A 60,189-nucleotide genomic window follows, 5' to 3' on the forward strand; every position below is an offset into this window, starting at 1 on the left:
AGGGTGGCTACTTTTTTGCCTCTCGGTGTAGATTTGGGTCTAGGTCGATGCGCCATTTTATCAACATTATTGGGAATACAGTTTGTTATAAATGGATACAGGTTACGAAGGGTGAGAAATTTAGCAGCACAGCAAAACTGGGATTCGAACCCAAAACTGCAATGTGAAAATAACCGACAACTGATTTAAAAATCTAAGTTCATTACGTGATAATTTATTAACAAAGGCGAATCTTCAGCAGTATTTCACAACAGTGTTAATTAGTTTTGATCTTCAAACAGTTCAAGCCTCCACTTTACGATTCTGTTGATTATTTCTCTATATGTAATTATTTTTAAATGTTGCATTCTCCAAGTGGAAAGTAAAAACACATTACTGTCTAGATAGACGATCAGGCATAGGTTGTCGGAACGTTCGATCCATTTGCTCAATTCGTTTTTAATGAGCTGAATATTCAGAGGGTGTGACTGTTAGGTGGATACGTCGCGGAGTTTTTTTTCTCAAAGAATTCGGTAGGATAAGATAGGAAAACCAGGTCAGTTAAATAAAATTGAAACGTATTCTGAGAGGGGAATCAAATTTTAAAACGTTCAAGTGGCTGACTTGTCGGCGAGGATCAAAGTAATTTGAAAATTTAACGATAAAAAATCTATCAAACTCAATAATATTACGTGATGAGTTTAATTTATAATAAAATATTCTCGCTTATATTTCCTCAATTTAAACATTTGTTATTAATTGCATTAGAAACATCCCATTCAAAACAAAACGGCACGAAAAATTTATTGACATTTATCAGAACTCAACACAATTTATACAAAAAAATATTTCTTCCTTAAATTATTCTCTGTAGTCAACTGGCATTAATTATTATATTCATATCCATCTATCTGTATACCTATATATCTCTTTATCTCTTATTCTCATCCTTTTCCTTTCTCGCTCTCTCTCCTTCCCTCTTTCCCCATGCATGTATTTACCTTTCTCTTATTATTTTCTCTTTTTCTCTCTTTCCATCCTTATCCCTTTCTACCTGTCTACCTTGATACCTTTTTATCATTCTGTTGATCTCTTATTGACTTTCTCTCTCTCTCTCTCTCTCTCTCTCTCTCTCTCTCTCTCTCTCTTTCTCTCTTCTAAATATTGCTTAGCCTATTTTTACCTTAAATTTACTTTAAATATTCCAGTATTTGAAACACACTTCTCATTATTCAATAAAACGTTGATATTTCATTTGATTTATGCATTGAATAATTCTGATAAAGCATCACTTAGCGTAACAGATCAATTTTATATTTATGAATTAAGGCAGTGACTAATATTTTTTTGATACTGTGCTCCCTGAGCATCTCACATCATCTCATCTCTTCACCATTCTATTTGTGTTTGATGTTTCTTAGTCACATCAACCTGAAAAGAATGGACATGGATGCATGGAAGCTTCGCCGACAATTGTTAAAGCAAATTAAATCCGGTTGTAAAAGTTATTTGAATCGAGTTCATAGCCGGTGCCGGAGGACATTCAAATCTCATCTTTCTCACCGCCAGTCTTTGAATGAAACTCGACAAAGGGGACCCAGCGCAAAACGGTCGTAAACCCGAGAGGCGTATGCGGATGCAAATGGAGGGTAGTAAAATTAGCCACGGCGTGAGGTTCCAACGGGCCGCATTTAAGGATAAATCTCTAAGAGGTTTGTTTTTTTAAACTGAAGAAAAACAATTGGCATAAAACGCTGCTCTCAGGTTAATAAATCGGGGACTTTCTAGGCCATGGAGGAACAGTTTTTGTTGGAATATTTCACCCCGATAAAAAGGTCGGCAGAGGTAAAATTCCCCACCGGTCGGCAGGGGGCCCTACCAATAAATCAGCAGCAAATAGTCGGGTGCAATGTATCCAGTAATTAGACATAAACGGTACCTGGGATGTATACCGCATTCAGTTCGGATTGTCTTCTTCCTTTTCAAAAACACAATCTGTAATTTAAAAGATGAAAGATATTATAATGAAATATCCATGAAAAATAAATAATTTTTAAATAGTGAGATTTCTTCTTAAGGTCTGAAAGGTGATGAACTTGTAGTTTGGAGCTTCCTACCATTTTTCGGTCTGCTTGTCTATGCAGTTCTAGTCTATCAGATTCCTTTTAACATTTCAATAGCTTCTATGGAGCTTGTTTTTCTATTTTAATTATTAATAAATTAAAGTTTGTGTAAAAAAAAAACTCGAAACGCTGACCTACAAAAATAACAAGCATAGAAGACCAGATTGATCGGAAACAAATGAACAACTATAGGTCCATCACCCGACTGACCTCAACAAGAAATCTCTCAACAGATGATTATATAGATAAAAACGTTTATATAATAAAATTAACAAATTATCAGAATCGTTTTAAAAATCCTGCACTACATATGCTTAATACCTATACAATGAAGGAACAAGCAAGGCTACAAAGTAGTAAACTATAACGCTTTAAAGTAAATCAAAATAAGTTTTTTCCTAAATATAGATTAAAAAAACGAGAAATCTATGACAAACGTCAATAGTGAGAAAACGCACACTGTGCCAAAGCGTTAGGCACCCAAAAACACAGAGTAGATATCAAATAAAATTGGCAAAGAGTGAAAATGATGTATTGAAATTTTGTGAAGGGGTTTACAGGAAAAAGGGATATACTAAAATTAATTTGGTCTCATATTTGTATCAAAATTAAATTTATTTTATTTGTGTAGAGATTAGTGACCGTTAATCGATAGTTATTCAGATATCGTGAGATGCGTCGGATTTATTTTATTGTTTTAAAATCATTTTCGTTTGTCTATTTTTCGTTGTTTTGGTCAAACTCGTTTCTTTTTAAAACAATTCACACACTCTTTCCACCTTTCCGAAACATATACAATAGAGAGGATCGTACGAAAATCACACAGAAACAATACTGAAGAGGGCGAAAAGTCAAAATACGTCTGACAAACCAAAAGAGCAAAGACTGACAGGCCAACATTATCGGAGCAGATCAGCAACAGATTCATCACCTCAAAGTCACAATGACGAAATCTCAAAATTAAAAATTAAATGCAGACCACAAACCTATTCCTAATGAGGATGAAATGTCGAAACGCGCCTGACAGATCAAAACAACAAAGATAGGGAGATGAAAATAATCGGAAACAGCTAAATTACAAATCAATATTTATCCTGCTCTAGGTGATGAGATGCACACTAAACATTTTCGACATGAACATATTTTATTAATGAAATATACCATACCTTTGTTTTATTGCAAAGGTTTCTTTTCAAATTGTGCTGCGAGTTATATATTTTCATATCTAAATCTGATTATATATCCTCCAAATAGCCACATTTTCAAAGAATTTTTTAAAGTCCTGTAAAATAAATTATATTATTTTCCGTCTGCGAATTATTGTAAGTAATTTTATAACTTTTCATGCTCATGGCCCGCTTACTCTCACTGTATTTTATGATTTTTTATTTATTCATTTTTTACCCATTAATATATATATTGACCTAACGGATTTTCGCTAGCTTTGGTCTTTTTTGAGTTATCAGACTAAATACATTGAAAAAAAGTGGGACAAGGGAGATCATGTGACTAAAGCCCTGATTGTTCTCACTTTTCGATGATTGCCCGATCATTTTGGTCTGCTTATCCTTGAAGTGTTAAACGAATTAAAATTCACAGGGGCGTTTCGCCATCCTCAGTTTTGGATCTCTGTTCAGACCAAAATTATCTGAAAAGGGAATAAAAATTGGATCAGGACTACATGGAAAGTAACATATTTCATTTTTTCTATATTTTTAATATGCATACTGAATTACCCTTAACCCTCAGTGTTCATTTTTTAAAATTATTTTTCTTTATTAATCACCTCCTTTTGTAGATAATCCGCTTGCAAAATGCTAATTTTCTGTGGAAAAAAGAAAATATTAATAAACAGAATGTCCATTTGAATCTCAATTGATCCAATTTCACAATTAGCCTCTTATAAAAAGTCAGTGACTTTCCAAAATATTGAAATTAAAATGGCTCGGAGTCTGGACAGAATAGTATTTAATCAAGAGAAGTGATTAATCACAATTAGTCTATGGCCAATTATCATTAACCAAACTATCCCACGCGTTGACTGCCGTTCTACAAAAAATAAATAATTGGGAAAATGTATTTTTTCATTTTAGTTGAAAACAGTAAAGGTAGCCATTCACAGCCATCAGCCAAAGATGATAAATGATATGAGAGAATGAATGAGTGAAAGAAACAATGACAGATAAAAAGTCAACGTGAGAAAAACGTGTTTTTGTGTGGAATGGAAGGAAATGCAGATATACATAGAAAATAATGAAGAAGATGAAAAAATCTATGAAATACGTAGTTATCGTTTTCATTGTTTTGTAATTTTTCGGGCTATTTGGCCCATCTTCAGTATCCCAAATGGGCTAATTCCTGCCCCCAAGTAACCCACAAATACAGGACCGTTCCTTCCAACATTGAAATAGAAAAGAAGAGATATAGAAGGAGGAGAAAGATTTAAAGTAGAAAACGTTTTTTGAGAGATACAGATAAATGGAGAAAATAGGGGAAAAGGGGAATAGGATGTGAGAAATAGAAAGAAAAAAATTCTAATGGCGACGTTAAGGCGAGCGATATTATTGCAATAAAAAACTAATCTTTTCAAGAAAAAAAAATACTGCACACAGTAATAATAGCCTGTTGGTCGTTTAAAACTATCAAAACCTCCAAGCAGACAACTGGCTTACTTAAAATGGCAAAAACGGCCCAAGTCAACAGCTATTTATTCGAAAACAACAGAAGCTGAATTAATTTTATCCCACGATAATAAAAACACTTCTGTTATAAATTTGTACCCGCCGAAAAAGGAGCGACAGAAACGAGCAATTTAACAGCATTAAAAACGGTTTACGGTCCCTGTCTTAGGAATTGTTTTCACACGAGGCGCCCCCGGCTAGGGCCGAAGCCCAAGTACTATTTTAGTGATTTGTTAATCGTAACTGTCCGCGGGGACGTCTTTACGATTTACGAGCATGGGGTAAAATCGAGATACCATATGGTCGTCCTCGGTGCTTAGTTTAACCCGGATAATCTTCTTTACATGCTTATTAAGATCGGCTTATTGTACAACTTTTTTTATAGCGTTTTTTTACTACTACGTGATAATGTGTCTAAGCATGTATGATAACCTCCTGTCTGTTCACGGGCCACACTTCATGTAACTACGACCAATACTGCCAAAAATTGTTAATTTCAACAAAATCTCTCCCAACATCAATTTATGCTCTTTTTTATCTGGAACACTATCTAACATATTCCTAACCTTCAATCTTTGTACACCAGCGGCTAGTACCTACAAGGTGTACGATATAGCTATAGACCAAAAAATTATGTCTAAAGTGTTCTCTTAAAAGGTTTTCCTTGTTCAAAAAGCGTTTTCCTGGAGGTTTCTCCTATATTAAATCACGATAGGTTATTACGTTATGACATGTTAATCAATGTAGATGGATCCGCTAAATTAAAAACAGAAAACGGTTACTCATTAGAATGTAATTATATTTTTCAACAATAAAACTCCTGTAGAATGGACGACCTGGTCCGCCTAAACATTTCTTTTCATATGAACCATTAATTGAACATAATTTGGGACGGAAAATTAAAAGAATCTCACATAAACAATAACTGCTTATTTTTACTACCTAGTTTGTCACAGTTCCAGATTTAGATTTTTACAGCCCTGCTTAATTTTATATCAACCATCCAACAAAACCCACGTCCATTTCCATTTTACTTGGAGCCTGCTTGTAATGAGTGTGTTAAGGAGAACTGGGTTAAACATAGCACCATATGGTCAGAAATGAATAAACGTCTGTCTGATCCATAGGTCAAGAGTATTTTTAATGTTGCAGAAATATCGAATGACCATGCGATGTTCGACATATGGAAAAACTTTTGACATTGTTTATTTGCGAGGGGAAAATGCTGAAGAGGCTCGAGTGGTTCATAATCGTAGAGCAGATGCTTCTGCTGTCGTTACTTGCAGTTTCCGCGAGTCGACATCAGAAATATTTTGAGAGCAAACAACACGTGTTAAGCGACGGCCGTTGTTTCGAGTGGAACGTCAACATGTTTATTATGTTATCCATTGTTCGATGTAACAAAACCGCACTGCAGAGTTCCGACCGACAGAACTGTTGGAATTTTCTTTCCTTAGAGTCTGTCATTAATGTTCAACCCTTTAAAAAATAATAAAAAATAAATGAAAATAGAAATAAAAATTTTAAAAAAAGCCGAAGAAAAAAAAACGTGTGTCGTAATTTTTGAGGCTATGATGAAGTGACGAAGAGAATCGGTTAGAAGAGTAAATTAAGGGGATCATTAATCAGCGGTCTCGACCGGATCTTAGTGCGGTTTTGTTCCCGCCGGAGAGCAATTAGCTCTCCTGAACACCCATCCAAATTCCTTTCCGATGAAAGCCTTTTCCAAAAATTTCAACATCAACTGTCAAAGAATGAGAAAATTACTAAAGAAGAAGTTTATAACGGGCTAAAGTGATATTAAAAAAACATCATAATGCACGCAGGATCAACCATAATCATATAGCAGTTACTGGATAAACAACGGAACAAAACTTTCAAGCATAATTATGATCATAATTTTATAATATTATAAAAGTACACGTTTTTGTAAATAACTTTACTTAAGAAGCGTGTATGTACAGGTTGCTCCATTTGCTTTTCTCCGATCACTTTGCCCACCCCTAAGTTATGTCGTGATTGCAGTTGCATCGTATTCTAACATAATAAGGGTGGCAGTTTTATTTCTTCTCATTGCATAACCTCCAAATGAGTTCTTGAATGAACGTACGCACGTGTAGGTGTTTTTCCAGTTGCCAGTGACCGGTATTAGCCCTATCTTGCCCCTGAGTTTTACAACAGGGGTATTTACGATGTGTGTACGATGTTAATTCGTGTTAACTCGGATAGAGCAATGTCCAGTAAGATCGTGAACACCCCCTTCTTTTCTTGGCATGTCAAACGTTAATTTTTCCGCAATGCTGCATGTGGTGACTAGTAGAACCAAAAATAAAGCTATAACAGTCCTTGAAGGCTTGTTGTTGTTCGTGCCGACATACCTAACCTGTCTCCTAAAGTCTAACAAACTACAACTTTATAGGATAAGGGATGTATCTATTATGAACGAGAGTATAAGGACAGGTCAGAAATTAGCAAAAGAAATGTATTGGTCTGATTTAATTAATGCGTATTTAAGAATAATAATAAGTGAACACAAAAAACAGCTGTTAAATTCATGTCTGCCATGTTGGTTACCTACGCCCTAACGGATAGCAAGGTGACTACATTTTCAACCTAACATCTAACATTGGCCCTGATCTGTTAGATCCAGCAATGTTAACCAGCCGTTTCTTACATGTCTACGTCATCATTGTACTCGATCTACCTAACAGGGTTAACACAAAGAGCGTGAACACCCCTAATATTTAGGGGTTTGTTAGTTTTCGTTAGGGCTCTTTAATAATAATAATTTTAAAGGGGCGTCGGTGGCCGCAACGGTTTAGGCGTTGACACGGCGCTCAACACTAAAAGGTAAAGGTCCCGGGTTCGAATCCAGCGGCCCTGCATTCGACATACTTACAAATGGGCTTTTTTTTCAAAACCGGCACCCCGAGGGTTGATTATAAGCTCTGCTGTTGCGAATCCTCGTTAAAAAAAAAAAATAATAATAATAATTTTCATTTAATAGTGTCTGGCCTCTGCCTAATCCTTTTGGTTTTCACGGACCCATATTGAGATTGAAGAGTCTATGTAACGTTGTTAACCCAAATATAGTTGTATATATTGGGGCTATGTTAAGGCTATTTTGTATATGCATGGTCTTGCGTTCCTCCTCTGGCCAGTTTGTCTGATTGTTCTTTAACCATTCACCACCCCTATGTGCCCTAGGACCCATAGGTTGTTACGTTTTCCCAGGTTTTGAAGTTTTTCGACCCATTCGCAGATTTGACGCATTATTTTCGATGTGACTCTTTCCATACTAATGTTTTTAGGACTGCTTGACCTTATGAGGATTTTTTGTCAGTGTAACTTCTTTTATGATTTTCACAGAGAACAGCTTGAAAGACCGAGCGTTTTGATTGCCAATATTTTAGGCTTGTATATACCTGATCAGGTTCTTTCTAATTTGGACTCATCTGTATTCCCTATTTTATTTGCGTGTTCCTTCCATAGTTTCGTGGAGTCCTCGGTAATATTGTTTTATGACGTCTTTTACAAGTTGTAGATCCACACCTTTTTGTAATATTGTATTGCATGCACTATGGGACGTCTGGTATTATTTTTAAAAATCCGTTTTTTGTTTGAAATGGATATGTATAGTCCCAAATTGGGTATATCCATGCCATCCATATAAACTGGCCGTTTTATGTGGAGTTAAGTTATTAATTGTTTAATGCGATAACGAAATTTCGTAGAATGGGTTGATGCGGTGGTTTGACCAGGTCTGAATTTCATCAAGCACTATTTGGGTATTTTTCATGTTTCATTTGGATTTTTACTTTAAGAAGAAGCAGTTTTCCCCAAAACAGAAAAACTTCTGCTTCCCTTGATATTTTCCTGAAACCAGTCACTTCAATTTTTCTCCAAATATACAAGTCAGAGTTGTCTGTAAATTTTTAAATTATTTGTTCTTAAATTCAAAACTATCTGTAGGTTTCGTATCCTTTAATAGTCAATCAATAAGAAAAGAAAATGGATTTAAATTTTAATATCAGATGTCTTACTATCAGAAAAATTGTTTCTTTTTGCAAGAAATATATGCACAAACAATTAGTTATAAAATGATTAATAAATAATAATAACAATTTTGAGCTCAGAACAACGCAGAAAAAACACAACCGTTTTCTTAACTTAGAGATTGTTAGAATATTTATTGAAAACATTTTAAAATTTTAAAAATTAGCCTGAAATTTTAATATTTTAAGTTGTTTTTGTAATACAATTTTTTTTGTGAAAAGATTTGTGTCAAATAAGTTGCGCGTTAATTGTGATTCGTTTTTGGAATTAAAGAGTCAAGGGCCTAATGACCGGATCAATGTATACAAGGAAGTACACAGGTGTATTTTTATCGAAGTGATCAATAACAATCCGTGACATGATAAATATTTGTCTGATTTATTGTTGTACGTTTAAAATCATTATCGGACGTTTCTTACGACCGGGAGAAACACTCGATTGCCCGCTTCCTCAAAATTGTTTGCCGAGGCAAAGACCTCTCTCTCTCACTCCTTCCTTCTCTCCGGAAAAATTGCCCAGTCTCATTTCGTCCCCCATTGTTCGGGGATGTTGATTCAGTTTTGTTCTACCTGGAAAAGACAGATGGACCGACGTGGGACATCTCGCCGAAGGGGTAACCGCTGAACAAACATTCCTACACTAAACACCTGCCAGGAGGACTTTATTAATATTTTCTCCCCATGAGACTTTCTTTAACAGGACAAGTCGTGCAAGAAAACCGTTGGGTTGGGCTCGACGGAGCAATTTTTGGGAAGCAACCAATCTAATTTTTGTAGGATTTTCTTCATGATGTCTGCAGGCCTGTAGATTGGTCGCTTCCAATCCTGTTGTTCTGCTTATCCTTTCTGGTTTGACTATTTAGCTTCTGCCAAGATAATAAGGTTTTTTAAGAAACCGCCATTTTATGTTACTGTGAAGATCTAAGTAGGAGGTTTCTACACAAGGGCAAAGAAAACCAACAAATATAACTGAGCCACTATCGAGGCTATAGAAGTTAATAAATGTCTGAACCACCGGGAGCCATACACATACAAAGACTTTTTGATAGACATAGTGTATAATTGTGAATTTGAAAGTAATTTGCCTGTGTCACTGAAAACATGTTCTTCCTACGGCATGACTGGAGGAGTGGAGACACTGACATGACAACCCACCTCTTTAACATTATTATTATGTATATCTAAAGATGAATTTTCCTTACTATGATTACGTTTTACCCGGCTAATCATACACCAGATTTGGAATTGAGAAGTGGAAACTTTTGATTGTTGTTCCAATGTGGGAAAGAATCAAAGCGGATCAAGCTAACTGCCAGTTTCCTTATCCCTCTACGGGGGGGTTGAACCATGTGATTCGACTAATGCAAGTATCAGAGGAAACAGAGCAAGTGATATTCAGGGCGAGTCGGCGGACCGAAGGGAAATCTCTTCCCAAATCACTTCCGGCCCGGTGAACCGATAGACGAACCGACGATTCCAGACCGGCTTGTTTCCCCTTAAAGGTCGGTTTTCGAATGATCCATCGCACCCCTTTGACCTCACGACACCATCCGTCAAAATTCCAATACGTCCCGAAAGCTTACAGGAGAGAGGTCGAACCGACAAACGGCGGAGAACACGAATTCTTACGGTTTAACGACCGTGCATACGTCTTTTTGTCAATCCGTTCCTTTTTTCGTCAACATGACTGGACAGAGCGTGATTACAATTTTTCACCTGAATCTTTCTTTCAACGTGCCATTCTTTACAAACTAATGGGGTTGATCACAAAACCGTCTGTGGTTATTGGCAGTTCGGCCCTATAAAGCCGCTGAGATTTTGAAATTGAGAAGCCACCTGTTAATTTAAAAAACGAGTTGTTTCCATTTGCAGTGGTAGTTTGGGCATATGATATCAGAAATGTAAAATACATCTAAAAGAAATAATGGAAAATACAATATTAAAAGTGTATGGACTAATAGTGTATTTATTGTGCTATCAAATGTACATTCATGTTCCAAATAAACAGTCAGCTTTAACATTTTTTTAAATGACTTTATTTCTGCCTGTTCCCTTTATCAGACTACAGGCATTAGAATTTCCAAGTACTTAATGCAATAGAATACATCGATTAGGTTTCGTGGTCCGATTGACTAAATAAATTCTTTTCAATTAATTAATCTTTAATTAAGGTATTGGTTTAGATACAAAAGTCAGTGTCGCGATCGGAATTCAACCTTCGGCTAAATACACCGCTGCTCTACCACTTGATATATTGTGACTTCAATCTACTCGGACACCAACGGAAAAATGGCAAAAAATGGCTGTTTCTGCGTCTGTTATGGCTTATGTTATGTAATGTGTACTTACACGTTGTGTTTAATCCTTTTGGTAATAGTTTTGTTGGGTTAATGTTAAATTTTGTTTCTATAAGGTTTATGAAAGCACTGTCCGTTGATATTGATGGGTTTGTTTTTACTGAGGTTGGTCAGTCTTTTCTACTTTTCTCTCTCTCTCTCTCTCTCTCTCCTCTCTCCTCTCTCCTCCTCTTTCTCTCTCTCTCTCTCTCTCTCTCTCTCTCTCTCTCTCTCTCTCTCTCTCTCCCTCCCACCCCTCTCTTTTTAGTTATCTTCATACATGACGTTTGCATTCGGTATATTCCACACCGAATAAAAAAGTTCATTCAGTATTCATAGGAAAAACTACTTCTAAAGAAATGCAAGTTCGAGCTATTTTTGTCAAGATGTCTTCTAGGATTTCAAATCAATTTTCAGGGCCACCACACCGATCGAGGGGTAGTTAGCTATTGGATGTAGTAGGTACTCCGTGTTAACATATTGATTGCCCCATTACCCTCCTGTGTGGTCCCTAGATTAAATACACATTAATATGTCCCCGGCAATTGCCCCTACGTTCTGTTTACCATACCACATTTTTTTTTTTTTTTGACGTCGCTGTGGAAAAAAAATTCCGAATTTATTACCTATCAATTCAGTGGCTTGCACTCAGTTTTTCTTTCCAACGCTGTCTTGAGGTGTCTTCTTTCGAGCGTAGTAATACAACATTTTGAAAATATGCTGAGCTATTATTTTACATGTGCAACGTTTTTATTGTGGCTGGTTAAAAGTAAAATTGTTGGCTATTTGTCCATTTCTTCTCACAGTCAGAGACTAGTATGCACCCCATTCTAATGACTATTAATTTAACTTCTGCCGTTAAATTAACACAACATTATTGCAATAATTAGGGCTAGGGTGCCACCACTTTTACATTGTCACTGTAGTTATCACATTACTTCTTGCCAAAGTAGTAGTAAAGTTCTAAACCAATGCAAAAAATAAATAAATACATATATTGTAACTCAAAACAATTTAGCTGTGAATAGTCAAACAGTAAAGCTTATTGAGTCATGATGGACATGATTCGCAAAATGGATGTCAGTTATTTCAGTTTTCAGTTGTTACGTACATAATTTACGTTTGTACAAGGTCTATTTAATACCCTGTATTTCTCCTCAGATGCCCCTAATCCTGTGTAATTATCACACTGGTACTAATGTTACACCAACTGTTCTTACCTATGTAAACATTAAGATGTAATAATCAAAGTGACATGTGCTCAATCATCTGATTTCAGTTTAGTGTATTTTATAAAAATTGGGTAGAAAATTTTTGAATAAGTTGATGGTGAAGACGATCGTGATGACGAGGTAAACGAATTGTGATGAACCGCCAGAGCTCTGTGCTGTACTGTGCAAATCCGGCATGACGTAAATTTGAGCTTTCGACAACCACTCCTTATGATCGGCCAAGCTTTCAAAGATGACTATCCCTTTTTTAGAAATGCCGCATTCGTCAACACCCTCGAAAACCAGCCTCGATAGGATTCCTATTAATCGATTCGCGCAGATCAAGGGTCCCCCGGAGTCGCCGCTGCAAGGCACCACTGTGCCGGACATAAAAGAGCAGAAGTGCACGGATAGTTTACCGCAACCACTACCAGAAACTGGACGGATGATGCCCTTGTGGAGGATGATCGGCGATTTACGGTCTTTGTCGTACATCCCGAAGAGGAAAATTTCGCATGTCTTCACGTCGTGGACGCCACCGCCCAGATTCCTGAAGTAATTAGTAAAATTCGCATCCGCCCTCACCAGCGCTATGTCGTTCTTGTCCTGATGACCGAAGCCTGGGTGGAATATGATTTCCTTAGTTTTGCTGATTTTGAAAGTATTCAGTTTTACTTGCCGAGCGAGCGAGACGTCGCGATGATCGACGTAACGCCCGTCAATGCCAGTGAAACAATGGGCACAAGACAACACGACGTCCTCCTTGATGGCTACACCCGTGCACCTCTTATTCGTTCCATCGTCGTCTATCAAAGTTAATATCAACAATACGAACTGAAGCGCTAGACCGTCTTCGACCACCTCTCCAAGATGCATATCTGTATAAAATTTTCCAAATAAAATCTTACAAGTAACAAATAAATAACATATGAAAAAAACAAATTGGATTTATTTCTAAATAGGTTTATTAATCACTATATAACATGCTATCGATTGTAGAAAGCAAACCTCACCCTAAATGTGTGTTAATTTTTGACATGTCTATGTTTTTGGGGTGAATGCACTTGTTTTTGCGTCATAGATTCCACATTTGGTTAGGTTAGAAATGGTTAGGATTAGGTAAGGAATGATTTAAGGAAGGGTTTGGTTAGAGCTAGGTGAGGATCGGGGTTAAGTTTAGGTAAGGATAGGCTAAGGGATGAGTTAGGCTGGAAAAATTGACGTAGAGCAAGCATATCAATTCACTTTCCTTTCCAACCAGGGACGGGTTATGTTAGATTAGGTTAGATTTTTGTGAAAACATCGGGCAAGAAATAACGTTTTTTTCGGCGGGAAATTAAATCTCCAGTATTCTTTATTTTGTTTTACAGGAAAAAAATCCTTACTCTGGGGTGTTTGTCAATGTCTAAACAGTACACATATTGGTTTGCGTCTGTCAAAAATACATTTTCTGATTGCTTTTGGTTTGCTTTCTTAAAAATGACGTCCAGCCCTAACGAATAAAAGAGACGTAATTAATTACATTTCTATTATTGAAGTTTTCAAGTGCGCCTTTTTTTGGAGGGGGTCGTTTTGCCTAGTTATATACCCAGGTTAAGTGTGACAAATAAGGGGGTTGACCATTGGTAAATTATGCTTTATTATGCTCGAACCACCAACCTTAATTAAGCAAAAATCGCAATCGTGGAACATATGTTTTTAAAAAAATATTCATATGTTTGTAATAATTTGTAATAAGTTAGATAAAGCGAATATGTATGAAGGCACGGTTGTCACGAACGCTTCCCATTTCCCATATGCGTTGCTCCTCATATCTCACGTAGGCAATATGACGTACAAAGAATGCACGGCCGTCGCGATTGAAATCAACTTGGCCGTAACTGCAGCGCATTGCTTCCTCGAGAGCGACAAGAACGCGGTCAGCTTCTCGACGGACAAAGTGCTGCTCAGCTCGTTTCTCCGCGAAGGCGATTTCAGGGATCACGAGGTGACCGGCGTCTACTTCCACCCACTACACATGCTGTTGGAGAACGATATCGCCCTTATAAAAACGAACGGGACGCTGAGCCTGACTCTGCCGCTCCTCCCGCGCATGCCCTTTCTGGGGACGGACACATGTACGATCATCGGCTTCGGACCGACCAAGAAAGAAGAGAAAACGGGGCTACGCGCTCCTTCCGTCCTAGGTGTGGCTCCTCTTCCGCAGAACTACTGTAAGAGCCTGCAGAATTACAAGACGTCGTTGATCTGCGTGCCACTCGGGGACGGCCTCGGCCCTTGCCACGGCGATTCGGGCGGTCCTCTCATCTGCTCCGGGACGGTGGTGGGCGTCCTTTCCAGGGGACTCGTTTGGGGCGAGGTTGGATGCGGGAAGCCTCTCTACAGCATCCTCTTCTTCGAAGACTTATTCTATCACAGGACGTGGATCGAAGGCTACGCCGACCGCCGCAAACCGTCTAGCCTCTCTCATAAGATATTCGACGAACAAACATTTATACTTTACATACTCATTGTCGTTTATTGCATCATTAAAATTGTTATCACTTAATTGTTTTTTGATCATATGATGGCAGCTTAGCAAAGCTTTTAAAATCTATACGTCAAACATTTATATTTTCTAAAGTTATCAATAACATTTTGTGTGAGTGTGCTATCACTGTTAGGATCAAACATCTACAATTACTTTGTTTTCTTCTCTCTTCTTCTTTCGTCTATTCTTCACCTTTTCTTATATTGTACTAGTTATCCTATAAGTTTGCTAATTTAGCAATATTTGTGCAAAAATTATTTCATTTAAATGTGCATTTTTAATTATTGAGTCTGCGTCCCCTCACCATGTTTTTATCGTAGGAACCACCAGAATCATTAAGCTAAAGGCTCTCGAATCTACAAAGCGCACAGCAGATTAATTTTTTTTAGATGAAACTTTCTCTTTAAATTATCGATAAGCTGTAAATTCAAAAGTGTAAGTGACTCTATCCATCGGCATTGAATCGGGCCAGAATGTGGGAGGAAATTAGTTGATCATTGTTCAAATTGCGTAATTCTTTATTGTTTACAAAGTGGCCGATTGATATTCCTACGTCGGCTGAGTGATTCAAGCGAGGCCGTGTTCTTAAATGGAGAAAAGCGTTTTTCCTATCCCTTTTGGTACAAAGCAGCAATTATTTTTCCATACATTAAGGCCGTATTCTAATTAGAAACGTTTTGGGAATTAACATCTGAAAAGATATTTCATCCCCTTTACGTTCGTTTCTCGGGGTCATGGGGGTAAATTGATTTATTGGGTGGTCGTACGTTTTGTGAATAATGACGTTAGAATCGGATTTATGGACTGCATTGTGAGCCGACAGCACGTGGTCGCAGTGCACCTGGGTCAAATTGACCCCTGGTGATTTTCCGGCCGGCACCTCTGCACTGATAAAGACATCTGTCCGACCGCAGTTGCACAGTCGGACAGCCGTTCCAAGCTCTTGGACTTTTTCTTGGCACTTCTCTAGAAACATAAGCTAGGTAATTGTTCTCAAAAGGTTTACAGGTTTTCTTGGATTCATGTAGCAAACGTGTCGGTGGTTAAATGTAAGCAATTTGTGTGGAAAATATTGTTTTGAGTGAGATCGCAATGTCCTATAATGAATGCAGCAACAAGAATTCATGAATAAAGCAAGGCGGAGATCTTTGGTGGATTGTATAGAAACATGAAGGATCATTCATGCATTTATGTTCACTAACATTCCTGTACTATTTGGTCAATCCTGCTAGTAAACTAATCTCGCAAAGCATGTTATTTACCATTATTTTACCTTATGACTCCATAAAACACATGTTATTTATTCTTTTATTTTTCATTAGTTATTAACAATGCAAGTGACTAATGCCAGCCAGAAAAGCGAAAATAAACGAAGGCGTGTGAAAAACTGAAGGTGAGTCGACGCCGTTCGTAAGCATCTCCCCGGAAAAGACATCAAGGCTTTTTATCCAGTTCAAGTGTATAAAAAGATCTTCGTAGAAGAGTACGCTGTAAACGGCGTTCCCGCATCCTTCGTATCCCCATATCAGCCCTCGGGAGAGCAAGCCTACGACGACACCATTGCAGATAAGAGGCCCCCCGGAGTCACCGTGGCATGGACTCTGGTTCGTCTCTATGATCACGCAGATGAGGTCGTTTTCATACTGGTTGATAGACCTGCAGTTGACGTCGGTCAGCGGCTTCACCACTAGGTAGGAGAGCATGATCTGTTCGCTGTACGATTTCAGGTGGGCTCCGTATCCGACAATAATGCAGGACAAATCGCCTTGAAACTTTTTGCTGGGGAGGCGCGGCACGTTGACGTGAAACTCGCCAAACACCTGCAGTCCGGCGATGTCGTTTTCCCTGAAAGGTTTGTACATGGGGTTGAAGAACGCCCTGGCCACGTTGTAAGTGACGAACTTGCCTTCCTTGTCCAGCGAGCTCATCTTCACCTTGTGCGGCGAGAACGCGTGCTTGTCGACATCGCTTTCTATGAAACAATGGGCCGCCGTTATCGCCAGGTTGGTAGTGACGGCAATGCCCGAACACATTTTGAACCTCACCTCGACCAGCTGGGTTACTATCAGCATCACATAGCTATAATCGATGTTCCTTAATATACCGGATGCGTTGTACATTTTTCACTGGCCGAATTCAAGCTTTTCGAAATCGTGTAAGGCTCATTAATCAAGTGAACAGTATAAAAAATAAATTACATAAAAATCAATAAATGTTTTGTCATATGACAGTACAAAATATAACCAGTCACATGTGTAAGAAACAATAATTATTTGGAACCTTTTTTTACTTCATTTATTTCTACGGATTCTATTATTACAACTGTACAGGTATTATATACACCCAGCGATTAGATTTCAATTTATGTTTGTGGCATTACGAGCGTTATAGACAAAGCTACCCAATTTAAAAGGTCTCTTATCCATGTTCTATTCATACTAATAATAATTGTGGTGAATGTAGTGTGTGTCAAATGTATGTTTGCGTTATTGTTTACGTAAAAAGGGGCAGAAACAATTAGTCTCAAACTTTTGGATTGAAAACTTTGTAATCTTTGAATATTGGACTGTTTGGCCGATCCATAAGCTTGGCACCCGTACATCCAAATAGGTTTGACTAGGTATGTGCATCTCGTAAGTTTTGATTTTAATGGTAATTTTGATTGTCGGTTGAGAAGGTAATAAAGCATTTTAAATCGTTTGTTGAGTGTCTGTTTTTTAATCGTTTATGTCGATTCCAAATTATTCTTCTATCAAATGTAAGCCCTAAATAGTCAGCTTTGTCGGATTGAGGAACAGGTTCATTGTATAAGACTAAGCTAAGACAAGTCTCACGACATAGTGTAAAGGTGTTGTGACTCAGAGGGTTAAACTTTATTTTCCAAAGATTGCTCCATTTTCCAATTGTTGATATGTGGTTTTGTAACATAAGTGAAGCTTGTGTAGAAAAGGGATGACTTGTTAATATGCCGTCATCTGCGTATGTGGCAGTAAGTGCATTCTCATTTGTGGGCATATCAGAAGTAAAAATTGTGTACAACAGCGGAGCAAGTGTTGACCCTTGTGGCATACCCGCAAGCACTTCTTCCATCTCAGTAGTCTCCGTACTCTGGTTTACTGCGAAATATCTCTTCTTCTATGATTGTATCATCAGATAACAAGCCTGGGGTAAAACTAATTTTAATGTGTGGTGATTAGTGACCATTAATCGATAATTATTCAGAAATCGTGAGATGCGGTCTGGTGTTGTAGGTTTCAGAAAAACATTTTCTTTATCGTGCCAATGTTTCGATCTTTATTGAGATCATCTTCAGGGCTCAAAGTGTTTGTCTTCTGTGTAATTGTGCTATACTTGCGTGTCGTGTTGAGAGTGCCCTAATTTTAATTTGTATAATATCCCTCATGTCATACTTTGTTGCCTGAGAAACATCTAGAAACACTCACTCCAGTTGCGTACAGTTACTGCTGTAACTCTGTGAAGTTGATAAGTAGTGGAATGATCCCATCGCTAACCATATGGAACTTTCCTTAACTTCACAGAATGCGCTGTCGAAATTTCAGCTCTTTAGATCGAGCAGTTTGTCTGTGTGTTGTTACACATTACTTGAACATTAATAATGTCCGAATGAAAGAAAATCCCTACCCTCTTTATTCTTGTTATTATTATACATGTAATAATGCCTAATATGTTACATACTATCTAACTATATATTAAATTGCTCACTGATTAGGTTAATAAATCAATGGAAGCAGTAAGATTAAAATCTCTGGCCTACCCATATCGCTGTTATTTTGCAATTAAGTGCGACACTTAAAAAATATATTTTTCACTGTTGTTTTTGCCCGATTCGACCTAAGGAAATTGAAAAAGGTGAAAAACCTCTGGGCCTCATAGCGGATCTTGGGCCGGTATGAAAGTCGGCTTTCCAAAATCTGAGATAAATTCCTAACAAGGACTGCTGGGAGTTGTTAATAGGTTTGAGATCATATCTTCGTCGTAAATCGTGAAAGCACTCGGCCGGCTTTGTGACGAAAGCCCGTCAATTAGCGACTTCGTGACGAGGCCTTCCTTATCTGCATGAACTGGAAAATATGAAACGGAGAGCCAATTCCGCCCTTTTTCTCACAATAAGTGCAACACGCTCGTTCCGGAATTTTTTTTATGTCAGGACAAGCTATAAAACTGCTAATACAGACGATAATGCGACTACCGAAGTGTATCATTACATATTACAATAATAAAAGTCCCCGTTGGGTTTCGCGGACGAGAGGTCAAACCAATTTTCAACGCAGTTTTCATACTATAATCAGCTAAAACGCCATGTCCTATGCCGGGATTCGAACCTAGAACCGCTAACATGGCAATAAGAGTCGGACGCCCTAACCAACCACTCGGCCATAGCGGTCTCTAAATTTTATTTGTATGTTAAAATATATAAATTTAATTCTTGTTTTTTGCGGCATTTTTCACCTTGTGTAGGACCAGAAGATTTGCGAAATTTTTTAGGAGAAAATTGTGCTTTGCCTAAGAAAAAACGAAACCAGAAGTACCACCTTTATTATTGAGAAACAAACCCGGGCCAAGAGAAACTCTTTTGTTTCATTTTGAGTATAGAAAAACACCCCTGAAGTATGTCAGGAATATATGATATTTTGGATTTATTGTAATTTGAACGTAAATAAGAAAATTCCAGAATATAATTGGGACCTATAATTACAGCCTATTTTTTACAATTGATTTTGCAAATAAGGAAGCTAAAAACATGTATTTTCATGAAACCCACATCCGGCACCATGAAATTTCATGCATTGATTTTTTTTCGAACTGGTTTCTCTTTTAGTACCGATTGAAAACTTCTAATATCTTTCCTAGACATCTCCTCGAGTCATAATCTTCTCCACAAACTAATTAGTTTTATGAAAAATGGGCATTTCAATCGTGACGAAAGTTTTGCAAATTGCTGTTTCAATAAGATTTTCCCTTCTGTCCCTTCATCCTATCCCATCCTCCTAAAATATTTTATGTAGTAGCATCAACATATAGCCGTTGGATTTTATACTAATAACTTCGTGACAAAACAATTTAAACAGACTGCTAATTGTGTGATGATCGACTAGTTTAAAATTGCAACTTCATGTCAAATAACAGATAATCGATAAAAGATCAATAAGGATGTGGAATTGTGGCTATCAATCGTTTTTGTCATTGTTCTATCTTTATAAACTTTTTTTAACTTTTCCATAAAATTTATCCATATATTTCTATATATTAAAGTGATAACAATTTTTAAATTTGGCGATAAACATGCTATCACTAACTACAGACCACATTGGAACGTTTATCCCCAAACTCTTTGAAAAACTAGTTCTCTAAACAAAACATTAATTCTATACAATTATTATTCCCTTTCACTATGATTTTCTACGAGTAGAGCATACTGACAAGTCAGTCATTTCCCAAATCATTCAACTCCAACTGTGTCCATTCCATTATTGATTTTTAAATTTGTACGGTATTTTTGGTACTTACTGGTATGGGTCGAAAACTAATTAAGTAATCGAACATTATCTGCTAAAATTAAATTCAATTATTCTTATCAATTCACTGCACGCACTGGTGTCTTCTAAGGTTCACATCCTGGTCATATTCTCTTTTTTATTGTTCATAAATATTGTAGTCTTTGGATGTCTTAGGAAGGTTTTCAATTCCTGCTATTTGCAGATGGCCTATGTGTAAAACTATCTCATATTGAGGATAATCGATGCTTACTAAACAATTTGGAAAATCTTCACTCTTGGAGCAAATTGAATCTGTTAATTAACTTGTCGAAATCTACCATATACTTCCAGACCACCTCACCGTTAATAGTTCAACATAGAATCCGAATCCGATAGCCACAATTAGGCAATGAGATTAACGCTATTACAAGGTATTAAGGGTATTTCGACCCACAACTAAAATTCCCATCGCATCTCAACATGGTATCTTTCAATACTCTTCGAAATATCGGTTTCCTTCTTAGAAATGGTGTATACTTCAATAATTCAACTATAAAATTTTACTGCATTATGCACTGAGCCTTAGAATCGGCTCTCATTTATCACCGATTTGATCACAACATAACACCATATATAGAGAATTTCTAGAGGTTGGTAGAAAAAAGTTTGTTGTAAGAAAGATGTAACCGCTTTTTGTATTTCTGCTTCAATCCCAGTCGTGTTAGTTTTATGTTGCTCCGTAAATTTCATGTATCTGCCAGAGCCTCTAACAAGGAGTAAAAATGTATTTTGTATTATCTGAAGTTCCAAATTTGACTGGCACATGTAATCCAAGAGAGACAGCCGTATATTAATCTGGGTTTGACGATCACTTTATAAATCATGAGTTTGTTCCGATTGGTCACAACAGTTTCCTTTATAAGCAATGGGAAAAGCGCTCTGTACCGTTTTATTTTTATCCTCAAGGATTTATGTATAATCTCTGAAATTCAATTTCTCATCTAATTTTATTCCTAGGTTCTGTTTCGATCAATTGTGGGAAGTGAAGGGCCTGGGTTTGTCAAGTGAATGCAGTTTATTTCAGGCATGTTGATTTTCAACTTTCGTCTGAAACAGAAGTGCATCGTTCACAAGAGTTACTCATTTAGATTTCTGGCTATCGTACTGATCCTTCAAGAGGAGCAGTAGAGAACTATGTTTTGGCAAAGTGTCTAATAAATGAAGAACAATGTGCAATCCGGTATTGAGCTTTGTGAAGCACCTATTGTAATATTGAAGGATGATGAGAGAGAAGTGCGCAATAAAATAAACAAAGCAAAACAAATTACGCATGATACTAAGAACACTTTAAAATTATAAATAATTGCACCTAAGCTTTATTTGATTTATAAAATTATATTAAATTTCAAGCAAAATAGAATTGCCTAGCCAAATAGAAGAAATTGGTTTCATGGAAATAGAAAGTTTGGTTCAGACATCCTGAAAACATGCATTTGTTTTAAATCTAATCATTTCTCGATTATTACAAAACAAACGCAAAAAAGACGAACTTCATTTTCTCGTATTATGTTTACTCAATTCGTCGTATAAGAAGATGAAGAATATAGATGTGAATAAATTTTAGCCTGGCGCTTTGGGCCTCCTTGTATGATGAAATGTAGCATAATTTGTGTCACAATGAATTCATAAATGAAGATTTAAATAGCATAAAACCAAATAAAACGTACGAAATTAAATAAGAATGGGAAAAATTAACGGATGGAAAAAGGGAGGTCGGTTAATGCAGAGCGGACGAATAGGAATAAGGATTGAAGGAGGAATTCAAACACTACAGCTTGGGACTTATTGGTATTGAGTGAGAGTCTATTTTCAAAGTCCCAGGAGCTGATGGCATTTAGATCCTCTTGGATCCATCTATAACAGCAAAAGAGGGAGGCAGGTATATTGAAGACTGAAGCAACACCAGAAGTGATTGGCAGAGAACGATGGGTTGTCCGGAATGAGGACTGTAGGCGAACGGTCTGGGATAAAGAAATGAAACCAACGAAGAACACCGTAGGAGAAGGTAATGGAATTGAGTTTATCAAGAAGAAGAGAGTATTTTATGATGTCAAGGGCTTTAGAAAAATCAAGAAAAACAATAATAGTAGCTTTATCTTGATCCACAGCCATCTGAACATCGGTACATATTTGTAAAATAGCCGAATTCGTCCTGAAACCAATACGAAAGCCAGATTGCAAGGGTAAAAGTAAGTTTCCGGATTCTAAGTAATTGGAATTTTGAGAGTTAACTAATTTTTCAAAAGGTTTAGCGAGGTTAGAGATAATGGAAATGTATAGTGTGCTTTTGTCGATAATCCCCGTGATATTTTTTTATTAAACCTTCCTCCGGAAGAACTTTTCTACTTTCTTAACGCTGAAACGAGGCGTCCATCTATATCCGCAGCTACTTTGCTAACGGACTCCACTTTGCTCTGATAGCTGCATTATATTTAATGGGAGGAAAACAGTCCTTGGTGGTATTGACCGGATTCCTCTACAATAATAACACATTAGCGGCTTTATCTATTATTTACTTAGCTTATTAGTATTCTAGAGAGAACAAATTCCCTTATACTAAACTTCTGGAACAACCTTTAACACGCTATACCAGTTATAAAGTTTGATCTTTTTGTACAAGGCTTTTCTACAATTCACCAGTAAAAATGTGCTAATTTTTTTTATCCAGCTAACGGTATTAAGTACATACAATTTTTTGAATAATTACAATTAGAACAGCTTCTAATTGTCGTGAAGGGTAATAAAAACGACATTTTTTATTAATCCTGTATATATTTGCACTTTTTATGATAGATTTCATAACACACGATTTTGTGGTTTTAATTCAATCCAATTGAGAGGTACAGGCTACTCTATCGTTTTAACGTAGGCGGATGTCTTTTCAATCTATCAAGTGTAGAAGAAGGCAGATTTACATCCAATCAAACCACTATTAATCCCAATTAGCGGTCAAGCTGAAATTTATGTTCAGTTGTATCACAGAGCCGATGTTGTATTTTTGAATGGGTTTCCTAATTTAAACTGATTCTTTGCTTATAGTTTCCTCCCTATCATGACAGCGCTCAAACGAGATTCTTCGAGGTCCATGTGGATTTGTAGTAAGCCTGATTAATGATTAAGACGGAGTGATTTACCTTGGAGTTCCGCCGTGCATATGGAGTATTAATGAGGGATAGATTTATGTATTACACGATTTTTCGATTGGTTTGTGCAAATGGGCAAAATTCCGTGATTTCTTTGCATATTGACAGCCGTCGATTAATCAAAGGACATGACCCGAGGTCTAGATGCAAAAAGCATAAATCGCACTGGGGTCGGGTCGTGAGGACCTTGGCATGCATAGCCAAGGTTTTAACATTTCGATTATTTTAACTTTCGAGCGATATAAGACCGACAATTGATCCACGATCACTCACAGGAAAAATAACTAAAAATAACTAGGGAATGTAATTATATCAATATTATATCGAAATGAAACATTTACTTCTGAGAAAATCAATCAAAACACACAGGGATTCGAATAATTTGTCATTAACAGTAGTGAGTACAGTAAATTGAACTATTTAAATTCTGGCATTCCAGTTAAAAAAAGAAAAAAAAGAATTGCATGAAATATCTAATATATTAATAGAAAAAACTTGCTTAATGCCAAAATTTATTTTTTAAATTTTCATTTTATTAATAAATAATTAACTTTAAGTTAATAAACTCATTACAGTATCCTTTATTCAACGCCATTTATTACATAATGCTAAAATAGATAAGGTCACAGTTTGTAATAAAATTAAAACAGGGTATACAAATATATTCGCTTGACGAAATAACAACCTGGTAGTTACAATTCCTATATTTCTTTCTTTTATTGAATAAATGCTGCGACCTTATTGGTCATTAAGCCTTGAGTTTATACAAGTCAACGGTGCAGCCCGGCCCCATCAGAGTGAAGCTCAAGGAACCCCAAGGATCTCCGCAACTGATGTTTTTAATATTAATATTGTGCCCAGGGCTTTATCGAGGAGTGGTCGGTGCGTAGTCACCATAGACACCTCCAAGCTCGCTGGAGATTCATTGATCTCAGAGTACGGGGAGGCACCCCAAGACATCCAGCCCAAGACAGACCAGCACCAGAGGCGTCGTACGGGCGTCACCACAAATGAGCCGCCAACATGGGGCATCCGCAGAAAAAAGAAGAGTTGAGGAGATAGGAAGTTATATTTTATCTATTAGTTGTATGTGTATTAAGAAGTTAAAAATTTGTGTTGTTGTTTAGTATGGATTGAAGGTCTTAGAGGATTTGGTGGAGTGTTCTAATAGGATGATAGTAGATATACAGATTGGACAGGTTTAGCTTTCATTCAAGGAAGAAATTATGGGTAAGTCGGGAGTGGCCAATTCGAAGCCGGGTTAGGAGGGTTTTCTTCATTTCGAGAAGTTCTGGAAGATGATTGCAGTTTCTTTACATCTTTCTATATTGCGAGGAGCTTGTTTCCTGTGCAGGCACGCAATGCACGATTCCATGCCTCCCAGACGAACTGCCTAAAGCGACAGCAGAGGGCACTGAAGGGAACCCCGTAGTGAGGAGTACCATCTAAGGCGGCCTCTCCTACCATTCTGTCCGCTTTTTCATTTTCAGTTATTCCATAGTGACCTGGAATCTATTAGAATAATACTCCTTCGCCTACATCTTCATATAGCTTTACTTTTGCAAGAATATCCTAGATATCTTGGTTTAAGGAGAATATGTTTTTTAGTGTGGTGAATGCTTAAAGAGAGTCAGAACAGATAATTAGGATGGTACGGGTGACATAAATGATGTTAATTGCTTTGAGTACAGCCAGGAGTTCAACAGTAACAAATTCCTATATCAAATGTAGGAGTTGTACATCTCGCGTCTCCATAAACACGGAAATTTACTATATTTGAGACCAAAATTTTCAGTATTTAAGTAAATGTAATATTTATTAATTTTGGAAATTATCAATAATAGTTCAAAAATTTGACGTAGAACTTTTCTTTGAAATGCCCACATCCCTGATTTTGTTATGGAAAATTACAATTTTAAAGGCTCATATCATTATATGTATCTGTAAAAAAAAACGAAGCTAGAAAAAGAAGAGGATTTGAACTTTTCTTATATACTGTCAATAGAGAACTTCTGACTTTCGTCTATGTGTAACAACTTCAAATTAATTCTGCTGCCAGGAAGACACGAAATGTTTGAAGAGGGCTTGAAATATAAATAGAAAGAAAGGAAAACAAGAGGCTTATCACCTGAGCGGGTATTCCTTTCTGGGGCGAACGAAAAATTGTGCGGGTTAATGAGGAGGCCAGCAATTAGAGAAAAAGCGTACGAGATGAAATAAAGAGGGGTAGAGCAAGAAGTGGAGACGTGTAACTAAAAATATTAGTAGAACGACTTGGACAGTGCTAGAGCTCAACGAGAAACTAACATTTTACACTTTGTACTTACATACCTGCGCTTCAAGTTGATCAAATGTATAAAATAATAAGAAACAAAACAATAAAAATAGAAAATTTAAGCTGAATGTGGAACAGTAGTAATAACTAAATAAAAATGTACGTTCATTTAACTGTAACAATTCTATAAAGGAAAAAAATTATTATTACAAAATTTACTAACAATATTATACATTACATACATATACAATTAAATTTTCAACACCTCATTAAAAACTTTAATAAATCTATTAAGAAACAAATACTGAAAAACTTACTGTGCAAAAAAACATACAATACACTACACTAGTTCGAATACTCGACAAATATAATAAATTCAATTGTTAATTATTCTTTATTAGTAGTTTTACATAAGTTTTTTTTAATTTCTTCTATATTTGGAGGGTTTCTTAATTTCATCTGGCAAATTATTATATAGGTACATATTTGTTATAAGAAAAGATTTTTTATATTTTACAGTATTAAATCTTGGTATTGCGAAATGTTTTATATTCGTTATGCTAGTTGTAGCACATTTAACATGAGGTGGAAAAGATCTTTAGGTTGTTTAAAATATAATGTGTTAAAAACAATATTAATAATGGATACTTTTTGTAATTGGTCATATTTTAATAAATTAAATAAATTATATTTGTCGTAAATCGAACTATCATAATATAGTCTTAATATATATCTTCTACATGAATTTAATGATATTTGAATCTTATGTTTATTTTCTTCAGTTATATCGCACATAACATCTCTATCTAGATAGAGAAGGAGCAAGCGAGATAGATAGATAGATAGATAGATAGATAGAGAGAGAGAGATAGTGTGAGTGAGAGAGAGTGAGAGAAAGGGGGAGAGAGAAATGAGGGGATAAACTGTACACTGCTATAATAGCATTTATTAAAATAAAGAAGAAAATATGTGTAAGAAAAACAGTTGTTGTTATTAATTATTAATAAATAATTATAAAAATTAATATTTTAATGTGTAGTGATTAGTGACCGTTAATCGATAATTATTCAGAAATCGTGAGATGCGGTCTGGTGTGATGTAGGTTTCAGAAAAACATTTTCTTTATCGTGCCAACGTTTCGATCTTTATTGAGATCATCTTCAGGGCCTGGGATTTACAAACATTGTTTACATTTAACAAATACATTTAAAAAAATATATTTTGCATTGTATAAATTCACTTTTCCACATCCTAAATGTATTTGTTAAATGTAAACAATGTTTGTAAATCCCACGCCCTGAAGATGATCTCAATAAAGTTGTTCTTAATTCTTAATTTTCTGAAACCTACATACCAGACCGCATCTCACGATTTCTGAATAATTAATTTTTTAATTATTAATACAACGAAAAAAGGACGAGTAGGGGGCTTACCTTTTTTTGGATCGTAAATCAGATAATACTTTCAGAGCACATGGAATCAATTGCAGGTTTAGGCTTAAACAAGAAATAGGCTGTCAAAATAATCAAGTGTACAAAATTATTTGTAATTTTGCGCACCCATTGGTGAAATAATAAATTTTCACGTGGTTGTTGCCTTTTTATGTTTGCGTGGCTTAATTTCTTAAGGAAAGTAGCGATGTTATATGTACGTATAGAAAGAACTTCTGGTTACAGAAGTCATGTTTCAAAAGAGAGGAGAAAATTGAAAATAACTATTTAACAGATGGACGATTTAAGAATACGTTGTATTAATTCGAGACGTTTAAAACACCAAAAACATATTTATATAACATATATTTTCACTCCCTTTGTTGTTTTGTCTTAGAAACCAGCCATGCTTGTTGAGTCAGAGCCTACCCTAAATATACACCGTCGTTTTTATTTTCTTACTCTCTTCTCAATTTAAACGTTTCAACTCCTCACATCCATGGAAATGCAAATCGACTTAATTTTTCTCCGGGTTGGACCTCGTGGGCGTAGGATTGCACACAGCGTGTACACACATCTCCCATCAAACGGTCTAAGAATAATCTCTAAAGTGGCGTTCCGCTCTTTCTCAACACCTCTCCAGATTGGATATGTTTGACATTTTGATTTCCATTCAGAAGAAAAACGCGTTCAATAGTCAGTGAAAAATTTCGTTTGGCGATCTGCCGACAGTGATCAGTCTTGATCATTAAGGTTCAGTATTTTGTCAGTTGAACACATCAACCCTTTCCTTGATCCTCTAATCAAAAGAGTTTAATTATATTTTAAATAATCTGATATTACACTGAGTAGTAAATACTTACAATCGTAATTTTTATTTTTTGTTGTTTACTGGATATTTTTAAAGAAAAAAAACAAGATATAGCTAAATAAAACAAATAAAAAATTAAACCGAGTAAATACAGTGTATTTCTTCCACTTGTATTCATCACGTTCATACGACTTGGCTCGATTTTACGAAGTTTTGAATGTAGTGAAGTGGAATATTTTCATACTCCTCCAACAGCGCCATTCTTAATCCCTGCAAATTATCTGGCTTCACTGGGGTCTTTTTGCTCTCTTTGACGACTTGTCCCAAACGTGTTCTATAGGATTTAAGGCAGGACTACATGCTGGCCACGTTCCAAGTAGTAACCAACGATTCTAGCTGTGTGGGGCCTCTGCATTGTCACTCATAAAAATAAAACCGTCGCCAATTAATGACATATAAGGAACAACTTCTTCTGACAATAGACCTTCAATGTGTAACGTAGCTGTTAGGGAAGATCAAGTTTGTCCGACCTTCCATACAAATGCCCTCCCCAGACTATAACACAACCACCTCCATATCTTAGAAGACCTCAAACTAAACCTTGACTGATCCGAAAACGAGATTTTAGTATATTCTTGCTCAGATCAGTTGATGTGATTTCTTGCGCAATTAACCGAGTTCAGTTCCATGTCAGAAGTTATTAGTCGCACTAATACAGTTTCTGAAAATCTTCGCAGTACAGTGTGTAAACTGGCATTAACCTTTCTAACATGTTGAAGTCGTTGCTGTAGTAGAATGTCGATTAAGGAGTACATGCGAATCAATAAAACTATCTTCTCTCTGAGTGAGTCATTCAGTGGTGACCTGATCCATGCCTTATTGTGTAACCTCCAGTTATCCGGCCCGGAGGGTTAGAAATATTCCTCACATGTGAATAATATGTATCTTTTAATCAGTCCCTACTTGCCACCTATAGTATAGGCCAAGTAGACCAAGTATAAAAGCCTATATATTTTTAATTACTGCCTACTGAAAGAGAGGGAGATTCTTTCAAGGTTAAGATGTTGAAGAACTTCTTCGTTTGTTTTGCACTAGGGGATTCATCAAATTTGTGGCCATTTAGCATTTAGTTCTCTATACATTTTTTCTGGGTGCATGTAGGACGTAGTTTTCTATGTTCCCAAGCAGGTTTTTGGCTTATTGCACTTCCTTAGCTCAGTGCAATCGACTCGATCCTTATCGTAAGAAATATTAGGTCGTTGATTGTCGTTGCTTCTATTTCCCGGGTCTTCTTGATGTCCTAGGTTATCCATTGAGCGATAGTTTCACATTCGAAGATAACATGGGTGGCTGTTTCCTCCTGCTCATTTGATAACCTACAAATAGGCTCATCATTGAATATACCTATATTATGTACATGTTTTTCAGATGCCATTGACCGGTATATTGTCTACATACCCTCTGAGTTTAGCCCTCTCTAGTAATAAGTTTCGCAGGTTTGGTGAGGGTTCTTCTACCATAAGCTTGCTGTATCTGGCAGCTCTAGGGTTTGATTTCTTTTTTTGTTCTTTTTGGATTCGTTTTGAAATGGAGAATTATTGTGTTTGTTTTTGTCATCTTAAGCTACGTTCAGGGTCTTACTAGAATTTATCCACTTCTCCTTTTGTTTTATTTGGATCCACTTTGTGATGGAGATTCAGTATTTCGTTTTGCTATCCCAAGGAAAAGTTCAGGCCTATGTTTGGTCTTGCAGATCCTCCTGTGGCTAGTGTCTTTGCTTTTTCGTTATACGAAATTCTTTTGTGTACTGGAACCCAAGATAACATCAGGTTGTTACGTTTATCCAGGTTTTGGAGATTTTGGATGCATTTAATGACTATTTGAGATGTGCTTTAATAATTGCTTGCCTATCTGCCGTTATGAGGATTTTTGTCAGTTAAACCTCTATTAAGGTGTTCTAAAGTACAAGCATCGAAAACATCTATTTCAGTTTGAAAGGCCAACGTATACATCATACCATTGTATCTTACTTTCTCCTGGTATCGTCCGTTCGGGTGTAATTGCTGCTTCCGTTTTTGCAGTTTGTCAGCCTGTTCGTTATGTTCAATCCCCTTCAATCAGAGCCTGATTTGTTAGGTATTCTCAGACCAGCTTTGAATTCAAGGCGGAGTAGTTAAAGCCTTCAGTATGGCTTGGCTGTCTGAGAATAGCTATGAACATCTGCGCACCTTTTAATCCTTTTAGAAGTATGCACAGAGTTCTATTGCATAAATGTCAGCTTGCAACATTGAAGGATGATGATGAGGAAGCGGGGTTTGTGCTCCCCAGGCCTTCTGGCTTATTGTACCTTCCTAGTTCCCTAGTTTAGTGTCATCGACTCAATCCTTCTTCTCAGATTAGGTCATTGACTGTTGCTAATACAGAATTCCCTAGGTTTTTTCTGTACGCTAGGTTGTCTCCATTGAGCCGTTGCTTCGCATTCGAAGATATATGGGTAGCTGTTTCTTCCTCCTCATTAAAAATTTTGCAAATGAGATCATCATTATATATGCCCATGTTATGTAGATGTTTTCTCAGATTCAAGTGACTGGTTAATAGTCCTACCACTCCTCTGAGTCTGGCCCTTTCCAACTGCAGCAGACAGTATGGCAGTCTTGGTGAGGGTTGTTGTAGCATAAGTTTACTGTGTCTACCAACCACTTCTTCTTTTGTTTTATTGAGATCCATTTTGTGATGAAGGATTTTGTATTTGTTTTTGTTATCCCAAGGATAGGTTTGGGGTATGTTCTTGCAGATCCTCCTCTGCCTAGTGTGTCTGCTTTTTCGTTACCCGAAATTCCTTTGTGCCCTGGACAGGGACCCCCCCCAACATATCATCAGATGAACATTGATGGTGTCGGACATAGAGGTTTTGCTAGGTCAAAATTTGGACCTTGTTTCATTGTAGATACAGCTGCATATTACGATTAGGCCCTCTATTAGTTTCAGCGTTTTTTTTCTAAACATTCTTATTGTTATTTATATTTAGAATGGTCACTCAAAACATTCTTGTAGATATCTAATTTTTTTTTTTTCCTTGGCTTACTCTTGGATCGGGTTTTATTTCATTTTGTTGTTAAGGTCTGCTTGCACTTTAATACGCCATCAATATTTTTAATTAGATATTTTTCTATGTGGTATGAAGGGTGTTGAATCTACTAGACTTTAACAATAATTTTTGGCCCGCCTATTCTCGCTCGTTTGGTCTGTTTCGGCATTTCACCATCTCCAATCTGTGACAGACGCTCACAGTCAGGCAAAAAGGATCTGCGTAATCAAAAATTTATTGCATAAAAAATACGATCTTAAAGAGAAATTTACCGTAAATTTATAACCGAATGCCACTTGTATAAGTAGAAAAATGTAAATAATTTATAAACACCTATTTCTTATTGAGAACCTATCGATACGCCTAGATACATTCTCAGTATCAAAGATTTCTGCCTCTTCCCATTAGTGTGAGTCGCATGGAGCATGGGGCAGTTTGTGGGCATTTATTTATTAGAAATTGGTAGAGTGTAATCGTTTCCTTAATTTTACTCCATGTCGTTATTACCAATAACATGATAAATTATTATATAAGAAGGTAATAAACCATATGTTGTTCACGAAATCAATTTATGAATATCTAATGACGGATTGTCAGCCTTATCTATTAATTATATCGATAAATCAATTTTCTACGTATATAAAAAGGATTTCGGTCCCGACATCCGGCCGAATCCTACCATCTGCACGTTGCAAAAGTTGGCAGGATTGACAGGCCAGGGCTGCTGTGCCCGACAGGCGTGAACGGGTTGTTTACACAATCCTGACCGTTTTAATTGTGGGACTTAATGGGTTTGTCAGGATTAGTGTCACTGGGGCTACCTGAGCCGGGCAGATAATCCCGTCATTGTCCGCGCATTGCCCTGTTTGTCAACAGGTTTACAAACGGCCCCAAAGAGATTAAGGGCTGCCCTTTTCACAGACACATTCTAGATTATCCCTTCTGCTTAACTGGGCAGTTTACAGAGCAAAAAGGAGCCGGCTCGTCTGCAGGAGTCGAAGATGAAAGGTCACTCAACCCCCTTCAACCCTGTCTCCCATGATTTAAATAATTATCAATCGTATGCATAAAAGGACCTAGTTTTTCATTAGCATATTCAATGAACCAACCCTGGGGCCTCGTCATTACCCACCTCTATTTATTAACAATGTACAAACTGTTTTAAAAAGAATAAATAATGGTTTTAAATAGGGAGGCTGGTCGTGAAGACAAATTGTCTTCCATGGAATTTTACTTCAGCATTATCGCTTATTTGACTAGACAAAGGAGTTCCATTCGGCAGAAATAACATCTGTTTAAAATAAGGGACTAAATAATCATTCATTGAAAATGAAGTAGATGATACGTAAGTATTCAGACCACAAACAAACAGAAGGTTCAAGAAGGAAGATAAATTAATTTAGTCAGTAATACGAGAAACAAGTCATGTCTTGCAAAGATAAACGGTTAATATCTTTCGAAACCTTTAGTCGTCTACGTTTTTCTGTGATTCATTTATCCTAGTAAAAGAAAAACAAGGTGTCGTGTGTCGAATAATGGAGAGTGCTTTCTCCATCTGAAAAAAAACTAAGAATGTGTGGTGTTTCGTTTTGGGAACTCTCAAAACGACACAAAATAATGAACATCTATACAGAAAATAAACACTTTGGGCCATGAAAATGATCTCAATAAAGATCGAAACGTTGGCACGATAAAGAAAATGTTTTTCTAAACCTACGTTACAGCAGACCGCATTTCACGATTTCCAAATAATCAAAAACTAAAGCCAAGTACGCTCTGGAATTCTTTGCTTGGACTCTCGGATACATGTCTCAGACTCTTTGCCCCGCATCATTGTCGCTCTGGAAATGCATCTAGTTTTGAGCCTGGGCCACGGCGAACGAGGTCGCGCTGTCAGGGATTGCAGAAGCATTTTACATAGCTCTATGGAGGAAAAAAAGAGCTAACAAAAAGCCACCATGTTGGTGGATTCGTGGGATACTCAAGGACCGGAATAAGCATGGGCATGGTCTTCTTTTTACACTGAGGTTAGAAGACAGAATGGGATTCTGAAATATTATTCGGATGGGTCCAGTCACCTACGAATGTCCTTTGGAAATGGTTGGTCCACACATTTGGAGAAAGAAGACGAATTTTAGGGTGCCAATTTCTGGTACTAACGGGCTACCGTTTCCTCGCAAGTGGAGACTCTTATGCAAGTCTCATGTGCAAGACTAACTTCATATTTTTGGCCTAACTTATTCACAGTGTCTGCTTTCTTTCCCCTGTCTTTGTATTCCTCCGAGGAAACGTCCCACAAACATCGCCGTATTTACAAATCTTCAATCAATGTTGCACGACATTGAGTAAAGAATCCCATTTATGATGGGATTCAAAAAATACTAAAACGCAACACACCAGATTGAAGGCTCATGCCGCGGAGCATCCCGGCTGCAAGAAAATGAATCCCAGACGCACCTCCGCGGCAAAGAGTCCGAACAAAGAATCATAGTGCGTACTTGGCTTAAAAATATTATACTTCTTTTTTTAAGGTATAAGTTGATCTCTAATAGAAAAATCTATCTCAAAATATACTTTCAACAACAGCCGATACATTATTATTGTTTCCCTTCCTGTTAGAGTGGATTGAATGTAAAAGTGGTTCGTAAACATGATTAATACTACTAAAAACCACCAGATCCTTGAAGCTTATTTCTTGCAATTAAGGAAAAGCCGTCTTTATTTATGGACGACCAATCGATATTAGTTACATTGTCTATTTTGAGCAAAAATATGTTAGATTCGAGCGGATTCATTGTATCAGAACACAATCGGGCGCCGATTTCCCCTCTCGGATAAATAAATTTTCCGGGGATGCGTACGGTCATCGTAGAACGGCCGAATCACGGCTGACTAATGAACCCTGACGGCGGCCGAACAAAAGAATAACCAACGGGGAACCCGGGTGGCAAAGCTCCCCGAAAGAAGCAGATGCTTCCCCACAAATAGCATACTCGCTGGATAAATTATTACTCATTGAACCCTCGACCCGTATTATGACAATCTTTATCCATCTTTTCCAGAGTTGTACACGACTGGGAGCTTTTTTCTTGCTTGATTTCCGTTGTGGCCGTGATGCAGAAAAGGAGAGGTCGATTTCCTGTGACACGAGAGCAGTAAAAGATTTTACATCTGTCCCGTGGACTCCTAAGTGGACAATAAGACATCTCGGGGACCTCCAAAGACGCACAATAAACTGACGTATCCATTCAAACGCTTCCAAGAATACCTGGATTGCCGGAAGGAAAAGTAAATAGAGAATAAACTGTTTCTGACCAGTCTATGGGGGAGTGAGGTAGGCCAATTACAATCACGCTGGCTGCCCAAGAAATAAAATAATCAAACAATGGCTGAATTGTGCATTATTTGGTCTGTGCATGTTTGTGTAATGATGTATGTTAGCAATTTTGTTACATGTTTTACTAAATAATCCTCTGCTACCAATTTGATGACCATTTTTGTTCAATTATGAACTGCAACCAATTTGATGAGCCCTTTTACTAAATTGCTCTTTTACCAATTTGATGACCATTTTTGTTCAATTATGAACTGCTACCAATTTGCTGAACCCTTTTACTAAATTGCTCTTCTACCAATTTGATGACCATTTTTGTTCAGTTATGGACTGCAACCAGTTTGATGAGCCCTTTTACTAAATTGCTCTTCTACCAATTTGATGACCATTTTTGTTCAATTATTGACTGCTACCAATTTGCTGAACCCTTTTACTAATTTGCTCTTCTACCAATTTGATAACCATTTTTGTTCCATTATGGACTGCTACCAATTTGCTGAACCCTTTTACTAAATTGCTCTTCTACCAATACTCTTTTGCGCCTAACCCCGTACTCTTTTGAGCCTAACCAAACTTTGAAAATCGCCAATGGATTAAGCATAAATCTTCTGTTTAATGGGAATGTTTTCCAAGACAGAAGAATGCGAAAAAGTTCATCGAACGACCATCGCAGGATCTAAGGGCAGAACTACTAAATTCAGGACGTGCAAGTACTATTATGAAAATGGTTGGACTGCTGACATATGTATAGTCTCGAAGCAGCAGAAACAAGCCACATATTTACAAGAATAAGAAATAGTCTTCCGCTTTGTGTTCACACCTTGGTGCGAAGGACTACCGAACAGGCTGAGAATCCATTCCTGGATACACACCATCCTCAACAAAGCTTTGAAATTTGTAATAAGGCTTAAGCTTAACGAGGAGCTCTAGATAATAATGAAATAGACTAATATAGGTCTCGGTGCATAAAGATGACTATTATAATCTTTAAACCTCGACCGTTACACATTAATCCCTTATTTATTTTATGAAGCAGAATCAGATCCAATGGCCACCCTCCGTCTGCACTCTCAACTGCAGATTACCTATATTACTTCCGCTTACAGAATTACTAGGTGTCTATTTTATTCATACTCGAAATAAATCGAAATTATGCCATTAATTAATATTATTAAAATTGTGGCATGAAGATCATATCACTTATACAGGGTGTCCTTTTTAGATGGCCCGACTCAATTTCTTTTGAACCAATGATGCTATAAGAAAGGATACTGTGAAATTTTCCACTGCCCAAAAATTCTAACGGTTCAGTATCCATTAGGGGTCATCAGTCCATAAGATGCATGGAAGACCGTTTTCGTAAGCCTCCCAAATCGACTTTTGTGCGAACGATATGGCTTAAAATTGTAAGTCGTGAGTACATACCTAATTTTTTTTTTTTTTTGAAAAACCTAAAACCCTTTCAACACTTCAATTCAACAGAGAAGAATTCGGATTTTCGCGTACTGAAAATTATTCAGCTCCTCGTCGAAATGACCTGCCGGTTTCGTTTTGCCAAAACCTTGTCATTTTTTGACAAATATAAAATCCGATTGCACCATTGTTTTCAGCGTAAAAAAACCTTTAAAATGATGTGTCAGGATGAATAGGGTCGTATTTGAAATTTTGAAGCTGAACCTGAGGTCCTGGAGTACCCTGTATAATTTTTCTCCAAAAAAGGTATCATTTGAAACTAAACTAAAAAATATTAATTTTTTTATAGCGTCATTGGTTCAAGAGAAATTTAGTCCGGCCATCTAAAAAAGATACCCTGTAGAAGGGATTAAAGGGATGCATTAATAACACATGGCAGGCAAAGGTAGCGAGAATATATGCAGAGATAGATGATCGAAGATGATCAAATTAACAATATTGTGAATTTGTTAAATTATGTATTTGAGTCGGTTCCATTTGTTCTGGCGATGAATCAGGCGCGTTTCTCTTCACGATATCCACAACTACACCCATTTGGTGACAAAACACTGAATATGACGACAAGCCGAAACGCCGACATTACAAATCTGTAAAGATATGTGGATAAAAATACTGAAAACAGCCGTACTACAAGTTCTACATACCTTAAATTATAAAAAAGTTTAATACCAATCTATTTTGCTATCACAAAACATTTGTTTTATAACCCCATGAAAGGGGATTAATCGTCTAGCAAAAGGGTCGTCAAACAAATATGTTTTACTTTATTTACTCAGATAAATGTTACGAGCAGAAGACAAAGGACAATAATATTTTACTACCGTTAAACTCTTATAACTTAAGCAAAATTTCTATTGGCTGTTTATTTTATATCCAATTTTGCCCGACGTCGCCAGGTCTTTCTATAAGGACAAATATTGCGTTGAAAGTAGCTAGAGGTTTGAATCTGCAAATTCATCCATCATCCGCACGAGCAGAAACAATTAAGAAGAGATTCCGATCACCCAGGAGGGGAATTGATAACCGCTTTCACACTCATCAGCGGCAAAATGAGTTGTGGGACCGGACCCCTGGCCCAAACGGGCATCGCCTTGTAATTATCCAGCGTGAACATTGCCAAAGGCCTATAATCCGCTATAATATCTCCAGTAAATTGCTTATGAAGTAATTACTATTTAAAGATGCTATCGCTCCTTTTCACAGGATGATTGGAGCGATTAAGCTGCTGCCATGTGGGCCGAATCCCTTCTGCAGCTTGGTGGCTTCCTATTCCCGTCTGGGAGGCCACTTATCCAACGTCGAAAATCGGCATTCACAACACGTCCGCCAGTCAACACCTACCGACAAATTAATTTCCAATCCTAGTTTCAAAAACGGAATTAAAAACTCTATTTTATTAAAACTGACCGTTGTTTCTTGGGCGTGTTCAAGTCTAGCAAAAGAAACAAAATACAATCTAGTGGACGTATGCTTTTTAATTTCTTGACATCTATTTCTTCACATATCTAAAAAATCTTTCTTTTATTAAGTAGGAATAATTATATTTATTGGAGTATCAAACAATTAGATTTAGGGCTGTTGTGTTTTGTCATCAAATAATTAAGATAAGATTCAAGGCGAAAAGAAGTTTTTCCAGTAGAAATACAAGGCATTTTTCAACGCACCATAGGAAAAACAAGACCTCTTACTAAAATGGATTCTTGGTCAGTTTTTTAAATTAAAACAAATTTCTTGGAACACTCTAGAAAAATTTCAATTAAATTTTGTGGTGTAAAGGTGTTAATAAGAACTTATCTTAACAAAAAATCGTTCTGTATATATGTACGTTATACTTTGTTCACTTTTTAAATTATTTTTCTCTGCGGTTACCAGCATTTCTTCTATAACTTTCTTATTAGGTACGTCTTATTAGGTAGGTAGGTCTTATTAGTCAGCCCTGTTTTTAAAAATTCAGGTTCATTGTTTGAAAATCATTTCGGTATAATTTGGCCTAAATTTGAGTTTGTATATAACGTGTTGTGAGTTATTTCAGCGATTGTCGTGTTGAATTGACGTAATTATCCGATGTTTGAAAGTCGGGCCGTACTTGGACTAATGTGTAACATGCTGTCAGCCATTCGGAAGACGTTACTCGTAGAAGAAAGGTCATTCACCTCAACCGATTTATTATTTATTTATAGGACATGCGAGATAGCACAAAGTTTTTGGGACAATGCCCTCGTATAAGTAAAAAGGTGCTTGGTTTGTCCCATTTAATTGAATATTGCCACTCCTTGGCGCCATATAGAGTGCGTGTAGGAAGACAACCCGATATGAGGCAGCGAGTATTTGGGTCACCTGGTCTGATTTTTAGAGAAAACCGGACTGTTGTACTTTTTACCTCGTTTTTCTTTGTGTACATTAAGAATGAATGTTTTTATAAGGGTAAATATGTAGGATGGCAGAATATTGGGTATCCCATCGACCCTCAATTAGATTAGTTGTGTAATATGAGTGGGTAATGGTAGTACTCCACCTGAGTGAATTATATTTAAATGGGAAAGAATGTATTTACGAGTCAGTGGAGTTGGATCTATAAACTGATTGCCCAGCTGTTGATAGCCTAACCTCGTGGCTGGAAGAATGAGGTCTGACATAGACTGCCAAAACTTGAAGTGGGTATTTTCGAGGTCTGCCGGTAATTTAATGTAAATTGTACACTCTCTCTGTGCTCGTGGGTTGGTATGCATGTGCAGATTTGAGCTTATATAAATCAGCAATCATTTCCGCACTTTACAAGAGCTTTAGTTTCATTTGAATTTAAGTAAATATCATATACATTTTTATATTTTATCAGTGGAATATAAAGCTGTATTTGCTTAAATACACCCTGATTGTTTGGCGGAATTCAAATTCTTAACATATTTCAAAATGGAAATCTATCTCAATGTTTACCAAGAAATTAGTTTTAATTCGAAAATTACTCTACATTGGGGTGATGCGTTGGATTTTCTATGGTGCTTCGAAAAACGTATCACTCTGTATATATTTTACACATACCTTTTTTAAAAAGAAAACACGTGTAATTATTTAAATCATAGTATTTTGATTTTAAATAGTTACAAAATATTAGTTTGGCTGATTAGTCTTAGAAATATGTTGCCTAATACTCTGGAAAATATAAGATATGCTAGGTACATGGCATTGCTTGTTGTCATGTACACACACCCCGAAAACAAATCTGTTGACCATTACTGCTCTGGAATTGCAATTTCGCGTAATATGCTGCTAACATCAGCCCAGTGTTTTATAAATTTAAAGGGCGAAATGTCAAAACCGGAGGACATCATCATGTACTATCACCTGAAAATTCGTCCAATAAAGCGGTTGATAACGCAGCCACTATTCTCGCGGGGCAAAAAGGGCCACGACGTAGGTCTGGTAGAGCCGAAAGACGGGTTCAATCAGTTTTACGACAAATTGGGAGGGTATGTTTCCCTAAAAGAGCAGAGTTGCGTGTTCCTTTCGTACCAAACCGGCTGGTACATGGTACGGCATAAGTTCATGTCTTTACACTTCGGCTCTCCCATCTGCACCACAAATGAAAACTACACAATCTGCGCGAAGAACATTTCCAGGAATGGCGACTGCAAGGCTGATGGAGGCGCTCCGATTGTATGTTTCGGATACCTCCACGGCATACAACCGATTCCTTCGTACAACAACATCACCGGCCGCTGTGCAAATAGCAACTCGATGGATTTCATAGATCTATTTAAACATGAGAATTGGTTTCGGCAAGTTACAAAGGTTGATTTCATCAAGCGAATCCTTCCCTAAGATTCTCCAAATTTCACACAGACTACGTCAATAATTTTATTTTCTCGAAAGTTTTATTCGAATGGGGTCATAGAGTAAATAAACTTATAGGCAAATGTGTAGTCATTTTATAACATATGTTCTACCTATTGTGACAAATATGCATTCGTTTTTATAGTATATTGCTAGTAGATTTTGTTTCAAACAGGCTTTTGGAATAGCAACTTTTTGTTCCTCGTTGTGGGACAAAACTTCTGCGGTCAATTATCTTTTCTGTACTAAACTCTGAATTAGGCTTGACATGAATTTCAAAACGTGTTCAGGAAGTAAAAAGTGATATTACTGAGGATATATTCGTTAACAATACTGTTTATCTAATTCCGAGCAAATAGTATCATATTGCAACTCACTTTTATGATTGAATGAATTAGAGACAATTCTGCACGTGCATAAGGATAGTGGGCTCTTTGTGGCAGGCAGTTTGTATGGCGGGATCTTTGATGGTAGGGCTTGCGGGGCTAACGATAATGTCATATTCGCCTAAAATTGGCACTTCAGATTTTCTCTTATTCTAGGCTCTGTACAAATCTGTATTAATGGAAATCATTTCCTAGGGGTTTGCAGAAAACACGTCGAGTTAATTTGGCTTGCAAACCGTTGTGCCACACTAGATCGAAAGCTTTTTCTACCTCGAGGAATACTCCAATGTTAATCGATTGGTGTTCGCATGTCCGTAGTATGTTGTCAACGATATAGCTGCGATGTTTGATTTGTTTGAGGATGTAGGAATCCAATAGTTTTTCGAACATTTTTGACAATACTGAGAGAAGAGATGATAACCTCAATGGCTTTGCACTTTTAATGTACCACCATTATTTTTGCTTTTTTCAAACGGGTAGTGTGTTACAGCTTCCTTACTGTGGCTGCACGTACGTTGGCGGTAGCTCAGTGGGAAGGGGGGGGGGACGTGTTGAAGGGAGAGACAAGTGATGATCGGTGAGGGGGTGAAAGTTTATTTACAGGTGTTATGTTGAGCGCCACGGTATTTTTGGAGAAGGATAAATACCGAAACCAGGAAAAAAGGAAAATAAGAGTAGAACAATGGAAAAAAAGAAAGAGAAAAGGAAGGACAGATACGGTTCCCGTGTTAGAACCCAGACGACCGATGTAGCGCTTCTGGCTTCTCTTCTTTCTGATGGCGCTTCCCCCCAGAGTTATGATGGAAGCTAAATAATGAAGTTCTTCCTTCTTCTATCGAAGTTAATTCGTTAACACAAGATAGATATCTTAGGGTATTTAGCTTACTTAGGGTTTAAACTATGATTTTAAAAAAATGAATACTAATAACAACTATTCTATTTACAATTACATTGACAAATTCTTTTTAAATTAAAAACTAACAAAAGGCCGAAACTTACAACTAATGTCTCTAGTCCGGAATTATCAGGCCTGATAAAGAAATTGGAAATGAACAACTCTCGGGATCACTCTTCACTTGCCGGAATCACCCCTTCCCTTCGTAGCAACTCTCCGCACCCGTATATCAGCACGACTAGAACCACAAGAGACACACACACACACACACACACACACACACACACACACACACACACACACACACACACACACACACGCGCACAATTAAAAAACGGACACTCAACAAACGATTTAAAATGAATTATTATCTACTCAACCGACAATCAAAATTACCATTAAAATCAAAACGACATACACATACTTACTCAAACCTATTTGGATGTACGGGTGCCGAGTTTGGATCGGCTAAATAGTCCAATATTCAAAGATTACAAAGTTTTCAATCCAAAATTTTGAGATTAAGTACACACTAACATACAAATACGATAACTCCATTCCACAAAACGACCACGTAAGCTGAAATAATCCAGAGAGGCTATCAATGGGTTGCTTTCTCTATATCGCCCGTAATGCCACAATTACTCGGAACTTCTATCTTGAACTGACTCTCCTTGCTTTTTTTTTCCAATCTCGAACCCGGAGCCCACTAGCCTCGAACCCAGTGCCCTCCGGGTCGGGATCTTGCAGGCCGCTAATTGCTTCCTGCTTCTCGCGCTTCTCGTCTCAGTTCGTCCCGCCACTATTTAAGTTTTATTAATTTTTTTTTCGAGAAGAAAGAAAAAATGTAATAACTGTACAAGGCGTCATAGGGAATTAAAGATTTGAATTAATTGCACTAAGGCTTTTCTTTGATAAGCGCTTTATGAACAGCAGAAATTACGTCAATTCTTTTATTTTTTCAAAGGAATATGCTTTATCAGGTTGTGCACTATTTTGGATTTTAGTAAAAATGTCAGCTGTGGATAGCAGCTCGGGTAATACAATTGTTTAGAAAGATTAAAGCACTTGTCGAGAGATGGTTTTGAATTTTTCCGTAGATAGGCCACGCATGTTCCCTTCCAAAGCTGGTTTTCCATTAGGTAATAATACAATTTTCAGTTGAATCAGTCTTTCACACGTTTTATTTAATTCATTTTTAAAAAATAGTTCTTACTCACAGGAAGATGTTTAGCAACGATCCGGATTTCGAGCCCTTTAGCTCATCATCAGGTTGAAGGACTTCTACAACCACGTCTCTTGACATGAATTGCAAAAGAGAACCCGCTGATACCCCCGCCAACGCGACTTTCCAATGAGCAACTGTTTTTTAATGGCGCTCAATTTTAACGTGCGAAAAGCGGGAATTATAACACAAATAAATATAAAAAAGTAAATACTTAAGAAATTAATTATCAGCGGGTTCACTTTTGCAATTCATTCGAGAGAGGTTGTATTAGTCCTTCAACCTGATGATGAGCTAGAGGGCTCGAAATCCGGATCGTTGCAAAACAGCTTACTGTGAGTAGGAACTATCTTTTTAGAAAGGATTGAATATCACACTCACTCCACCATTCATCATTTCTTCTGCTTTATTTAAAGTTACGGTTGTTTTTAACTCCTCGATATACTTATTATACAATAGTACAATATAAAATTTTTATGGCAATGATGTGAAAAAATATTTGTTGCATTATATTGTATATTTTGTATTTATTATAAATTTTTCCGTTTTAATTTTGATACATAATCTACTTTGGGATTGTAGGCCTATGATAAAAAAATAATAAATAAGTTTTTATTGATTTATTTTGATAGTATCAACGAATACAAAGCACTACTTCAAATTTATTTTTTCCGTTAAAAACGTGTTTTCCTGGCATTTTTATATCATGAGGAAGAATAAATAAAACAAACCGGTGTATTGCAGTAGACTTTTGGCCAAATTAGATGGAGGCTGATGATTTTCTTCTATAGCAACTTCGATTCCAGTCAAGTTCCGTATGAAGTCCCTGTGGACAGACAGGTCTTCAAACATCATAGTGCCCATTTTTGGTCTGCAGGAATCGAAGGCTATACCCCTTGAAAGTATGCCTTTCAATCTGAGATCGCAGAAAAGCGGTGCACCTTGATCACCCTCACACGGCGAGTTGTTCTCAGTGCTATGGGCACAAAGTACGACCTCCATCCCTTTGCAGGCGGGTTTGCCTGTTCTCACATCTACCTTGGATTTTACAAGCGTCTGTCCCACCAATCCATTTACATTTTGTTTAAACGTATATATGTAACAGTGAGACATTTTGTCGACGCCTCCACCCAAATTGTTAAAGACGTGATCGAACTCTTCGTTAACCGCCACTACAGCTATGTCGAAGCCTTTTTCTCTGGTGGTGTATTTAGGATGTATCAGTGCGTATAATACTTCGCTGCCTTTTGCAAGAACTGGATTGTATGCATACACGTCCATTACTCGCGGATTTATTAACTCGTCTTTTGTAAAACAGTATGACGAGGATAAAATTTGTTTCTTAGCGATTACCCCTCCAGAGCACTGCTTTTTTATTAAGTGTTCATCTACCATGTGATAGGCGGTGATAATAACTATATAGGTAACGTCCAACACTTTTCTCACTGGAATTCCACCGAACATGCTGCCCGTACACCAGTAATAAGTCCTATTTCAAAATTATTCAATGATGTTTGCACATAATCTTAATGTAGATCACGTTTTATGCCAGAGTAGAAATTTTAGTCTCTTCCTAATTTCAATCACTTACATTACGTTAATGTGGCCTTTTGCAGATGCCTAATAGTTTTTACATTTACCAATATTTTGATGAGAATGTAATAATTTGATGATTTTGAAAAGATCTAAGTTAGCTAGAAATTTTCTGACACATGTTTTCTTTGATTCCAGTAACGATGAAGCACGATTTCACAATTAACTATTATACTCTAATCAAATTTGCAAGTGAAATAATAATAAACATAATAACTTTGATTTACGAGACTGTATGGGCCCCAGGGGTGCCGGTGTTTTTGAAAACGAGCCCATTTTTTGGGTTTGATTTCAGGGCCGCTGAGATTCGAACCCGGGTCTTTTACAGTGATCAGCCGCCGTATCAACGGCTACCGTTACAGCCAACTACCTCACTCCACTTTTTTTAAAAACTAATCATATTTCCCACATCTCACAAACTTTGTCACAGATATTTTCTGCTTATAGTGTGTTATATGTGCTTATTTCAGTGGTTACTGAAAGAGAACTGCGGATTTTATAAAACACAGGAGTATTTGCATCATACTCTCGCTTACCCTGGAAGGGTCATTTTTATTTTGAGGTGAAATTACATCTTCTTGAACCTTTGATTTTTTTTCCGAAAATAAACATGTGATCAAAATAGTAGAGACCGTAACAGTATTCATAATAAAATATTATCCAGATTTAAAAAAGAGATAGATGAATTCACCATAAATCTAGTTATGCAAGAACCTTCACAAGTTTAATCTCTTGATTGCGAGATTGCATTAATTGTGTCAATATTTTTTCAATAAAATTTTGACAAAATAATAAACATTGTTTGATTAATATTATGTAATTGTAGAACATTTATGTAATGTGTTCAAATCTAGGTGGTCAGTTCTATGGTTAGTAGAATGTTACGATGGTTGCATACTTGATTTTAAAATAGATAATGCATAATTATAAATGTTCAGTTGGGGGGGGGGGGGCAGCGGTTCTGGCTGACCGATTCGTATATCTGCCAAGCCAGTGGTTCTGGGCTCGAATCCCGACAAAGCCCATGGATTTTTAATTGATAATAGTATGAAAAATGTATTGTAATTTGTTTTGACCCAACACTCAATGGGTAAATGGTCAGTAAGCCGTCATGTGTGACAGGAATTACTTATAAATGTTCAGTAGGTTCGAAAAGTTAATTTTTCTTTTAAATTGATTTCCTGTATGCTTAACACGTGACTTAAATACAGGTAAATTAAGGTTGCTATGCGACAGATGTTTCAATTTATACTTCGTACGGAAAAAGACGGCGCCATGGATTTCAAGGGCTTAAGCCGTTGAAACAAAACTGGCTTCGAAATTGAAGGCCTTAACGAAAGAACACTTGATTCGAAGTGGGTGGGCAACCCACGAAAATATTTTCCATCCTTCCTTTTATCTGTACCGCAAAAACCATAACAGCACAACTTCTGGAAAAATATTTAACTCTTCAACGCGGTGTTAATAGATAAAAGGAAATGGCTGAAATCTAGGACACTTTCATTCCAAAAGAAAAATCGATTTTATATTGATTTTTCACTAGTCACATATTGCCAAGAAATCCAGCAGGTTGAACATAGAAGTGTCAACATTGTCTAAAATAAGACAGCAATTTACAAGAATCTTCCTATCGTGGTCTTTGAAGTAATCTGGAGATTCAGAATGTTGGTGCAGATATCAAATTTTTAAAATGCGATTGACATATTTTTTAATTTTTTCCTAAACCTTCAAGGAAGAGAAAACAATGATGAAAACCACTGGATCACGATTGTTAACTAGCAGGTATCCTCAAAACCACTTTTGTTTCTTACCGAGTCCCTTAAGACGACTAGACGCTAAAACTTACAGCATGGATTATATTGTTGAATGCAAAACGTTTTAAAATTGATGTCTAAAAAGCTCTTGTGGCAAACAAGCTGGTTATAAAAATTCAGGGCCAGACAAATTATGATTCGGCGCGAGGTTTATCAAGAATAACATTAAACTTCTCTTGGTGTCGTGTCTTTTTTCTTTTTAGTCAGATCACTGCGATATCCAGCAGTGCTCTTGTAAACAACCTAGTACATATTTTATGGTACCTTCCTGGTCTTTAAGTCGTAGAATAGTGTATTTTGAAAATGTGAAAAGAAACGCATATATTGTGCCAATCGATTATGTTTTTTGGGTTAAAACAGCAATGTCGGTTTTCAAAACTGCATTTTTAACAACAGATTAAGTCACGTGTGTTGATAACTTTAGTTAATTTTAACTATAAATTCTTGTAACTCTTGTATTTGTGGAAACCATATTAAGAAATAAAAAAACACAAAAAGGTGTGAGTATCCAACAAAACACACCAAAAATAAAGGGCCAAGCAAATTGTTAACATCCATCCGCAGATAGAAATGATTAAGGTGGAAAGAACGTACCAATTCTAATTTAGAACCATCGTTTTCATCCAATGAATACAACTCTTGAATAAGCTTGGGGTGGATTTCTGGTTACTCTGGGCGCTCGTGAGGGTGGCGTGAACTTTTCCATTGCAGTTTAAGTGGGTCTAGTCCCTGCTAACTGCGGGAGGATAGGTCGTGAATTTTTCCTCGGATTTTACAAGAAAAAATCCTATTGCAATAATGGTTTGTGAACTTATGATTTACTTTTATCAATGCCATTTTGATCCTCTCTCTTACGAATTTTTCGAGTTTACCAAGCAAACAGCAACAAGGAAAGTTTTTTCAATTAATAAACAATAACTAATAACCTTTGATTAAGGTTTTGGTTGAGATAAGTAATAAGGAAAATTTTGACTTTTAGTTCCATCTACGTTATACGTTCTACAACTGAAGAAATAAATGAAGTTAAAAAAAAGAAACTTCGCTTTTTTATATATCATTTTTTAATTTTATCGTGCCTAAAATTAGTTTATTTATAACCCATAAAAATGACTTACATAATTTATTATTTTACTTTTTACAATTTCATTTTGTATAACTCTTAGGAGCCGGAACGAAATTCTAATTCCACTTGAAATTTTAAGCACAGGTAAAATATTTCCATGCGAGGGTTGCGTACCATGTTTAAAGGTATCAATTTCAACAATTCTTTTATCAAAAAGACGATGGCATGATTTTTCAGGACCTAGCCGTCTACAGGGACTTCATATGAAACAAAACTCGCTTTGAAGTTGTAGCAATTAACTAAGCATTAACGACTTCATTATACGAATCAGTCATCCCACAAAACCCTGGTAACCATAAAGAAAGCCACTGAAAAATTAAAAGAAAAATTAAAACCTTACAACTTCAATTATTAGCAAGAAAATACCTGAAAATGGATCAATGTTACGCTCTTTCCAAAAAGAAAAATCGTCTGTTGTTGATTCTTAGAGAAGTTCGCCTTTAATTTTGGTTTTACATTATTGTTAGATGGTCACGTCTGGTTATTTAGAATTTTTAAAATTTTTGTTTGAAGTCCAAAGTCGCTGTTTTTTCATATTAAGCCAAGTTGAGAAAGAATTCAATGCCACATTTGGTTCTCATGAAGTCCCCGTAGACGGCTAGAGCCTAAAATCTCTTGACACCGTCTTTTCTCTAAGTTGCCAAAATTAATTCCTCTTGCAAGTATAGCTCGATGTAAATCAGTTCGTGAGTTAAGAATGTTGCTTTTTCCTTTTAGTCCGCTCGTCGGCTGTCTTATCTTATTGCTCTTATTTTGTTTGTATTTATATCGTTTGTATAGTCACTGTTTTGATGTTCATCTCTTCGAAACTCTTGCGGACCAATCGGGTTTTAAACTTGAATTTAGACTGCATTTTTATCGGATGAATTGTTCTCGATGTAAATTAAAAACGATATTTTTTATGAAACAGAATTTAATTTTTTCCGAATATGTTTGTAAGTTCGATTTAATAGAACACATGGCGACTACGTGCCTACAATACAACTTTGTTTTTGTTTTTAATTTAATCAGCTTTGCTATTTATTGCATAATTTATTGTAAAAAATAAGATTTTCCATTCAAAAAGACACCTGATCTTAATGAAATTCGTACCTAGCTATTGACATTTTTCTATTGCGGATTGGTATTTTATTTATCTTATTTATTTTGTGTAGTGATTAGTGACCGTTAGTCGAAGATAATTCGGAAATCGTGAGATGCGGTCTGGTGAGAGATTTAGGTTTCAGAAAAACATTTTTTTTTATCGTTCCAACGTTTCGATCTTTATTGAGATCATCTTCAGGGCCTGGGATTTACAAACATTGTTTAAATTTAACATATACATGTAGGATGTGGAAAAATGTGAATTTATACAATGCAAAAAAATATTTGTTTGTTTTCTGCATAATTGTGCCATTCTTGCGTGTCGTGTTGAGAGTGCCAGTGAGATATTGCTGTTTTATGTTTATATACCTTGGATTTTGAAGGGGTGGGGAAGGAAGTCGGTATAGAAAGACATTTCTGTATAAGGAGTCGGCTTCTTTGTGGGAAAAGAGCTGACGATGGGAAAAAAAGTTGGTAATTGTTCGGCCAGATTATCCTTTCAAGATTATATAGACGGGGATAAATAGCAAAAGGAAAGCTAAATTGTTGAACAATTAGAGTATGTAAAAATGAAGTGTGGAATGTGATGAATGTTTTATATGTTATATTATGTGATGATATATGTATGTATCGATATTGAATTTGATTAATGATATTATAATAATTCTGTGAAGTAACTCTTTGGCCCTGTTTATTATTGTATGAAGAAGTTGGTGAGATGTAAAGTTGAGGTAGCGATCTGTGTTTCTTGGTTTTTGATACCAATCTGTTATTAATGTGCCATCTGGTTGTTTTCTTACGAGTGTATCTAAAAATGGTATTGTTTTGTTATTTTCGATTTCATGTGTAAATTGTAGGCGTGGGTGAAAGCTATTAATATCTAATCTAGTTTGAATTTGATCTGTGGGAACTGCTGTCAATATATTATCTACGTCTTATTTATTTTATTATTATTAATAAAGGCAAGCAACCACCAAGGGTCATAACCTGCCTTGGACAGAAATATGTTTAGGGTGGCGATGAACAAAACAGACAGCCTGTGCCACTGCCCCTATTCTTGGCTCGTCTTCTAAATTTTAGAAAGCAGAGCGGGCATCCTCAACAAATAGAAAAGTTTTTCTACTCTGTGTCCATCATCTGGCCAAATTTGTCCCAAATTAGCCGAAACAGCACATCGCTCCTTTCCGGCTTAAATCGAGTAGAGACAGTAAGAATATGTGCGTTTGTACCCGTTGCTGACAACCTGGACACATCGGTATTTTAATTTAGACAGTTAGTTAAATGCCTTTATTGATTTTGACTTTCCCGGACATATAGGTCTGGTGGGTAAAGAGAAGGCTAAGGCTTCCTAACCACTGCGAATCCGACATTCTGTTGCCGCAGTGAAAAGAAAAAACACAAAAGATAGTGGTAGCGTCGGCGGGGTGGAAATGTATTCTATGTTGGATATGTGTTCTATAAATCTCAAGTAACGGTCCTACCTCGCCTCAGGATAGGTCATGCCAGACTCAAGGTGAGAGAATCTCCACCGAACCAAGGTTGTGAGGAACCTATAACACCAAACATATTATTACGAGTTTGTGCTCTATTTGAGCCGGAAACGAGCGCATGTGTTGATTCGGGTAGTTTGTAAGATGATGAGACAGAACAACTTGTACATTTCTTCAAGATGGCTGAGGCCGAAGGAGGGTATGGCGGGCCTGGCGTGGACATGTTGGCCCTCTTGCTGCCCGGCGGTTTTTGTTCATCGCCACCCTAAACTTATCTGTATTCAAAGCAGATTATGACTCTTAGTCGTTGCTTGCCTTTATTACAAAAATAAACATTAAAAAAAATTCAAATAAATTATATTTACATCATAGATTTTTTGGAGGTTTTTCCATTAAATTTTTGGAATAACTTCACTATTTTAGAAATCCACATAAAACATGTGTTAATGTTTAATACGTTATGAAGTCTTACGTTTGAGTTATAGATTGTATAGATTGAAATAAAGCTATGTATGGGTCCCACGTCGTTGAAAATTATACAGAGTACCGCTTTATTCTGTTCGTAGTCACTCTTGTCAGCGATGAATTGAACAGGACGTGCAGCGGCGTCGCGATACAGGAGAACACTGCAATGACGACAGCTCAGTGTTTCTTCAATGACGTAAGGGAAATTGTCGATCCCGGGTCGGTAATGATGTTCTGGAAGGATAAAACGGGATTCGACGGTTGGAGGGCCACGAACCTTATCCCACACCCCGCCTACCGTCTGGGAAGTGTGCATTGCAACATCGGCCTGGCCAAGACCTCCGGAGTTTTTCCATCAGTGTACAAAAATCTGGGCGGTCACCTCGAACACGACAAGCCGTGCGAAATCTTCGGCTACGGTAGTTACGACCGCGGTTTTCGGCTTCCCTTGTACTTGCAGAGGATGAAAGTCGCCCCGGAAAACAGGAAGACTTGCAACGAGGTAAACGAATCCCTGATATGCATCACATTCAAAAACAAGGAGATGCCCTGCAACGGTGACTCAGGCGCTCCTCTCATCTGCGAAGGTTCGGTAAAGGGCATCTTGTCTGACGGATACGTTTCCCGTGAGATGTGCGGCATCTTTAGAAAGTCCCTCACCCGATATCAAATCCTTGCCAACTACAGGCTGTGGTTAAATGAAATCACGGGTGTTTTCGTCGAATCCCATTATAAATCAGCATCTTACCACCACATACTCATTCCACTATGCCTGTGCTTTGTTTTCTTCAATAATATCGTAAAGATTCATTGATAATTATGATTATGTTATAACTAACAATCCGTACATAAGACGTTTGAGTTAAATCAATCATTCAACGTACACCACGAATGTGATCTACATTGTTTTCTTGATTTATGTGTCTTAGCAATATTCCTATTTACTTGTATTTATTCTTTTACTGGAAAAAAATTGTGAGTGGAGATTCGGACACATACTTGGTCGTGATCTTCTTGTTGGAGAAACAAGTTGAACTCATCGACACTGGATCAATTTTCCTGGCTGAAACTGCGAGAATGAAAGACTCACTAAACTGATTAAGTGCCGATAAGTTCGACATTTATTTACATACAGGCTACACCTGGTGTTAACATAACAATGCATTGCATTCATTAAATCTTATTTTTAACGCTGCTTTAATGGTGACGTAATTTGATCATTATCAACCGTCTTTCTGCCTATCCTTGCTTTCAGACGTGGTTTTTGCACTGAAGATGGTAAAATGCCGAAACGACAGATAACCCCAATAGGAATAGGAAGATCAAAATGACCGGTAATGATCAAATTACAAGTTGTTTGTTACTCATCATTCGCAGCGAACGAGTATCATTAGAACTCAACGTATAATAATTTATAATAGTTGAATTCATTATTTTGGCAATGTGAAGCTTGCAAACACAAATTCTTGGATTTATTCAAAAATACTGACACATGGCAAAAACGTCTATGAGCTGAGTGTAGGCTACATTACAGGGACGTGTTGAAATTCCGTTAAAAACTGGATCCCAGGAGATAATCCAGTACAACTGGCATATAGTTTGATGGTTCAGGCAGAGCAGGATGACCGAGAAGAGCTAAAATCAGGTTTATCGCCCAGCAATCCTTCCAAAAATAGTTCACAGTAAATTAGGGAGTTTTTAAAGAAAGAAGAGCGAGAAAAACATGTGTGTTTATATTAATCAACATATGCCAGCAATTACAATCTCTAGGGACTTGATATGCAGACTTTTATTGTTTTAAGGGGAAAAAACTTTTCGGTTAAGGGAAAACTGCTATACCCTTATTATTAGAAACCGAAAAGGGCCTAAATTCAGGTTTACGGTCCTGCACTTATCCAGAAATATCTCACAATAACTTACGTAGTTCTCCAGGAATGAAGAGCGAGAAAAACTTGTCATTGTGTCTGTATAATCAACATCAACAAATATCGCGAGAGCTTTCATTTTGCTTCCTTCGGTTTTTCCTTCTTGTTCTTTCAAAAAATTTGAAATTTTTATATTTTTTCATGTTATTTTATGTGGTAGAGCTTGTGTTTTTCAATGTCTTTCTTACTAACCTTCTTTTGCAAAAATAAAACAAAAATCTTTTTCTAACCAGAAATGTATATTATGTTGAACCGGGGCACACGGGCACTACTGGGTCTGTCTTCACTCGCGGGTCTAGCTGTAAAGATATTTAAAAAAAATCGTGGTGAGTTTTTCGTACAATTATGAATTATTGCGAATAATTGATGTGATTCTACCAATGAAATTATTCCAAACTTAGAGTTATTACCATAGATTAATTGGTATACATGATATTTATACATAAATAAATATATCAATGATGGGCTAGTACGAAGACAACTTTACGTCGCTTGTAGATGGAATTTTTCGTTGTCCTCTACCGTCAAATAACTCAAACGCATAATATAACATTTAAAATTCATATAATGAATTGTCAGAACATTCAATATAATGTAAGACAAAGACAATTCCAATAAAAAGTTCAAATTGGATCGTTGTTGGCAATCTGAAATTGACTAACATATGTTCTTAAATATTCAGGAGGATGTGGACAATTTTATGATGCTATTTCTTTATTTTACAGTTGAAACATTTGGTTGTACGTTTTTCCATACAGTGTCTATGAAATAGCATGATTAGGTTAATCACGCATCTCTGTATGAAGTCAAAACCTCCTCAGTACAGCATAAAATATTCTGGATTCTAAACATCATAAAAGATCGAATGTTACACGTGATCGAAAATCCATTTAATCAAATAAAAAAGGGAATACAACGCAAAAGTAATTGCTTGTAGATCGTACTTGAAGATGTTCGGTGCAATCCGAGAGATGGATGTTATAAAGTTTTCATATGTAGTTCTTGTCCTTTCTTCTCATTCAATAAATGATAAACAATTTTACACAAATTGCACTGGAGTGATGATCAGTAGCAATGTAGTGTTAAGCTCGACTCGATGTGCTACAAGTTCGAATGGTTCTCAATTGCAACCATGGAATGTTTGGATTTTCTATCAATTAACTCCTGTCCTTCAAGCAAGAACCAGAACAATCAAGCTAATGATACATCCTCAATTCCAAACAAGCCAACAAGGATTTGACTTGGCTTTAGGTGTAATTCCAGAAACATTATCTAAAATTTACAACAATATAGGCGGAGGGATTGATCAGATGTCGCGTTGTTTTGTAATTTCACTTGGAAAATCCAATAACGAAATGAGCACAATGATTCTGACCAAAGCAAGCATAAATGTGAGAACTGGAAAACCAGCGTGCAAAGGGATGGGGGTCGTACTTTGTGCATACAGTTCTGCAGACGCTTCGCCGTGTTTAGGCGATCAAGGTGCACCGCTATTTTGCGACCGCAAACTTAAAGGTATATTGTCAAGAGGTATCGATTTTGACATGTATTGCGGGGCAAAATTGGGCACTATGGTGTTTGAGGACCTAGCCCTCTACAGGGACTTCATCTGGAACAACACAGGAATTGAAGTGGAAGGTCATCCTGTCGAAAGCTCAGTCTGTTCATCCCACTCCGTAGATTTTCTTGTTTTCTTTTTTATGTTGACTTTGAATAACTTGAAAAGAAAACTGTACTAAAAAGGAAAAACAGAAAACACTTAAAAAAAATGAAAATGCAAAGTGCTTTATTAAAAAAACATATGTTCATATTAATAATTCTGTATATTATGTACAATAAATGTTTACAAACTTTTGAATACGTTCAAAAAAAGAAATAAAACTGTTTTAACTACAATCGTACGAAACATATTTTAAAATATTGTCAAAAGAGGATGGGGGTAGTATTAAAGCTATAGTAGTACGCTAGTCTAGCGTAGTATTAAACGTATACTGCATTTTAGCGATGTCTTAACAGGATAAATTTATCTAAGATTCACTTATGACACATATACCTCTAGATCTGCTACCTAAACCAATGACTCCAAAACAACAAATACGAAAAATAAGACATCTTCCTAAAAAAAAAATCACGTGGTCTTGATTTGATAACAGCTGAAGTTCGTCAAGAATTTCCCAAAAAAGCCGTTCTCGTTCTGACTTCTTTATTTAAAGCAATTTGGAGAACTACACTTTCCCATGCAATGGAAATTTTCTTACGTTAAAATGATCCCAAAGCCACATAACATTTTGAGCTCACCATCATCTTGCCGTCATAATAGCCTGTTATCTTGTTACTTGTAAATTATTGTAAACATTAATTTACAAAGTAATTATCTCTATTGCTACATTAAACGATATTTTTCCAGACCATCAGCTTGGCTGTCGAACCCATCATTCCACTACTCATCAACTTCGCAGAGTTACTTATTTCATTTTTCATGTCTCGAGCAGAAACTGTAGGCGTCTGGAGTATTTCTAGATGTTTCTTAGGCGTTCGACGAAGTATAGCATTAAGGACTATTATACAAATTAAAATTATTTTTATCCCAGGCCTATTATCTGATTATACAATCATACCTTAAGGTCATTAGCATTTTCGCAGTAAGCCATGGTACGGAGACTTCTGAGATGGAAGAAGTCCTTGCAGGTGTGACACAAGGGTCAATATTCGCTCCGATGTTGTACACAATTTTTACTTCTGATATGCCCACAAATGAGAATGCACTTACCGCCACATACTGACACCGCCATATTAACAAGTCATTACTCTTTTATACAAACTGTTATGTATGTGTTGTATGCTACAAAACCACATATCACCAATTGAAATTTGGAGCAATCTTTGGAAAATAAAGTTTAACCCCCTCAAAGTCATAACATATCACTTTTACGCATCGCCTTGAGAAATACCCTAACATAAACTTACAATGAACGTGACCCTCAATCCGACAAAGTTAACTATTTAGGACTTTCATTTGATATAACTTGGAATCCACACACACACACACACACACACACACACACACACACACACACACACACACACACACACACACACACACACACACGCACGCTCGCACGCCCCCACGCCCCCACGTACGCACGCACGCACACACACACACACACACACACACACACACACACACACACACACACACAATTAAAAAACGGACACACACACACACACAATTAAAAAACGGACACACACACACACACAAACCATTAAAAAACGGACACTCAACAAACGATTTAAAATGAATTATTATCTACTCAACCGACAATCAAAATTACCATTAAAATCAAAACGACATACACATACTTACTCAAACCTATTTGGATGTACGGGTGCCGAGTTTGGATCGGCTAAATAGTCCAATATTCAAAGATTACAGTTTTGAATCCAAAATTTTGAGATTAACTACACACTAACATACAAATACGATAACTCCATTCCACAAAATGACCACGTAAGCTGAAATAATCCAGAGAGGCTATCAATGGGTAGCTTTCTCTATATCGCCCGTAATGCCACAATCCTAAATTGAAATCCAATCTGCTGGTTGTATACAATAAACAGTTGTAGATAAAATTAAATGAAGTAAAAAAAAATATTTTGTACTAGGTGCCTCATGAACAGATGTCAATTCCGTCAGGAGATTATACCACATGTCCTCCATTTTAATTTTCGTTCCTCTACTAGCGGAAGAGGTATCCCTCAGTAAACTTCTAAGGATGTGTGTGTGTTTTCGTTACTTTGGAGGACCCTCCCAAATTGAACTGTTTATACATCAAAGAAAATATAATTTTCCAATATTGTAAATATATGTTCTTTCACTAAAAAATAAATATTCTCTATCCATCGTTTGGGGCTGAAAAAGCATAGTGACGTTGGTGCCTTTGGATCACATGCGTATATGCGTTAATTTATAAACCCAAATCAACCCTCAACTAACAAAGTAATAAACACACAAATAAACCGACATCCCAGCCGGTACAAACACATGCCGGTTCATTTTGGTTTGATGTTATGAACGACATTTCGATCCCTCCTTCCCGTCCTGAAGTACCCGAGGGCGTCATGTGAAGTGTGGTCGAGTCGAAAACAAATCGTTCGAAAAAGAATCAGTATAGAGTTGTGTTTATTGCCTCAGAGCGAGCAGATAAAGACCTGTTGACAAGTCTATTCCTACAATTATGTCCAAGAAGGAAACTGGAGATCCGCCAGCCCCTCTCCCTTTTTATGTAAGATTCTACAAGTTGTTCCAGACTCCTTCCAATGAACGCTTACCGACCCAAATGACTAGTCGGCATTTATTTCTTAAACTGTTGCTCCTTCCTGGTAAATTAAAGCTAACAAAAAGCAATTAAATATGATGAGGTTTTGTGGTGTAGCGATATTTACATAGAACAAAAATAAATTAATATTTTGTTGTCAAATTTGGTTCGGCAGAAGTATTAATTTCTCAAATGAAATTTTCCAAATCACATGAATAATTTTAGATGATGTTGAAACTGCAGTATTATCTGTATATAAATAAATGCTTGATTTACTAGGTACCTAATCAATCGACGATCAAATTAGTTTAAATTTAAATGAGGCCCAGTTTGAAACAAGGACTGAATGAATGAATATTGCAAGTCGAAGTTGCTGAATTCTGGGAGCAGGGTTGAGCTTAACGTGGTCAAGTATCGATGATGCAGAATTAGTCGAACAATAATTATTCGAACTCGCACAGAGCGAACTATTCTCGGGGAATATCCTCCACAAAGTGCCAGGCAGTTATTTCATGAGGATGATAGAACCATACCCGGTTTTTGGCATCTCAAAAAACTCCTACACAAAGTGGGTAGTATCAACCGCACTTATAGGTTATCCAATGAGGAGAAACAACTGCCATCCAGATTATCTCAGAATGAGAAGCAACTGCTCAATGCCGACCTAGGGTACCAACGTGACCTGAGAAAAGGAATCGCAACAACAATAGACAATGAGCTCCTTTTTGAAAGAGAATAAAGTCTGTTGAACTGAGATAAAGAACTACGAAATCAAATAAGCCACCAAACTGTTACTTAGAAAACACCAAACCCCGCTTCCTAGTGTCCTAGCACTAACGAAGTCCCTAAAGGATTGAGACTATGGCAACAAAATTAACATTAGAAGACTGGGAAACGAAAACAAATGCCAGAAGCTTTCTATTATGCTTACGTCCGGTGTGTAATTGGTGAAGTACGTCATCCATGAACTAACTTCGTTTTATTGGCTATATGTCTGGATCCCGTTGGAACAACATAATCCAGGAATCAATTTGATAATTTTGATTATGGTAGTTATTATGCAATCTGTACAATCAATGTACCCCTCGGCTGGTAGTTCCACTTACATGGAATATTCAATAATAACCGCATTTGTACGTTGAGCAATCAGGATGAAGAACCTGTCACCCATATTATCTTCGAATGGAAAGCAACTGCTCGATGTAGACATAACCTAGAATACCAGAAAGAAAACAGAAAAACAGGAAAAACAATTGTAGCATTAACAGTTGACTACCACTTCTTGAGAGACGGAACAATTCAATTGAACTAAGGAACTAGGAAAATTCAATAAGCCAGAAGACTGGAATGGTTGAGGAATACGAAACCTCCGGTTCCTACAATTCCAATATTATCACCATCAAACGTCAGACTCTGAATCTAGTTTAAGAAATCGTGAAATCAGGCTTTATCGGAAGTCGAAAATGTTTCGGTTTCAATCTCTCCCAACGGGACGTTCAATAAGAAGTAATTAGTTGATGTTTTGCGCTTTGCACTTTACATCGCGGCATAGTGATTTTCCCATTATATCAACCTCAATAAACAATGTCAACATTCATTTAATTGATTAGAGGGGGTTAATCAAGGGTGGGTTGTTTGATGCCCGGTGCAGCGGTTATGCAGGCTTATCATAACTCTAAGTTCCCTGTCTTCCAGTATCTCTTAAATCATACAATTTGATTAGGTCCAGAACATCACTAATTAATAGCTCGTTTTCGATTTTGGTTGAATTTGGTTTGCTTTTTTGCTGTTCTTCCTCGTACGTCTGCCGACAGGTTCGTTCTTCTTGATCTCTATTGTATGCATGTTTCCCTGGATGGCTATCCGTTCAGTACAACAAAATTCAAGACATGGAAGGAGAAAGGGGTCTTGTTTCTCCCTACTTATATCCTAGAGGCCATTAAACAATGGGTATTTCCGGTTTTAAATATAGTAATTCATAATCTACACTTTAGACTCGGTTGAGTAGTATGAGCTAATAATTAAAGCTATTACATCTTATAGCAAAATATTATTTAAGATTTTCGGTAAAAATGGTTTTCTGGGGTAAATGCTGATATTGTTTTTCCTTCGAAGCTACAGAAATCAACCTACCCCTCCCCCCTCATGCATCTAGTATCCTCGGCAATAACCGATATTAATCTTTCGTCCTTATCTCGTGTTTTGCCCGTCCAATCAGGCTCGTCTTTATTATCGGACCCGTTTACGACCGTAGGTCAATCCGTGCAGAAAACCCGATTCCGGCCTCTCGGCTCGGAACGCAATAAAGCCGCCTCCCAGTCTCATTCATCAGTCATTATTATTGACTACAAGTGGGTCATCGACTCGCGGAAGGGCCTGGGGCGAGATAGACGGAAAAAACAAGCGAATATAACTGTAGGAGGATATATAATGAGACAGTAGTGGAGTGGTGCATTAGAGGGCACTATATCAGTGAACCGGTGAGGGGGGTTGACTTCACGTCTAGACCCCGTGTCTCCGGACGGCTCGATACCCACACACATAAGTATTTTTATCATCGAAAGACTTCTCCTATAACTGTCTGTGATGGACATCCCATATTTTTACGAGTATGTCGATTTTTGCTTTACTGCCGTTTCGATCTTGGTCGTGGAAACGTTTATAAGAAGTGTTTTGAACAAAAACCAATGATTTAAATATTGGCCCTTCCGTTCTTCAAAGATAAAATAGAAAAAACACCATGGTTGATGGGCATCGATATCATACAATAAACCGATACTTTCTATATTTAGACTCGTTTGTAAGGAACCGATTTTTTTCGTATATCACCGAGAATTATTATTTTAAATTTACGGTCATATTTCAACAGCGCTAGAGCGCTACAAGCAACTTAGTTATCACAAATTTTGCACTATTCACTTGACTCACTAGGGAGGAAATCGCCAATGGCGCAGTAGACGTCTAAGAGGATGGTCGGGGAGAGTTCTGGTCATCCGGGACTTGAGGGTTGGAAGGAAGTTCAAGGACTTTATAATCGCGTCTTATTCGCGACTTCTTCCAGTTTCGAGGGCAATTGGGAATTGGATATCTGTGTGGATTGTGTATGCGAAGTAGGGAGCTTGAGCAATAGTGCGAAAGATTTTTGATTGGAGTGGCTGGATTCATTGTAGGTTAGAACGCTTGGTTGAACCCCACGGTTGAATACCATACGTCAAGATTGGTTGTAGAAATTATATGGTTTGTTTTCTACTGACAGTTTCTATTAGTTGTCAAGTAGTCTTTAGGTAGTCAATACCGTCTGTTCAGTTCTATTCTTTCCAGCCGAGCTTAAAAAGTCTAAGTCAGTAAACTGTGATATTAAATCGCCATTACGGGCCATACTAAAGTGGGAAAAATGTGTTTTAAAACGAATTTAATATTTATTTAGAAATATATGGATAAAGCTTATTTTTCTACGCACCACATGTCCAGAATGCTAAGTGTGACTCCAAGTTGTGAATGATTGAATAATCAGTAAAAAAAAAAACTTTACTTACAACAATGATTACATTTTCATAAGGAAGTATAGTATCATTAGTAGTAGTGTACTAGTGCTAAACCATCTGTTAGATGTGGCGGTCTGAAAAACTTAAGGAATTAACTTGTGTGATCAAACATTCTCTCAAAACTCTATTTTTTCCCAAAAATAAAACTTGAAACACTGCAAGAATGGGGCACAGTCAAAAAAGTTGTCCTTCCTCGGGCAGGAGTTACTCAATGATCTATTAAAGGGTAATAGGGCGATATTGTCGCAACTAAACTTGAAGAACCAACATAAATTATTAGAGGACAACTTTATATTGTCCATTTGATTGATATTGGTTAAGTAAAAAAAATGCATTTCAATTATTAAGTCCCTTGTAGAGCGGTACAACTTTCAAAATGCCTGGAACGAACAAATAATTCAAAAACCCCAAATTTAGGATGGTTGTTAAGGGAGAACATAAAGTCAATGATAAAATCATGGACTACGGAAT

The 60,189-nt window shown here is 36.9% G+C and overlaps 4 protein-coding genes and 1 long non-coding RNA gene across 6 annotated transcripts; 2 read left to right on the forward strand and 3 right to left on the reverse strand.

Moving 5' to 3' along the window:
• Positions 1 to 12,453: 12,453 nt before the first annotated feature.
• On the reverse strand, positions 12,454 to 17,159 carry LOC106661664. The gene is made up of 4 exons (XM_024227935.1): positions 16,246 to 17,159; positions 14,598 to 14,788; positions 14,223 to 14,396; positions 12,454 to 13,315 (listed from the first exon to the last, which is right to left on the reverse strand). The coding sequence occupies exons 1-4, from the start codon at positions 17,033 to 17,035 to the stop codon at positions 12,455 to 12,457; spliced, it is 2,016 nt and encodes a 671-aa protein (XP_024083703.1). The 5' UTR covers positions 17,036 to 17,159; the 3' UTR covers position 12,454.
• LOC106661950 (trypsin-1-like) lies at positions 13,405 to 14,948 on the forward strand. Its single transcript, XM_014385725.2, has one exon. It carries the CDS (start codon positions 14,100 to 14,102, stop codon positions 14,931 to 14,933), a length of 834 nt encoding a protein of 277 aa, XP_014241211.1. The 5' UTR covers positions 13,405 to 14,099; the 3' UTR covers positions 14,934 to 14,948.
• A 25,810-nt stretch (positions 17,160 to 42,969) lies between the features above and the next one.
• Positions 42,970 to 44,407, reverse strand: LOC112127272. Its single transcript, XM_024227959.1, has one exon. It carries the CDS (start codon positions 43,826 to 43,828, stop codon positions 43,064 to 43,066), a length of 765 nt encoding a protein of 254 aa, XP_024083727.1. The 5' UTR covers positions 43,829 to 44,407; the 3' UTR covers positions 42,970 to 43,063.
• Positions 44,408 to 46,876: 2,469 nt separating this feature from the next.
• Positions 46,877 to 47,877, reverse strand: LOC106661694. Its single transcript, XR_001339764.1, has 2 exons — positions 47,261 to 47,877; positions 46,877 to 47,202 (listed from the first exon to the last, which is right to left on the reverse strand). It is a non-coding gene; the product is annotated as an uncharacterized LOC106661694 (long non-coding RNA).
• Positions 47,878 to 47,942: 65 nt separating this feature from the next.
• On the forward strand, positions 47,943 to 52,148 carry LOC106662046 (complement factor D-like). Of its 2 annotated transcripts, none has more exons than XM_014385853.2 (2): positions 47,943 to 48,017; positions 50,034 to 52,148. In XM_014385853.2, the coding sequence occupies exon 2, from the start codon at positions 50,099 to 50,101 to the stop codon at positions 50,744 to 50,746; it is 648 nt and encodes a 215-aa protein (XP_014241339.1). In that variant the 5' UTR covers positions 47,943 to 48,017; positions 50,034 to 50,098; the 3' UTR covers positions 50,747 to 52,148. The 2 variants fall into 2 exon arrangements, with proteins under 2 accessions (XP_014241339.1, XP_014241338.1); XM_014385852.2 differs by lacking the exon at positions 47,943 to 48,017 and adding an exon at positions 48,081 to 48,100.
• The last annotated feature ends 8,041 nt before the right edge of the window (positions 52,149 to 60,189 follow it).

Source organism: Cimex lectularius, unplaced genomic scaffold, assembly GCF_000648675.2.
Source record: "Cimex lectularius strain Harlan isolate CLEC.00 unplaced genomic scaffold, Clec_2.1 scaffold59, whole genome shotgun sequence".
In the NCBI taxonomy this organism is placed as follows: domain Eukaryota; kingdom Metazoa; phylum Arthropoda; class Insecta; order Hemiptera; family Cimicidae; genus Cimex; species Cimex lectularius.

Excerpts from the sequence above, each read along its gene's own strand:
- LOC106661950 (XM_014385725.2), top strand. The coding sequence starts at position 14,100 with ATGTTTGTAATAATTTGTAATAAGTTAGATAAAGCGAATATGTATGAA.
- LOC106661664 (XM_024227935.1), bottom strand. The coding sequence starts at position 17,035 with ATGTACAACGCATCCGGTATATTAAGGAACATCGATTATAGCTATGTG. Across the intron at positions 14,789-16,245 it reads TGGCATTAGTCACTTGCATT|TCTTCGAAGAAGAGGATGCT; the intron begins GTTAATAACTAA and ends TGATAGAATAAG. Across the intron at positions 13,316-14,222 it reads GCGACGGCCGTGCATTCTTT|ATATGTTATTTATTTGTTAC; the intron begins GTACGTCATATT and ends TTTGTTTTTTTC.
- LOC112127272 (XM_024227959.1), bottom strand. The coding sequence starts at position 43,828 with ATGTTCGGTGGAATTCCAGTGAGAAAAGTGTTGGACGTTACCTATATA.